Source organism: Crocodylus siamensis, chromosome 1 (assembly GCF_052110815.1).
Source record: "Crocodylus siamensis isolate JL-2025a chromosome 1, ASM5211081v1, whole genome shotgun sequence".
Lineage (NCBI taxonomy): Eukaryota > Metazoa > Chordata > Crocodylia > Crocodylidae > Crocodylus > Crocodylus siamensis.
The window spans coordinates 167,940,642-168,001,589 of record NC_143395.1 but is presented as its reverse complement, the minus strand read 5'-3'; the positions used below and the strand labels follow the sequence as shown (position 1 = coordinate 168,001,589).

At 44.6% G+C, this 60,948-nt stretch overlaps 3 protein-coding genes across 4 annotated transcripts; 2 read left to right on the top strand and 1 right to left on the bottom strand.

Annotated features, from left to right (window-relative positions):
* The first annotated feature begins 1,324 nt into the window (after positions 1 to 1,324).
* C1H1orf115 (chromosome 1 C1orf115 homolog) lies at positions 1,325 to 11,624 on the top strand. The gene is made up of 2 exons (XM_090048546.1): positions 1,325 to 1,495; positions 9,786 to 11,624. The coding sequence occupies exons 1-2, from the start codon at positions 1,364 to 1,366 to the stop codon at positions 9,903 to 9,905; spliced, it is 252 nt and encodes an 83-aa protein (XP_089904672.1). The 5' UTR covers positions 1,325 to 1,363; the 3' UTR covers positions 9,906 to 11,624.
* Positions 11,625 to 29,484: 17,860 nt separating this feature from the next.
* PFN3 (profilin 3) lies at positions 29,485 to 35,920 on the bottom strand. Of its 2 annotated transcripts, XM_090031526.1 has the most exons (4): positions 35,489 to 35,920; positions 33,909 to 33,965; positions 33,532 to 33,619; positions 29,485 to 31,015 (listed from the first exon to the last, which is right to left on the bottom strand). In XM_090031526.1, the coding sequence occupies exon 4, from the start codon at positions 30,301 to 30,303 to the stop codon at positions 29,890 to 29,892; it is 414 nt and encodes a 137-aa protein (XP_089887652.1). In that variant the 5' UTR covers positions 30,304 to 31,015; positions 33,532 to 33,619; positions 33,909 to 33,965; positions 35,489 to 35,920; the 3' UTR covers positions 29,485 to 29,889. The 2 variants fall into 2 exon arrangements, with proteins under 2 accessions (XP_089887652.1, XP_089887653.1); XM_090031527.1 differs by lacking the exons at positions 33,532 to 33,619; positions 33,909 to 33,965; positions 35,489 to 35,920 and adding an exon at positions 31,427 to 32,231.
* Positions 35,921 to 36,587: 667 nt separating this feature from the next.
* Positions 36,588 to 55,667, top strand: MTARC2 (mitochondrial amidoxime reducing component 2). The gene is made up of 7 exons (XM_090048536.1): positions 36,588 to 37,031; positions 39,336 to 39,509; positions 44,102 to 44,265; positions 45,811 to 45,950; positions 49,652 to 49,713; positions 49,791 to 49,862; positions 54,173 to 55,667. The coding sequence occupies exons 1-7, from the start codon at positions 36,802 to 36,804 to the stop codon at positions 54,297 to 54,299; spliced, it is 969 nt and encodes a 322-aa protein (XP_089904662.1). The 5' UTR covers positions 36,588 to 36,801; the 3' UTR covers positions 54,300 to 55,667.
* The last annotated feature ends 5,281 nt before the right edge of the window (positions 55,668 to 60,948 follow it).

Genomic DNA, 60,948 nt, shown 5'->3' with positions numbered 1-60,948 from the left:
AGACCTCCTATGGAGGACATATCAGGCACTCAGGACTTTATAGGATTGCTTGGCGCCCTGGGGAGCTCGCCTACGTGGTCACGCTGCCACTCACAGGCAGCTGCGGTGGTGTCAGCAGCGGTGGGTGGCAAGCAGGGACTGCCTGCAGCCACCGTCCATGCTGTAGTCATTGGCAAGTGGTGAGTGGGGACCACCTGCAGCTGCCGCTGGCCACATGGGCGGGGGTGCGATCACCCACAGAAGTCAACGGTGGCTTCGGTGGCTGCCAGTCTCAAGGGAGGCATGTGCTCCCCTGTGTGTTGCCTATCCACTCAAGAGATCCTGGGTAGAGGGCCAAGCCCCCTGCTACAGCGGAAGGCAACCCCCCACTGCCTTAGGTGGGAATATTTACATAGAGATCACAGACAAGTAAATGCAGAATGAACTTTACCAGTACCCCATATCAGGAATCTCAGATCTGGGATTCCACAGAGTTAAAAAAATTGTATGTATATATACACCATTCTATATAATTTTGTGTGTGTGCATTCCTAGGCAGCCAAAGTTCTTTGGGTAAATTTGATAATTTTTATTAAACTAACTCAAATAGTTGGAAAAATTCTTAGCAAGGTTTGGGCACAAATGCCCTTGGTCAAGCTAAGGAGGTGTTTGCAGATGTGTGTATTCCTGACATTTCTCTCTCTCTCTCCCCCACCCCGCCCTTGCAGTATATTGTCAGGATTATATATCCTCTGTGTGTATGTAAGAGAAAGAGAAATTTTGGGATTATACATGTATACATTTATATACATAGGATCATTTCCTATATATAGGATGGTGTATAGGATGGCATTGGTAAAGTTCATATATATGTGCATTTATACACACACACACACACACACACACACACACACAAAGGTATTGGTAAAGTTCATATATATATACACACACACACACACACACACATATAATATAAATCTATCTATCTATATAAAATCCTGACAATATTCTTCATGGGGAGGAGTGTGTATGTGTGTGTGTGAGAGACAGAGGGAGAAAGGTCAGGATTAAATATATTTTTATCTATAATATGCGCCAGGATTTTCTATATAGAGGGAGAGGAATGAAGCTAAATCTCACACAAATCAAAGGATAGAAATCTGTCCTGTCAGGCTGGAAATCCCACCAAGCTAATTCATATACACGTGTAGCTATGTCGCTCTCTGTATCTCCCCCTCACACCAACACCCCCGTGCCCGGGTGTGCCCCACTCCGGTGAGCTCCCAGCGCGGCCCGCAGGGCTTTCCCGGCCGCGGGCGGGGCTGGGCGGGGCGAGGCGGGAAGCGCCGGGCAGAGCAGGACACAGGCCGGGGCCGGGGGCAGCATGGCGCGGGGGCGGCGGCGGGCTGCGGAGGACGCGCTGCCCATCCTGCGGGACCCCGACCCGTCGGCGGCGCCCCCCGAGCGGGCCCGCGGGAGCGGCCGGGCGCGGAGGCGGCTGCAGCAGTACGGCAAGGTAGGGGCGGCGCGGGGCACCCCGGGGAACCTGTGGGGACCGGGCTATTTAGCGGGAGAGGAGAAACCGGAGGAGGGATTTAACAGCAGCCCTCCACGCTCCGAAGGGGACGGAGTGGGCTGTTGGCAGGGCAGGACATGGCAGGACAGGGAGCAATGGGCTCGCGCTGCAGCAGGGGAGACTGAGGGCAGAGATGAGGGGAACCTCTCTGAGGAGGAGGGTGGGGAAGCTCTGGGCCGGGCTGCGGAGTCTCCCTGCTTGGAGGGGTTTTGAGCCGCAGACAAAGCCCCGCTGGGGGCAGACAGGGGCTGGTCTTGCTCGGCTCCCCTCCAGCCCCCACCCTCTGATTCTGTGGGGTCTCTGCCACACTCCAGTGTCCTTGAATATGACGGCCAAGCCAAGCTGGCATCTGCCTAGGTTGTGATCAGCAAGAGTGAGGGGGCCCTCCCTCCTTGCTTGCACCTCAGTTCACCACCTGGTGTACACAGAAGTGAGTCTTACAGGTGTTTCTGAGGGCAGCCACTGTGTGCTAATGAACGCAAGAACTGCCACTGACAGGAGGAGCACAGTCTCCTGTGACACTCTGCTGGGCACTGTCTGGTGTGCTCCGCCCAGCGCCCCCTTTTTGAACCTGTGACCCTCACTCCTTTCCCTGCTTTGCTTTCATAGTTTCATAGTAGCTAGAGTCAGAAGGGACCTAGGTAGATCATCTAGTCCGACCCCCTGCCTTGGCAGGAAAGAGCACCGGGGTCAGATGACCCCGGCAAGGTGCTCATCTAACTTCCTTTTAAAAATCCCCAGGCTAGGAGCCTGCACCACTTCCCCTGGAAGCTGGTTCCAGGCCCTAGCCGCCCTGACTGTGAAGTAGCGCCTCCTAATATCTAATCTAAACTTACCCTCCGCCAGCTTGTGACCGTTATTCCTGGTCACTCCTGGCAGCGCACGGGGGAACAGGGACTCCCCCAATACCCGCTGATCCCCCCTGACCAGCTTGTAGCAGGCCACAAGGTCCCCCCTTAACCTTCTCTTGTGGAGGCTAAACAGGTTCAGGTCCCGGAGCCTCTCCTCATAAGGCCTGCCCTGCTGACCCCTGATCATAAGAGTGGCCCTCCTCTGAACTCTTTCCATATCGTCCACGTCCCTCTTGAAGTGTGGCGCCCAGAACTGGACGCAGTACTCCAGCTGCGGCCTGACCAGTGCCGCATAGAGGGGGAGGATCACCTCCCTGGACCTGCTCGAGATGCATCTGTGGATGCATGACAGGGTACGGTTGGCCTTCTTGACTGCCTCCCCACAATGCCGGCCCATGTTCATCGTGGAGTTAATGACGACTCCAAGATCCTTTTCCGTCTCCGTGCTGGCAAGAGGGGAGTTCCCCAACCTGTAAGTGTGGTGCCAGTTCTTCCTCCCCATGTGCAACACCTTGCACTTACCAGTGTTAAACCCCATCCTATTCTCATCCGCCCACCGTTGCAACCTGTCAAGGTCAGCTTGTAGCCTATTGCACCCTTCTAGTGCACCCACATCCCCCCACATCTTAGTGTCATCAGCAAACTTGAACAGGGTGCTTTCTACCCCCTCATCCAAGTCACTGATGAAGATGTTGAACAGTGCGGGCCCGAGGACCGAGCCCTGCGGAACCCCACTGCCCACGTCCTTCCAGGTCGAGAAGAACCCATCCACTACCACCCTCTGGGTGCGGCCCTCCAACCAGTTGGCGACCCATTTGACCGTATGGGCATCGACACCACAGTCTCCCAGCTTTTTGATGAGGACAGGGTGAGAGACAGTGTCGAAAGCCTTCCGGAAGTCCAGAAAGACTACATCCACAGCAACCCCTGCGTCTAATGATTTGGTGACCTGATCGTAAAAGGCCACCAGGTTGGTCTGACAAGACCTGCCACTGATGAACCCATGTTGGTTGCCCCTGAGCATGCATTCCCCCGCAAGGCCCTCCTGGATGTGTGCCAGGATAATTTTTTCAAAGAGCTTACCCGGGATTGAGGTAAGACTAACTGGCCTGTAATTTCCCGGGTCCTCTTTTTTTCCCTTTTTGAAGATAGGGACCACATTGGCCCTCTTCCAGCCCTCCGGCACCTCACCAGAGCACCACGAGTGCTCATAGAGCCGCGCCAGGGGTCCCGCAATGACCTCGGCCAGTTCTTGTAGAACCCTAGGGTGAAGATCGTCCGGACCAGCGGACTTGAACACGTCCAGCCTCTCCAGAAGTACCCTAACTAACTCCTCGCTAACCCCTGGCCCAGGCGTGTCTCTCCCGGGGCCCGAGGGGGGCCCAGCAGGGAGGTGGCTGAACTGGTCCCTACTTAGGAAGACAGAGGCAAAGAAATTGTTAAATATGTTAGCTTTGTCATCTGGCGTGATGACTAAGTTGCCCATCGTGTCCTGCAGGGGCCCCACATTACCCGGGACCCTCTTTTTACCCCCTGTGTATTTGAAGAAGGACTTCTTATTGTCCTTAATCCGGGAAGCTAGTCCTATCTCCATCTCTGCCTTGGCCCTCCTGACTGCCCCCCTACATCCTCGGGCGACTGTAACATAGTCCTTCTTGGTGATGACCCCATCTCTCCATTGGGTGTATGCCTCCCTTTTAGCAAGGAGACATTCCCGGATGCTCTTAGTGAGCCATGGGGGTTTATGTGCCCTCCTGCTCCCTTTGACCCTTGTTGGGATTACCTCCCTTTGGGCATGGGGGATCGTCTCCTTAAGGAGCAACCACTCACCTTGGACATCTGATTCCCTTCCCCTCTGGGTCCTCAGCGCTTCCCCAACGATCCTCCTTAGCTTGTTGAAGTCAGCCCTCCTAAAGTCTAGGGCTGTTGCCTTGCTGCAGCCCTTTGCCACCTTACGCTGGATGGTGAATTCCAGCAAGCGATGATCACTGTCTCCCAGGTGGCCCATCACCCGCAGCCCCCTCACCAGGTCATCACCCATGGCCAGCACCAGGTCCAACAAGGCGTCTCCCCTGGTGGGACTGTGCACCTCCTGGGTTAGATGGAGGTCCTGCACTCTGGCTAAGAACCGACGTGAGCAATCAGACTTGGCTGACTGCTCCTCCCAGCAGATGTCTGGGAAGTTCAGGTCCCCCATGATGACCACATCCTTAGCCCTCACTGCCTCTGTGAGCTGACCTAAGAATTCCTGGTCGAGCTCTTCTCCCTGGTTGGGAGGTCTATAGTAGACTCCCACCGTTAAGTCTCTCTCCCCTGGACTGCCTTTTACTCTAACCCAGAGCACCTCAGAGTGCCCTCCCTCTACCCCCTTGCTAATTAACGAGGAAGTATATTCCTCCTTGATGTAGAGTGCTACTCCTCCACCTTTCCTTCCTATCCTGTCCCTCCTGTATAGCCTATAGCCCTTGACACTCACCGCCCAGTCATGCGATGAGTCCCACCAGTTGTTCTGGCCTCAGTGGCCTCCTTAAAGATAATTTTACTTGGTGGGCCTAAGCCCTCGCTTCCCTGATGGCATAACAACTAAACCTGTGACTCACCTTCACCTGCATTCTTGACCATGACTGCCCATGGCAAAGTGACTGACTGCCCACAGTTGGGAATAGGCGGTGCCAAGTGCCACTGCAGAGTCCTCCACGACAATGTCACCAAGCTGGCCATCCACTGCCTGGCTTGCCATGGTGGCATCAAGCACATCTCTAGCCTGATATGCCAAGTGCAAGATCATGACCACCATGGATGTGGTTTACACACTGAAACACCACGGTCGCACTTTGTATGGATTCAGTGGCTGAACTCTCACTACCAAAACTCCTGTGAAACAACTGTACCTGTGTCACACAGTTGCCCTAGCTAAGGTAGCAGTCCAGCTGACCAGGAAGGAGGCTCTGGCCAGGAGGACCCCTGGGGACCGTGGGGCTGTTTTCCTGCCCCTGGTCCCTTCATGTGTCTGGGGAAAACCTCATTGGGCAGTGTCCACTGGTTCCCTGGATGTGTTTAAGAACCAGTGGGTACTGTCTGCCTGGTGTGCCCTCTCAGCATACCCATTTGGAAACTTTGAACTTCACTCCCATCCCCACTTTCTTCTTTAGTTGTCCGTAGTAATCCTTGATGTGCACTTAGTGGCCCCCATATGAAGGCCTGTCACACCATGGCACAAAGAGGATGCTGAAAGGCAGAGTGAATTGGGAATACAGTGAACTAGAGCCTTACAGAAGCAGTGTGCAGAATGCCAGGGAGAAGGCAAGGGGGGCAAGCCAGGGAATGAGCCAGCACGCCGCCTTCCAACAAGCACCCCAAATTCTAATATTATAAAAGCCTCTGTCTGTCCGTAACACTTTATTCACACTCTGATTGGCTGTCTCGGCAACCAGTTGGGGTACGCTACACAGACAGAGACAGACAGCAGAGCACCGCCATGACACCAGGGACTGAGGGGCCAGAGGGGAGGGGGATGAGGCCCATGGAGTTGGCTTCACCCCCTCCCCTGCTTCTTGGAGGCAGAGGGGGATGGCGGGGACCAGAGTGCCACCATAATGGAGGGGATGGAGTGGGAGGACAAGGCCAGTGGTGCTGGCCTCGCTCCCTCAGGTGTGCTTTGTGGAGCCAGGAGCCATCCCCCCAAACAACAGCCGCCAGGTAAGGGAGGCAGCTTGGAATGGGGGAGGGAGGGGAGCAGAAAGCAGAGGGTGGGGTTACTGGTGTCTTTGCCCTGCTGCAGCCGTTACTGCCACCGCAGTTGTGGGCTCTGGCCTGAAGTGGTGGGAGGAGGTGCGGAGTGGCCCCAGCCCTGGCCCAAAAGGGGGGAGAGCGGGAAACGACCCAGGATCTGGCCCAAAGGGGGGGGGGAGGGGGAAGTGGCTCAGGCCCTGGCCCAGAGGGAAGCGGGGAAACAGCCTAGGCCGAGGCTCCAGCCTGAAGCAGAAAGGGGAGGCAGGGACCAGCCCTACCCTGAGGTGGTTGGGGCGGGGACAGGATGCACACCTCTGTCCCTACCTGCCCTCCCTCCCCTCCTCATCATTCTTGATAGGTAATTTGCTAGTTACCTATAACCGTAAATGTAACTGCACTGCCAGGGAGGTCGGCTGTTTGAGGAAGTGAGGTGATAGGGAGAAGGGTTGTGTGTTATGTGGTTAAGGATCTGGGTTCACATTTTGGTCATGCACTAGAATTGGGGAGGGTCCTTGTGGACGGCAGTTTCCCATCTGTAAAATGGGGGCAATGGTCCCCTCCTGCTCAGAGCTGTTGGAAGAAAAAGGTCAAAGCCTAGGATGATGCAAACACAGGGAACAGAAACAGGGAGGGACTCGTTCAAAATCATACTGGAAATAATGTGGCAGAGCTGGCAATAGAGTTTGGCTACCCTGACTCCTAAGACTTGTGCTTTAACCAGAAAATCACAAGTGAAGGATCCTGCAACGTTTTCCAATGAGAAGCTAGGGAAATAGCAGGCAGTTGTTAAAAGTGGGACTGGTTAAGTATAAATCATAAAGGCAGCATCCCTCATTGTTAAGGACCACAGACTAATAAAAAGGTTGTATTGGAATCTCATGCCTGTGACCCCCTGCATTGAAACTTTCATTTGTGCCAAAGCCCTGAGTTCTCAAGCTGTTGTAATAACTAATATTTACTGTCCATTAAATAGGTCCTTGCATAAAATAACTTAAAATTGCACTTGAAACTTACACAGAAACAGCTCTGAATATCTCGCATATAGATACTTAGAGATTATCTACAAGTTCAGGGCTGTCTTTCAGTATGAACTAGAAATGTTGCTTGAAAGACAATTAACTCTGGAAAAGCAGCTTGCTGACTTTCTCTTTTTTTTTAAAGTTCAGAAGAAAGTAGTTGTATGGGAAGAGGAATGAAGCTAAGTCTCACACAGATCAAAGAATAGAAATCTGTCATGTCAGGCTGGAAATAACACTAAGCTAATTCATGTGACAGATACTTTACATTTCTTTGTACTGCATTTCTTTCAGCAATATTATTTTGACAGTATTCCAATTAACTGGAAGTTTTAGGGACTGGATATTTTCTTTTATAGAAGCAAAAAGTGAAAGAATAATAAAGCTCCACTAGTATTTATCTGTTTAGATTCTAGGTATTCCTGGAATTTAGAGAGGAAAAATGTAGCTTTGTTTTCTATTTCCTTTTGTAACTATAACATCTAGATCAGAATTACTCATACTTTTCCTGTTTTGAAAGAAACATTTCTTTTGAAATCTTGGCATTTTTTCCCTACGCATTTAATTATGAGACTGTATCATTATGTTGCATAGAGAAAAGTTATAAAACTACAAAGCATCAGTGCTGTAAATTTTACTTTTGCTTTATTTGCAATACTTGAGGTGAGGAAAGTGGAATTGAGCCTGAGCTGGCAATGATCAGGCAGTCCAGTACAGTGGTTTTTAAGTCCATTGTAGCATGTTTGTAATGTGGAAAGGGGATTGATTATTCATTTCTGGAATATGTTGTTGCATTTTAAAAAATCCCATATAGGTGCTTTTTATATTATAAGTTTTAGTATGATTTCCTTATTAGTAAGAAACAGTAACTCAGACGGTATAGTTGCCAATCTGGTAGGTGTTAATTTCACATTGGCATTTCCAGCTACATTTTTAAAATAAAATCAGTAATAGTCATTTTGTTAAAATTTCTCTGAAATTTGAGAACTACATCGATGAGTTGGAGTATTTCTAAACAAAGCGGTAGAAGACAGTTGCTTTTGTTGTAATGTACTGTCATTGTATTCTATTACAGTATGCTGTAGATGGATATTCATAGGTTGTCTCCGAAACAGAGAGAGATAAAAGGGAGCAGAAAAGGCTTTTTAAATTGTGTTATCATGGAGTGCCCCTAGTCAGGATTCGGGGTCCTTTATGCAAGCCACAGTAAAAGTGCAAACACAAAGAGGCATTCCTTTCCTTTAAGAGTTTGCAGTCTATGCATAAAAGTGTTATTAGTGTGGTTATGTGACTGAGTACGGTCTTTCTGTGGGTTTTTCTTTGGTTTTGTTTCCTATAACTGCGTTGTGCCCATAAAACCTTTGTTCAGAGCCAGTTATATTGCTATAAAAGTGCTAATACAAATGTAATCACTTTTATGCTAATATGGTTGCCTCTATACCAGAAGCATTTGTGTTGGTTTCACCATACTAGTCCAGGTTAAATCACAGAATTTTTAAGTGTAACTGAGAGGCATGCAGGATAGAAGGGAAGCAGTGACAGAAGTGAAGTAACTTGCTTAGGTGGCAGAAGGGTGACTGATCAAGGTAAAGAATCCAGTCCTCCTTTCTCCTAACCTGACATATCCTGGTTTACACTGCCTCTCTGATTTGCTACCCTTAGTGTATTATATATTTCTTAGGGGTCAGTATAAGAAAGGATTACAAACTTTGGCCCCTTAAACAACATTGTCAGGGAACTTGTTCATTGGTCAGGTGCTGTAATTTAGTTTTATTTTGAACAGATAAATATTCACATGAGCTGTTTGCAATACCAATATTTCAGTCTTGTACCTGTTCCTGAAAAACTGAAAATGAACTTGATTTAAAACAAAAGACAGACAAGAACTAGCCCAGACTGCTATCCAATTATGAGAAATGCAGAATGAAAAGCAGGCAGCATCAAAAGTGAAATGAATATCAAGCTGAAAATGAATATGAAGCTAAAATATCGGTAGCCCATGGTGGCTTTTCTAAATCAACTAAACACATGTGTGAGTTATTAAGATCTGTATATTAATTAAAGAAGGTAAAAAATTCAGATTTTCACAAAAGGAGATGACATTTAAATGTCAATATCCATTAGTATTCCAACCCATTGTGGTTTTGGTTTTGGGGTTTTTTTGCTAACTCCAATTTTAACTGCTAGTCTTCCTGTTTAAATGTAAACCATACAATGATATTGACGGTGCTTTTAAGCCTTGTATACCTGGAAAAGTGAGACCAATATAACTTAAGGTATGAGTTTTTAAACCAATGTAATTATACTGATTTAACTCCCTGTTTTGACACTTTTATTCAAGAATAAGAATACCTTTTTCAGTTTAGTTGATGCTGCTTTCACAGGGGTTTGAGTTAAACAAACAACCCACTCATGCAGTTGAATGTGTGTTTACATAATATAACTATTATCTATACTGCACTAACATAAGTAATAAAATATTTCCGTGTCCTAAAAAGAGGGTGGATCTGTTTATTTTTGGGTGGCTGGGGCAGGACAAATTTAATGTCTGCTTCTTAATAGAGCTCCCAGAACTATTTGACTTGATGTTACCTTCTATTATTTGTCTTTTCTCCCCTTTGATAAAAACAGAACGTTGGCAAAGCTCTGCAGAAAGGATGTCGCTACTTAATGATTGGTCTACAAGGATTAGCAAACGCCTATACAGCTCCATTTGGAGTGGCAACCTCGGTGTCCTCGCTGGTCCGTTAGAGTGGCTTCCTTGGCTCCAGAAGAAGGATAAAATGAACCTTCTTAGAGGAGTAACTTGATTTGTTCCTTCCTTGCATCCAATCAACTGCTGAAACCTACATCTGAGAAATCTTTTCAATGCAATAAAAATAATAATGTGACAGAGTATTCTAATGGATCGATTGCACTTCTACAGTGCCTTTCGTGCAATCATCTCAGGCAGTTCTCAGCCATTAAAATCAAATTAACTCAAAGAAGGTGAAAGGATGAGGAAATAACCTCAAATGAATTGAGCCAAAGTTCATAATTATAGTTTAATTAATTCGACTACATGTGCAGAGAAGCCAAAGAGAAGGAAAAGCCAAAGAGAAGGAAAAGCAAGTAGAAGATGGAGGGAGGTATGTGTAGACATGCAGTGAGAAGACAGGAGAGGATCAGATAGCGATTTGGTGCTGGTTGAAAGAAGGAGCAATGAAGGGAAATAGAGGTAACAGAGATGTCAAGAAAAGGTGGCGTTTGATTTGCTTATTCCTTCTTCATATTTTTCTTTGGTGATGGCCAAATAATCAGTGCATTGTTTTTAAATAAATGCTTTTTGTATACCATATGTAGAGCTGGTCTCAAAAAATCATTAGATCTTAAGACAATAGTATAGAAGGTTTTGTTTGTTTTCTACCTGTTTTCTTTTTATAAAGATTCACTGTAGGCACAGACAGAAGTGACAATTTTTACTCCATCTGGCCCCTGAAAATGCTCTACAGCAGTGATCAAACACAAGTGCATAGCTGCAGAACACTTTAAAAGTGCCTGATCCCACAACTCTCTGAACCCTCATTGCATTACTGAGGGTGCTTCAAAATGGAGCACCCTGAGTAACTTCTGTCTGAACTTATTGAGGGCTGCTCCCAGGGCTGTCTTCAGAAGGAATGGAGGGGAAGGGAGTGGAGGGAGTTCAGTCTGGGGTTGTTTCAGCCCGTGCTGGGAGGGTAGTGGGGTGGATTGGAGATAGGGGGGGCTCCAATTTACCCACCCCACCCTCAAGCGCCAGCTGAAAAAGCCCCAGACTGAACTGCCTTGCTCTCTTCTATATTTCTCTTATGAAGACAGAGCCGGAGCTGGGAGAGGGAAGAGGTGGGGCTAGGCAAGAGCAGCTGAATCCTCCAACCCCAAGGACCCAACAGTGAATGTCTGTTGGGCCTGGGGGATTGCTATAACTCATAGCGCTTTCTGCAAAGTGGTATGAGTTACCGCAGGGAGCTGCACTTCTGTCTGCACCTTGTAGTTAAGTGTTCAGGTATTTTTCCTGCCATTGTGAAAGTTATCTGCCTTATGCAAGCTGAGAATATCATGTCATTGCTTGACTTGAGTAACTGTGGCTTTAAGAATAACAACTATTATAAGACTTTCTGGAGAAATCTCCACTTTATTATTTGGAGTCATGTTTTTGTGCCAGACTTAAATGATTTTTCTGACAGAACCTCTGTGTATTTTAGATCTTCTCATTCCTATGGTATGTGTATGTAATTAATATAGAAAATGACTTCTTTTTTTCTTTTGTTCTGAAAACATGTTGTTTTTCTTCCCTCTGCCTTTGTTTTTTTTTAATTTTTGAATGAGCTGGAATTACTTCTTTCTTAATGAGCCAGATTGTATTCTTTTAACCATAGTAAAAAAACAAACAAACCAAAGATGTATTTCTATTCTCTTTTAACTGAACTGTAAATAAAAATGAAATGGTTATTTTGTCTTGTGAAATATATGTAATATTTTTAGGCATGCAAACAAAAGGAAGTATTTTCTCCATGGAATGTGTATGGTGTGAGCAGTTATAATTCAAGCACCGCACATGACTCTGCAACACGCCTCAGCCCTGAGCTGAATGGGCCAGCTCTGGAGTTGTAGCTACTTGGGGACTCTCAGGAAAGTTAAGGCCAGGGTTAAGGCACAGAGATATAAGATCAACTTAGTTTATGAAGTGATAGCATCTACATAGGGGTTTAATGCAGTTTCAGTTATGTGCACTGACTTGCATGCCTGTTTGTTCTGGACCCAGAGGGTCCAGGCTTCCATCTTCAGCTCCCTCTGTGCAAAAATGAAGTTTATTTCCTACCTATGGGGACTTTTTACCATCTTGTACCATCTACACTTTTCCCAGAGCCTGATGAAGGGACTTTGATCCTGAAAGCTTGCAGAAAAGGACAATTTTCTTGCCATTTTCCAGTTGGTCTAATAAAAGGTATCATTTTGGAACCAAGAGTTCTAGTTGTTTGTATGTCTTTTTGTCTCAGACCAACGTGGCTACCAAGTACATCCCTGTTTGTTCTCTTGACCTTTCTTGAATTCCTGATGTAGACAGGTCCTGGGGATGGGAAATGGCAGTTAAGTCCCTAGTGCTGTCCAGACTGTAGAGGCAGTTTGAGATTTTGCACCCAGCCTGGCAGGTGGATGTCATGTGAACTCATGTCCACTTAGAGCTGCACTGGGACCCACAAAACATGCTTCACACAATTAATCTGAACAGACTGTACTAATATGGCAGTGCTATGTTTGCATCTGCGTGAGGTGCAGTTTTAAGTAGGAGCACTGATGTTGAAAATAGAGAAATAGGCAGGACAGCTAATAGGAATGAGAAATGAAGTACTAAAGCAGTGGTTTTCAACCTTTTTAGACTTGAGGTACCTCTCATTAGACCCCTTGGAAAATGCCAGCTCTTAGTTTTCATTCTTTTTCTGACTGCAAAATAATAGCACAATTCTTCTGTTGCAAAGAACTCAGAAAGACCGCAACAGGTCAGAATGTTTTTAACACTAAGAATTCCTATGTGAAAATCCTGGGTTTATCTTGTCAGTCATGTTTGCACCCCTAACATGACTCACAGTGCTAACATTATGTGGTACCCCAAGGCACCCTTGAAAGGATCTTGTGGCACTCGAGTTGCTAGACACTGCACTAAAGGTTTTCTGAGTGGGGGAAGGGATGGTAAATGACATGTGTCTTAGTTTTTATTTCATGTGTGTATTACATATACAGTGGGCACATCTACACAAGATGCTGTGACATAGTAGCAAGGAGCTACTGTGCCATAGCTCTTTGCTACTGCACAGTCATGTTGCCGGGCAGTAACCATGCAGTGACACTACTGCACAGTAGTAACAAGCTACTGCACAGTAGTTTGGTGTTACTGTGCAGTAGTGTCAGGGAAAAAAACATGCAGCAATGGTACTGTGCAGGAATGCCAGTTACTATGCAGACATTTAGCACTGCACAGTAATAACTGCGCAGTCCACCGCATACGTAGACATGGGCAGTAAGCAGTTCTTATCATTCTAAATATACTGACTGTTCATTCATGGATAAACTACAGAGTACAGACTGTTTATCACAGGGACTTTCCACAAAGGTAAATATGAACTTTAGTTTGCAAACTATTAAGCATGATGGTAATTGAAAGGTGAGCACTGATTCTTGTCCACTGAAGGCTAGCTTCTATGTAACTGGTGCAGCTAGTTGTATAGAATAGACTCCTTATGATACATTTTCAAATGGATCAAGATTTTAGAAGTGGGCTTGGAAAGAAAAAAGCCTGAGGCTTATTGGCAAAAGAGACTTATGCTAAACTGTGTTTCTAAAATGGACCAAAAGCAAACAGAAAAGGAGGGGTAAGGGAGAGGCAGATAAACAACTGATACCACTGCCATTAAGTTGTCAGTGATTCATGTTAAGAATGTTTTTCTCTGAAATAAACTCACTCAGGTTTGCTATTTTTGCCATTTTTTGTCACCTATCAAAGATTTCTTATCAATAACTTTTTCTTTTTTCCTTTTTTTTCACTCTGATGCTCATGAATTCAGGCCTCATTCTAAAGCATCTGGAACCACTTCTGACTGCATTTTATGTCACTCTTTGTGCTATGTTACACCAGCATGCCTACAGCACATGGTGAAATCAAGTGAGGTGGAGCCTAATTTTAGTTACTGCAAAGTGCACATGGCTCCAGCGGTTGTCAATAGGAGGTATAGTCACTGAAACAAGAGGTAACATTGCTTTGGTCTTGGTTTTGGTAATTTTGGAGGACATTGTAGGAGAAAATAATGGCTGTAGGAAATAATCTTGAGTCAAGTGACCATGTGCTTACTAATTTTAACAATGGGAAAAAAAAGTTTGGAACTAAAGGTTTTGATATTGAAAAGTCAATTTTGAGAGATTAGGGGGACTAGCTAGTGTAGTAGCTGTAATGAGGAGTGTAAGAACTTGAGTGTGGAACTGATTTGGAACAACTTTAATTTTCAAGTTGCAAATGCTTATTTGGAACTTTTTATCCTAAAGGAATGGGGGAAAACTTACACAGAAGGGCTCCAGACCAAACAAGTTGAATAACATCTCCAAAAGGTATTGGATGAAAACCTATGAGGAATAGGAAAAAGGATTGATCAGGAAGGAAAACTGTCTAGAGGTCAAGAAGTGTGGGGGTGAAGTGACATATATTGAAAGTTAATTCAACTTTGCAAAGGTGGTTTAAATGAACAGTAAAAGCTTTTAGTCAATAAAAAGAGAACAAGAAAAGTGTGGCCACTATGCAGTTAGTATAGATTAGAGATTGAAGATCTGAATAGAACCCATAACTAAATGAATACCTCATTTTTAGTAAGGGCAGTGATGTTGAACATGAGTATATAGGGTAGGATGGCTAATAGGAATGTGGGTATGGAAATGAAATTACTGCAGCTGAGTTAGAAGCAAACACAGGGCTTAATGTGCTCAGAGCAAAGGAACTAGATATTCTCTATCCCAGAATTCCGAAAGGATAACGTGAAGTCACAGGTCTGGTAACAAGGATTTTTATTAAATCTCTCAAGTTGGGAATGGTAGTGTGCGACTGGAAAACAGCAAATGTAAAACTTAGATTGAGGAAATGAGAAAGAGAGAGAGAGCTATCCAGACAGCTACAGATCTGCTGGTCAGACATAATTTAGAACAAACTTTGAAGAAAAGAAAAATTAAAGATATGAAGAATGGGATAAAATGGAATGAGGGCTTACCAAAGGTAGATGATGCCAAATTGACCTGATACTTTTCTTTGAGGACATATATGGATTTCTACTTAAGAGAAATGTGAAAGAGAAGGGGTTGTCAGTCAAGGGAAATTTTAACCATATGATGAGGTGCTTTTCGGGAATTATTTGTAACATTAGGGCTGAGTAGTGAAACTGTAAAAACAAAAGTAAGGAGCTGGCTAAAGGGGAGATGACAGGGGTTGTGCAGAAGGCTGGAGAGGTTACTAATGGAGTTCTTCAATGATCAGTTTTAGAATCAATCTTATTTTCATTAATTACCTTTGCAGAAAATGTAGAAGTATGCTAATAAAATCTGATGGCCAAATTTAGAGGCATTGTCTAGGAGCCTTGGAATATGATACAGGAAGAACTGGGTGACCTTGAGGAATAGAGTAGCACAAATGGGTTGAAATTTGATAGTACAGATTGTGAAGTCATGCACTTAAGAGCTAATAAGAATTTCTGCTGTATGCTGGAAAATGACAGAAAAGGAGAAGCATAATGTTCAATCACAGGATGTGATGATGTCAGTCACAAGGTAAATGTGATCCTTGAATATATCAAGTAAGGCATTTCCTGAGGAGGGTTGGTGCGGGTACGGAATATTCATGATTCAAGACATTGCTTAGACCTCATCTGGAAGATTTAAGAAAAATGAATTTACACTGAAACAGGGATAAAGAAGGACTACTAGAAAGGTCAGGGGAATGGAGAACTTGTTTTCCTAGAGGACACAAGATTGGCTTGTTTAGCTTAGCAGAATGAAAAGTAAGAGGAAATATAATTTCGGTCTATAAATATGTAAGAGAGGAAACAAAAGTAAGGGAGAAGAGCTGCTAAAAAGCAAAGTTGACGCAGTGCAAAAAGGGTATAAACTGGCCACAAATAAATTTAGGATGGAAATTAAGACAAGGTTTCTAGGTCTCAGTGGTGTAAGCTTCTAGAACAGCCTCCCAATAGAAGTTGGGGGGGGACCTTGGTAAGTTTAGGGATGGCGTTACATGAGACGGTTGTCTACTTCAACAGAGGCCTGAACTTAGTGACCAAAGAAGTCCTGTTCAGTCCTGAATTCCATCTCCTCTCAGTTGCTTGAGGCTTGAGTTCTTGTGAGGTCATTCCCACTAATTCTGTAGTCACCATGGATTACTGCAGGTGGAACGGGGCAGACACAATCTAATACAGTTAATTTTTTAAAGTTTTTTTTTAAGGTTTGTCATAAGGAATTAAAGGGCACAACCCTTTTCTTCCTTATTCCATCCCTTTCAATTAAAGTCCTTTCAGTGTTAAGTACAAATCCTGTATCACTGAACAAAGTAATACCTGCCTAGTCCTGCTCTTCTGGTCATAACAACTTAATTGCTGCTAAAACTAGTCATAAAATTCTTAGGAAAGGTTAAAGGACTTATGTTTATAAATGCTTTCACCTACCAAACCTAATGCAGAGAAGTATTTTATTGCACCATGTATTTAGTAGTGCTCTATCTCAGGAAGGGCCTTGTGACACTGGGACATGAAACTATATCAGCTGTTTACCAAGCTTCACTAATCATGGTCTAGAGTTCACTTAGATAAGGAATAACGCTTTAGAGATCCTCTGCCTATCTGCACAAACTGCAAAGCTGAAGATGACTTGTGTCTGTCTCTAGAAAATAAGTTATCTCTTTTTCTGTTTCCGTTCCCAAGTCCCACTTTATTATATACTGTACCATCTTTCCCTTTCTCAGATAAGATTAGTGCTACAGTCCATAAGCTTCTGCAGTCACCTGTTCAAAGCCTGCCTTGCCCCTCCCCTTGCCCCCTCCCCAACAGCACTAGGGGCTCTAAGGGGTATGCATATTTAATGAAGAGATGCCAGGATTTAAAATGCTTTCAATCCAGAGGGAAGAATATTTGTTGAAGCAATTTCTCCTTTGTGCATGTTAAAATTTTGTAGCCAGGCATGTTTGGGAAGAGGATTCTAACTGGAACTCCTATACATAATAGGACATTGCTTCTGTGGTCATGAGAACGCATCTTCTACCATCATACCCTAGTAACTACAAATGTGATTTCTGTTCTTGATGGCAAGGCTTAAGAAACCAGATACCAAAACCACTTCCAGCCACTGGCTTCCAACACAGGCACTTAGAATAATGCAGGGCCTTTGATCATTGTGAACAGCATGCAAAGATCTAAACGAAAGCTGCATTAGCAGATTGAGAACATTGTTTGGTCTTTACATTTAGGATTAACTAGGTCCAGTAACCCTAACCTAAAGGCATTTGTCCTTGAGTGCCATCTGGTGGGAATAACTCAACAATCCCATGCTAATTTAGCAATGTTCATTGTTTTGCAGTGCCTCCCTAAGGCTGGGATTTGCTATCTCAAAAACAATTCTGCTACTGTTTCCTGACTAGGGAGACCAGGAAGGTAGTATGTCATGATTGATCCCTTGTTCAGAATCTATAACAAGCTGTTGCACTGGAATGTTTCTCTGCGTATCAGCAATTTATATCTGTTTGAACTCTCTATGTCAAACTTCCGGTTGTTTTAAATCAGTTGTTCATTTTTTGGCAGAAGTGTTGGCAGAAATCTTCATTTTTTCTTAAGCATTAAAAAAAATGCATTGCACTTTAATCCCAGGATGTAGTGGGGCTTTAAGAACATAAATAAAGTAAAGCTTCACTGCAGGGAAGAGAGGTGCAGTAGGGTTATATTAATTTACATGGAATAAATGGGCCCACAGAGTAAATGGTGGTTAACATGACCCAGATGTGTCACTAACCAGTTAAACTAGGTTCATGGTTTCCAGTTCAGGAGCCTGCATAGTTATATGGCAGATGAACACAAAGATGAGCTCTAAAGTCAGAAATGTATTGATTAGGTTGCATGAGAAAAAGAATCAAAAGCAAAATAAACCACTTTGAAGAAAATAAACGATTTTGGTCATGCAAAGCAGCCTATTCAAAATCCCTTAGCTGGAGAGAAGTTAGCTTGTTCATTTCTTATTCTGTCAAACAATCCTTATGGTAGATGAAAGGTTAGTTCTGTTTCTGGAACTTGAGTTGCTGTGAGAATGCTGGTTATTTTTCTGCTTTTGATAAAACAGGCATATAGGGAGGTCAGTAAAGGTAGATGTAATACAGTTTTTGTTATGTTCGCAGGATACATGATGTCTCATCAGTCATAAACAGACACTATATTGCAATGACAGTTGTTGCTCTGCACCTTGGCTTGCTTTCTCAGACTACAGTGTCATCTGGGCAGGGTTAGGTGGGCTGTCATCCTGTTGTGACGTGCAGTGGAATGCAGCGTATCTTAGAACTGAGTGGAAAGCTGAGAGAGAGGAGAGGAAGAAGATAGTTGGGGAGTCAGAGGAGGAAAAACATAGGATCTTACTAGCATCAAGTTAGGTTGTTTGTTACTCTGGCAGTGAGGGGGCAGGTATCTTCACTCATGTATGTCTGAAGACTACATATCATTAACAGAGGACAATCTCTGGTGTAAACAGAACCAACCTTTTCTTTGGTCCACCATTTGATCCCCAAAGTCTTTCTTTTTGAAGTTTGACAATCTTGTGAAGCAGACAATCCCGATTTCACTTACCATTTAGGCCTAATTTCCAACATGACAGTTTTGGTTAATTGATTTCTGGTCCCATAATCCTCTTGTGTGGAATCAGAACCTAATATAGCGTTTTGGTGATATAAGTAGACTTTTTTTTAATCTTTTGTGTAGCCTTCTTTTTTAAAGTAATTGTTGCTGGTTATTATAACATTTTACAAAACTTTCACTTGCTTTCCATGGTTGCATTCACAGTTACAGTAGGCTTAGTGCACAATATGATGCCTGATTTGAAGTGCAAGGAGGAATTCAGGTTCACAGAATATAATTTGCTATACTGGATCCATCCAGGACCCCAGGACTAACACGTTTCTATTATGTGCATCTTGGTGTTCTACTTGGTTTCTATATTTGAAGGGCTCAGAAAGCAAGCTGTGCCTGATTAGTTAGCTAGAACAAGGGAGAGAGGGTAGCAGTTTCTACTGACTATGCACAGCTTAAACTGGAAGTTTTCCTACCTCTGGTAGGCCTCATTCAACATTTAGGAAGGTGCTAAACCATTTTCTACAAAGGTTATTTGTCCTTGTACTGCAAAATGAGATGTCTGCTAGCAAAAAGCTTTGTCACTGACCTTGTCAGCTTTCCCTGAGTGTGCACAGCCTTTCTTTAATTTTTCCATCTCCTTCAGTGACACATTTGGGTAACTGGGGTTACAGGAAATTGAGGACATTTTCAATATAATTAATAGGAGTCAGAGAAAAAGGCACCATGTCAGCTAATGTGGGACTGGATATTAGTTTAGAATAATCAAAGCTGTACTGTCTTGATGGCTGCACCTTAACGGGACCTATTTAATGCTGGTCAAACTAAAAAGACACTCTTTATGAGGCTAGAATCTTGCTAAAACTGATAGATAATGAATAAGGCCACATACCAAACTATCTGCCTTTTATTCTAATAAAATAAAGAAATCAGCAAATTGGCATAAGTGATTCCTTATAAAGACAGCTCCTCAGGAAAGAAAACCATTATCCTACTGCTTTGCAGAATTGTTTTCCATTAGGAGACATACATTATTAATGACCCTATTCTCAGGCTATCATCACCAATTATTCACCCAAGAATTTTTTCCCCATGTTTATTTCACTGAGTTCAGTTCAAGTGTGTGACTCACCAAACTCATTTGTTCCCTTGTAGAAATGGAAGCAGTAGTGCTTTTCCCACTTTTACTCCTTTTAAATAAATCTTTCAAATATCCAGGTTGTAGCCATATTGGTCTAGAGGCAAAAGGAAATCAGGACTTGTGGTAGACGTGATAGCTTTTATTAGCCCAACTAGATTTTTGTAAAGAATTTTTTTTGAAAAAAATCTAGCTGGTCTAATAATAAAAGATATCACTGGAACCATGAGTTCTGATTTCTTTTAAATATGTTTCATAGTTTCTAGGGTCGGAAGGGACCTGAGCCAATCATTGAGTCCAATCCCCTGCCACGGCAGGAAAGAGTACTGGGGTCAAATGACCCTGGCTAGGTGTCTATCTAGCCTCCTTTTAAAGACCCCCAGGGTAGAAGCCAGCACCACTTCTTTTGGAAGTTGGTTTCAGATCCTAGCTGCCCTGACAGGCTAGATATCAGGAGGCGCTACTTCACTATCTACCCTCTGCCAGCTTGTGACCGTTATTTCTAGTCACTCCTGGTAGTGCTTGGGCAAACAGAGACTCCCCCAGTGCCTGCTGGTCCCCTCTGACTAGTTTGTAACAGGCCACTAGGTGCCCCCTCAGGCTTCTCTTGTGGAGAGAAGTCCCGGTTCAGGTCCCATAGCCTGTCCTCGTAGGGCCTGCCCTGCTGCCCCCGATCATGCGAGTGGCCCTCCTCTGGACCCTCTCCATGTTGTCCACATCCCTCTTGAAGTGTGGCACCCAGAACTGGACGCAGTACTCCGGCTGTGGCCTGACCAGTGCTGCATAGAGGGGGAGGATCACCTCCTTGGACCTGCTCGAGATGCATCTGTGGATGCATGACAAGGTACAATTGGCCTTCCTGACTGCATCCCCACACTGCCGGCCCATGTTCATCTTGGAGTCAACGATGACTCCAAGATCCTTTTCTGCCTCTGCACGGACTAGAAGGGAGTCCCCCAGCCTGTAGGTGTGGTGCCGGTTGTTCCTCCCCAGGTACATCACCTTGCACTTGTCAGTGTTGAATCCCATCCTGTTCTCATACGCCCACCCCTGTAACCTGTCTAGGTCTGTTTGCAGCCTATTCCTCCCTTCAAGTGTGCCCACATCCCCTCACATCTTAGTGTCATCAGCAAATTTGAACAGGGTGCTCTTTACCCCCTCATCCAAGTCACTGATGAAGATGTTGAACAATGCGGGCCCGAGGACCGGGCCCTGGGGGACCCCACTGCCCACATCCCGCCAGGTCGAAAATGACCCATCCACCACCACTCTCTGGGTGCGGCCCTCCAGCCAGTTGGCGACCTATTTGACTGTGTGGGTGTCGACACCACAGTCCCCCAGTTTCTTAATGAGAACGGGGTGAGAGACAGTGTCAAAGGCCTTCCGAAAGTCCAGGAAGACTATGTCCACTGCTACCCCTGCATCTAAGGATTTGGTGACCTGGTCATAGAAGGCCACCAGGTTGGTTTGACAGGACCTGCCTCTAACAAACCCGTGTTGGTTGCCCCTAAGCATAATCTCCCCTGCTGGCCCCTTGTGGACATGCACCAGAATAATTCTCTCAAAAAGCTTACTCAGGATCAAGGTAAGACTAACTTATCTTGCTGGGATCCTATGACCCCAGCTGACTTCCTGCCCTTTGGGCAGGGGGCTGGACTCGATGATCTCCCGAGGTCCCTTCCAGCCCTAATGTCTATGAAATCTATGAAATCTATGAACTGGCCTATAGTTTCCCAGGTCCTCCTTCCTCCCTTTTTTGAAGATGGTAACCACATTGGCCCTCTTCCAGTCCTCTGGCACCACACCAGAGCACCACGAGTGCTTGTAAAGCCATGCCAGGGGTCCTGCAATGACCTCAGCCAATTCCCTCAGTACTCAAGGGTGGAGATAGTCTGGACCAGCTGATTTGAATACATCCAGTCCCTCCAGAAGTTCCCTAACTAGATCCTCAGTAACCCTTAGCCTAGGTTCGCCTTCCCCAGGGTGTAAGGGGGGCCCAGAGTGGGGTGGTTGTTCCAGTCCCTGCTCAGGAAAATGGAGGCAAAGACATCGCTAAATATGTTAGCTTTGTTATCTGGTGTGACTACCACATTTCCTAGTGTCTCTTGCAGGGGCCCCACATTACCCGGTACCTTCTTTTTGCCCCCTATGTATTTAAAAAAGGACTTCCTGTTGTCCTTGATCCGGGAAGCTAGTCCCAGTTCCATCTCTGCCTTGGCCTTCCTGACTGCCTCCCTGCATTTCTGAGCAACCACAGTATAATCCTCCCTGGTGATGGCCCCTCCTTTCCATTGGGTGTGCACCTCCCTTTTAGCTAGGAGACATTCCTGGATGCTTTTGGTGAGCCATGGGGGCTTTTGCACCCTCCTGCCCCCTTTGATCCATGTTGGGGTTACCTCCCTTTGGGCTTGGAGGATCATCTCCTTAAGGAGTGACCACTCTTCTTGGACACTTGGCTCCCCTCCCCTCCAGGACCTCAGTGCTTCCTCAACTATTCTCCTTATTTATACTATGTTTAGAAGGAAGGCTTTGAATTTTGAGTGTGCATGTAATTCTTATCTCCTCTGCCTCAGGTCATGCTGAAAAACATGTAGATCCCTGACTGTGGGATGTTGGAGGTGGGATAGACCCAAGAGCTTAGATCATACAGCCCAGGCCTATCCTGCCCTGGATCTTAATAGGCTAGACTGGATATTAGCCCAGAGCTGCTCCAGAACAGAGATCCCTCATGGGACGGCTCATCTAGAACTGCAGACCCTGGGAGCCTGAGATTTCTGACCTTCCACTTTCTCACCAGGATCCTAAAACCCCAGGAGTCATCAATCCTAATATATGACCCTATTTATGGCCAGCCAGAGCTCCCAGGCTGCCAGCTTTATGTCATAAAACACAGATCACCTGTCCTGAGAGTAGTGGGGTCTCCAGGTTCCCTGACAAGCAGCCTCAAAGCTCTGAGAGTCGCTTTGTTTCTCAGTGTTCTCAGACCTTCCAGACTCATGTGACCCAGGAACTTGGATCTTGAGTTAAGAGACCCTAGTTAAAGCCTGGTCTTCCAAGCCTGCCAGACTCCCTGCTGCAAAACCATGAGTCAAGATTTTGTGAAGATACTCTAGGACACACCCATCTGAATTTTCCCAGTGAACTTGTTCTGAAGTGGAGCCAGACAGAGAGCGAGAGAGAGACCTGTGTTTCAGATCTCTGCTGCCCTGGCTTTTGTGGTCATTCTCGAGTCATTTTAACAGAAATCTTCAAAAGCTCAGCTTGAGGCAGACACCTAGTATGGAGAATTTCATTCAAAATGTTTAATGTTATAAGCCATTATATAAGGAAAAGTGTAGAGTAAATTTAGCTAGAGGTCTTGGGACCTGCTCTGCCTGTCTGAGAAATCCAGCAAACTAGCACTATGTTTTTTTCTGTAACTAATTCAGTTTTTCTGTATGTGTTTGTGCAAATCTTTTTTGTCTCAGACAGAATTAATGTAATGGCCTGATGGATGGCATTGCTACACAGGCATACCTGAAAATGAGGCAAAAACAGATGCCTGTTTAGCTACTGGAGATATTTTAATGTATGCAATCAAATGCTTAGTAATCTTCATATTCCTTGCAGCCATTTCTAATAAGTGATTTTTAGATTTGTCACAACACAGCAGGAGGAGGGTGATTATGTGGAAGCCATTATTTTCCTTGCTTCCATTGTTTTTCCTTTAGTTCCACCATGCTACAGAATTCATGAGGAAGTTTGGGTTAAATGTAACACAGTCAGATGAGTTCAGTTATACACAGGCTCCTTTAGCTCAGAGTTGAAGGATTTGGAGACTTGGAACTTGGTGGATTCAGATTCATTCTCTCAATTAATTCCACATGTACTGATGCTGGCCTATGATATGGACAGCATCTGTACTCAGATCACTGTCCCTTATGAAGGACTTTGTGTATCTTAAGACACAGAGCAACACTTTTTTATCCCTTTGCACCAGACAGTTACTGCCATTTTTATGCACAGTGTTGTTAAAACATCCAGCACAAACCAGCATGTTATTCCTTCAAATTCCCATTATGATAAAGCTTTTTTAATGTCGTGGGCAGGAGCACAGGAGCGTAGGGATGCCAAGTGCCAGAAAGCAGCGTGTGTGTGTGTGTGTGTGTGTGTGTGTGTGCATGCACACATGTGGGTGTGTGCATACATGTGTGCGTCCACATGTCACATGTGCATGGGTGGCATGCCAAGCTGCCTCTGCCTGTGCTGTGGCCTCCTGCTCTGCAGCAACTGCTACTGCTGTGCAAGATGCCCTTCTATATCGGTGCCCTTCACCCTCCCCCACCACACAGTTATGTTAGTGGAAAACAACAATAAATCCTCAGTTATTTCTCTCCTAGTCCTCTTTGTCTTTCATACTTCAGGCTTTGCAGGGTGGGGACTCTATCTTTGTGATTTGCACAATGAAAAAGGCACTGCTGGTGCTTAACAGATAATGTTGGCTCATTGCTTCAAGCTCATGAAAAGAAGTGGCAGTTCTCAGAAGTGGCAGTTTTCAGCATGCACTTTTCTTAATTTTTTTCACCAGGATAATAATTAGTGTCATTGCAGTTGCTTGTAATGTCAAGGAATGGGGGAAAGGGACTGTCTTTGTGTGTGTGTTTGTGCATTTGTGCATGTGTACTTTTCTTTTCCACTGGTACTTATGTTAATCTGTTTTGACTGCTGGTCATTAGCATTCCCCTTTTGAGAAAAACCTTTGTTGACTATATATCTGTATTGTAGATTTGTTGAGCATGTTGGTGTCACTGGGCATAACCCTAGGTAACTCAGAGGGATGGAAGACCACGAGTGCCAATGAAGCCCCTCTGCTCTAGGCCCAGGCGAGCCAGGCCCGCCCCCCCGAACCTTTGTAACCCTTTCTTTGAACTTTTGTAACCTTCTGTAATACTGGAAAACAGGATGAGTAGCAAGCAAACTGAAACTCCCTAAATACTGTTACCTGTGGAATGCAAGGGCACCGCTCAGAGAGAGAAGGGAGGAGGGAAAAGTGGGGGGTGGGAGTCAGCTAGTGGAAAAATACTGCAGAAAATGACCAAGGTATAAATATACACTGTTGCAGGGCTAGGGGCGCAGGATTTGAGACCATACAGTCTCCCTGCGCCTTTTACTTGAGCTCAAATAAACTCTGTCTACTTCTCCCCCCAGTGTGTTTATTTGGCGTGATGCACACCGGGCAACGAACCCAATTGTTGCCTCCCTCGGGCACCTTGTGCCTGCAACAAGCGTTTACTAACATGTTAGAAGAGTAGTTTCCTTGGTACTCTTTCTCTGTTCTCATAGGTGTGGTTGCATAATAAGGATTGTTATCTGGTCTTCATTTAATTACAGAATATTACTCCATATTAAATTAGAAGGTTAATACTCCTCAAAGAGCCTGTGGGATTTTTTGTACTTCACATGTGTTGTAAGTCTTTTTGCAGGAGATGGCCTCATGTTCTTCAAGAGAGATTTAGAAAGCTGAGTTATCTGATGGGCAGCGTGGAAGAAAGATGGGGTGCCATTGTAGGATGGAATTTCTTGACAGAATAGGTAGTGCAGGGTACTGAGTTTGGGTTGCCTGATGTTATGGGTGGCACGGCTTTGAGGTGTGGAGTGTATACTGTACTCAGGTCTACAAGTACCTCAACTACTGTGTTTGCCTAGCGATGTGCTGGAGATTTGTGGTAATGGTTTGGCTTCTGTTCAATAACTTTGCAGTGCAGAGCCCTGCCTGTCTTGCTAGACCCTGTAACTGCCGGCCTGGCAGAAAGAAAATAAGGATAGCATCTAGTGTCCAAAGAGTTCCCCTTTCTATCCTCTTCCTTTCTTTCATCCCCTGCCTCCTCCTAGTGCTATTCAACAGGACAGAGACTGTCTAGCTTTGGATGGCTGAGTCCTTGCTTTTAGTTTTCTGGTTCCTGCTTATTGATTCCTAGTCATTCTGCTTCCCCTCATAATGGCCATTGAGGTGTGAACAAGGGGAATGTGAGAAAACAACTGAGAAAGAAGTGCTGTTCTGACTAGTCTTCCCTGTGTACCAGACCTGTGTCGGGGAAGAATTCATAGTTTCATAGTTTCATAGTTTCTAGGGTCAGAAGGGACCTGAGCAGATCATCTAGTCCGACCCCCTGCCATGGCAGGAAAGAATACCGGGGTCAAACGACCCCAGCAAGATGTTCATCTAACCTCCTCTTAAACACCCCCAGGGTAGGAGCCAGCACCACTTCTCTTGGAAGCTGGTTCCAGACCCTAGCCACCCTCACTGTGAAGTAGCACCTCCTGATATCTAACCTAAACCTACCCTCTGCCAGCTTGTGACCGTTATTCCTGGTCACTCCTGGCGGTGCTCGCGGGAACAGTGACTCCCCCAAAGCCTGCTGATCCCCCCTGACTAGTTTATAACAGGCCAGAAGATCCCCCCTCAGCCTTCGCTTTTGGAGGCTGAACAGGTTCAGGTCCCGCAGCCTGTTCCTATAGGGCCTGCCCTGCTGTCCCCTGATCATACGAGTGGCCCTCCTCTGGACCCTCTCCATGCTGTCGACATCCTTCTTGAAGTGTGGCGCCCAGAACTGGATGCAATACTCCAGCTGTGGCCTGACCAGTGCCGCATAGAGTGGCAGGATCACCTCCTTGGACCTGCTCGAGATGCATCTGTGGATGCATCCCAAGGTGCAGTTGGCCTTCCTAACTGCCTCCCCACACTGCCGGCCCATGTTCATTTTGGAGTCAATGATGACCCCCAGATCCCTTTCCGCCTCCGTGCTGACAAGAGGGGAGTTCCCCAACCTGTAGGTATGGTGCCGGTTGTTCCTCCCCAGGTGCATCACCTTGCACTTGTCTGTGTTGAAGCCCATCCTATTCTCGTCCGCCCACCCTTGTAACCTGTCTAGGTCTGATTGTAGCCTGTTGCATCCTTCCAATGTGCCTACGTCCCCCCACATCTTAGTGTCATCAGCAGATTTGAACAGGGTGCTTTTTACAACCTCATCCAAATCACTGATGAAGCTGTTGAACAGTGCAGGCCCGAGGACCGAGCCCTGCGGAACCCCACTGCCCAGGTCCTTCCAGGTTGAGAAGGACCCATCCACTACCACCCTCTGGGTGCGGCCTTCCAGCCAGTTGGCGACCCAATTGACTGTGTGAGTGTCTACACCACAGCCCCCCAGTTTCTTAATGAAAACAGGGTGAGAGATGGTGTCAAAAGCCTTCCAGAAGTCCAGGAAGATTATATCCACTGCTACCCCTGCGTCTAATGATTTGGTGATCTGATCGTAAAAGGCCACCAGGTTGGGCTGACAGGACCTGCTACTGATGAACCCATGTTGTTTGCCCCTAAGCATGCAGTCCCCTGCTGGCCCCTCCTGGATGTGTGCCAGCATAATTTTCTCAAACAGCTTGCCTAGGATCGAGGTGAGACTAACCGGCCTATAGTTTCCCGGGTCCTCCTTCTTGCCTTTTTTGAAGATGGGGACCACGTTGGCCCTCTTCCAGTCCTCCGGTACCTCACCGGAGCACCACGAGTGCTCATAAAGTTGTGTCAGGGGACTTGCAATGACCTCGGCCAGTTCCTTTAGAACTCTAGGGTGGAGATCATCCGGACTGGCTGACTTGAATACGTCCAACCCCTCCAGAAGCTCCCTAACTAAATCCTCGCTAATCCGTGGCCCAGGTGTGCCTCCCCTGGGGCCCAAGTGGGGCCCAGCAGGGAGGTGGCTGTTCTGGTCCCTACTTAGGAAGACGGAGGCAAAGAAATCGTTAAACATGTTAGCTTTGCCGTCTGGTGTGACGACCAAGTTTCCCATGGCGTCCTGCAAGGGCCCCACATTACCCAGGACCTTCTTTTTACCCCCTATGTATTTAAAAAAGGACTTCTTATTGTCCTTAATCTGGGATCCCAGTTCCATCTCTGCCTTGGCCTTCCTAACTACCCCCCTACATCCCTGAGCAACTACAGAATAGCCCTCCCTGGTGATGACCCCTTCCTTCCATTGGGTGTAAGCCTCCTTTTAGCAAGGAGACATTCCCGGATGCTTTTGGTGAGCTACGGAGGCTTGCGTGCTCTCCTGCTCCCTTTGATCCTCATTGGGATTACCTTCCTTTGGGCTTGGAGGATCGTCTCCTTAAGGAGCGTCCACTCTCCTTGGATACCTGGCTCCCCTCTCCTCCGGGACCTCAGCGCTTCTCCAACTATCTTCCTTAGCTCGTTGAAGTCTGCCCTCCTAAAATCTAGGGCCGCTGCCTTACTGCATGCCTTTGCCACCTTACGCTGGACGGTGAATTCCAGCAGGCGATGATCGCTGTCGCCCAGGTGGTCGAGCACCCGCAGCCCCCTCACCAGGTCATCACCCGTGGCCAGCACTAGGTCCAACAAGGCGTCCCCCCTGGTGGGGCTGTGCACCTCCTGGGTTAGATGGAGGTCCTGCACTCTGGCCAAGAACCTACGTGAGCGTTCAGACCTGGCTGACTGTTCTTCCCAGCAGATGTCTGGGAAGTTCAGGTCCCCCATGACTACCACATTCTTAGCCTTCACTACTTCTGTGAGCTGACCCAAGAATTCCTGGTCTAGCTCTTCTCCCTGGTTGGGAGGTCTGTAGTAGACTCCCACCGTTAAGTCCCTTTCCCCTCGACTGCCTTGTACTCTAATCCAAAGCACTTCAGAGTGCCCCTCCCCTGACTCTTTGCTAATTAACTAGGATGTGTATTCCTCCTTAATATAGAGCGCCACGCCCCCACCTCTCTTTCCTATCCTGTCCCTCCTGTACAGCCTATAGCCCTTGACATTGACCGCCCAATCATGCAGTCCAATTAGTGCTGCAGCATTTAGTACAACACTTTGTCCTGGGATAAAATAGTTTGTCTCAAGACAAAAGTGATGTTTGCTTGTATCCACGGACTTCCAGTCAGTCAACAGGCCTAGTAGCAGAAGGCTGCCTAATGTCCTATTCCTATCACAGTAATGGTGGATGCAATGGTAGTAGTGTGTGAAAAAGTCAAAGAATTGAGATGATACAAGGCCAAGGATCTTGAGGACACTTGTCATGGGAAAGAAAAGGTTGAATGAGGAATGAGCAGCTCCATCTTCTCCCCTCTGTGCAGGGACTGGAAAAAGAATATTGAGGGCTGAAAAAAATCCAAATTACCCTCCAAAATTACTGTATAAGGTAGAGTCATTAAAGTATTTTAGGAAGTGTGCAGGTTGAAAGACAAAATTTCCGGAAACCACATACACACTAGGAACAAAGTGTTTGTCCTGGAACTGAAATGTCTCGAGATTGGCAAGTACAACATTACAAGTCAGCTGTAAGCTGCTGAATGCATTATTGTTTTTCTGCAGTTGATTCAATGATGCCATCCTGGGCCAACTGTTCAGACACACTTCAAGATGGTCATGGAAGACTGCATGACTGCACTTTGTCCTGGGATAAGATGCTATATCCTGGGACAAATATGATGCCTGTTTGTTGCCACAGACTTCCAGACAGTCAAGAGGCCTGGTAGCAAGAGGCTGCCTAATGTCCTGGAATAGTTCAAATTCCTAGTTAACCAGTCTTGTCCCAGTGATACCCTCCCTATGTAACAAACTGTGGTCATTATCATTTACATAGCACATGTAGCAGAGGTGCAGAGTTTTGCAGCCACCTCTTCTAGGTTTACACAATATATAGATTACCTATATTCTGCCCTTAACAAATCCTCTGTGACTAATATGGATAGTAAATGATACACGTATTAATAACATTCTATAATGAAAGAAAATTATATAATTTATTTCATTGATTGTCTAATGGAACAGTATAAAAATATTGAGTATTCCCAACACCCCGGTTAATCTTATTTTTAATACTGTTTGTAGGAGCTCTCAAACCTCCTGAATTATAAATTTAGGGCAACAAGGCAAGGGTCTCAAAATAATAGTGGATCAGCTGGAGCTGAGGCAAAGGGGGGCTAGTCAAGGAAAACATAAACCCTCAGTCAAGATGGCTTAGAAACAGCATGGTTAATGTTAAGTCTTATGGGAACAGTAAATATTGCTCAGTCCTCTCTCAAAGAGACAGACAGGCAGATTGTTAGTAAAACAACAAACTTCCCCCACCCCAAAGAAAGAGACAAAGAAATGGTTAAGTGAAATCAGGATTTTTTTTCCCTTTCTTTTAAAGCAATGAGATTTTCACTGTACTTTCTGCTCAGGAAGATGGTGTCTCTTGCTTTAGCTACCCTGGCTTTTCATGCTTGTAATCATCTCATGGACCTTCTTGTTAAGGGCTCCTCCATGGATTCCCTTTTTACCCATGAGGAAGACTAAGGCTTTGGGAGTCTTGCCAATACAGATGGACATGCTGTCACCCCCTTTGGTTCTGGCATCCATCACAGCATCTTTGTCCACCAACAGGTTGTCACGGATCACACTGCACTTCTTGCCAGCTATTGTAATCCCAGTCTGCAGGAATGTTTTCCTGTCCTGACCTGTGATCACCCCCACTTCCTGAGGTGAGATGGCAGCAAGCACACCTCCTGGCTTGGAAGCCCACACAGACTTGTTGTCCGAATGCCCCACAATAGCTACATCTTCAATGTTCTTGTCCTTGAGGATGGTGTTGATGTAGCTCTTCCAGTCACCCATCCTGTCAGAATGCCTCTGAAATAATCTCAGCCAAGTATTGGACCTCTCTTTTGTCTTCTGGTCTCCAGGACCTGAGTTCTTTCAAGCTAAGCCTGGAGATCCTGAGCTGCAGAGGATCCTGGAGAGTTTGCACTGAGGAACTAGAATGATACAACAGATGCTACTCTTGCTTTACCAGTCAAAGACATCTGTCCCTGTGAGGCAGCTGTCATCTGTATGCTTAAACAGTTGCTAGGAGTCTCTTTGTGATGTCAGAAGCATCTGTCATCATGGCCTATAGTGTATTATGATGTAATATGTCTTAAAAGTAAAGGTAGTTTTTATTCTCTGGATGTCCAAAGATGTTGTTTGTACTTATCTCCTCTGCTACCAGACAGGGATATTCCTATGACCCTCTTTTTCTTTTCAATTAGTGCCTTCAAATAAAATGAAAATTCCTCAGTGGTATCTCACAGGACTTGGTGTAAGGGCTGAAAATGAAAGCGTACAGATATAGTAACATAAGCTTAAAAGGAGGAAGTTCTGTGTCCTGTAGTTGAAGGTGTTAAAAAATCTTTCAGTGTGTATTGGATCTGATTTTGCCCATTGGATAGTTCAAGGGGAGGACTCCATACTCAGAGGCAGAATTCCTCAGACACAAAATTGTCCGACCATCTCCAAAGCCTTTCTGGCCCTCTTTCTATGTCCTGGTCTGGAGACATAATCTTTTGATCTGGAATATCAGAAAAGAGAACAGGACATGCAACATGGTTTACTTATACTTTACAGCTAAAATATACTTTGTTTTTCACAGCACCTGCAGGTTTTGGGGTGGGCAATGAAAAACCTATAGGATTTTGGGCAGAAACTCATTAACATGAGTTTGCTGTGGCTTCAGGTGGTAACTGAAGTAGAATTGAGCCAAATCAGCTCCTTAATCTGAACATTTCTGAATTTTGGATCTGAATCTCAACCTAATCCAGATTTCATCTGTAGAGTCCAAACCAAGTAAATGTGGATCAGTTTTAAAATCTTACTTATAATTCAATCAACATCCCGTTATGGAAACATGACCTCCCACATACTTTGTATCAGGAATCAGGGCAACAGGCAGGAAAAATTACTCCCAGTTGGCCCTAGTTACCTTAGGCAGCCAGTGGGCTAACTACTTTCAGCTGGTCCCACTGGCCTGCATGGTTGTAGCTCCCAGCTTAAAAGCAGCAAGTATTTCCGCTCAGCAAGTTAATCAATAGGACAGATATTCTGTTTAGCTTTGGATGACTGAGTCCTTGTTCTTTGTTTTCTGGTTGCTGCTAGCTGATTCCTCTGGTTCATGGCTCTTGACTTTGCAGTTGCCCATGTCCTAGTCTTTTACAGCTGGCTGCTGTGGACTACTTGGCAAACACCTCTGGTCCAGATCTGGCTTGACCCTTTTGGCTCTGGCTAGGTGATGACCTATATCAAACCTTGGCATCCTGATCTTCTTGCTCCTGATCCCCTGGACTTTGAACCTTTTCTGTTCCTGACATTGTCTGCTTCTGATCAGCAGGGTTGTGACACTCTTAGGGTCAAGCTTTTGGTGTCCATATTGAGGTGGTACCCTTGATATCATGTCTGAGCCAGTCAAACTTTCTCAGTTCTCTCATGTAGTGGCAATACCATCTGAGCACTTACATAGCAGTGCCACATTTATACCAATTTGAATATGTCCATCAAAGTAGATTTGATTATCCTTGGGAAAAATACATAAATAATATCAATGTTGTGAATTCATAAGGGATAATTCTTATTTAATGTCTTGAAGAAACCATTTCTGAGGATTTGGGAACAATTTGTAAAATCTTCAGTTCTGGCCTTTTTCTTCTGTTTGCCATATATTTTCAGGTGGGAATAGTTAACCTCTTCCAGGTAAAAATTGTTTTTTGTGGGTGCATGTATGATGGGAAGGATTTTTGACATGCTCTGTGCTTCAGGATAGAACTTCATTGGAACCTCCTGGATGCTCACTGTTTCTGAAGAGAAAACAGTTTTTCCAAGCACCTCAGAAAGTTTAAGTGCCTGAATTCACATTTCCATTAAAAACAAACCAACCTACCAAAATGCTTGAGATGCTTAGAACTAAAAACAATTACATATAAAAGGCATAACATGTTCAGTATTTTCTAGTCCATACTTTTTTTTTACTGCTGCTGCTTCTTGAGCTGAATTTTTGATTGAGCTCTGCAAAGTAATGCTCACTTCTTTTTCCTACACATTTACAATAAGAAATTTTCAATATGCATTATCCTAAATTTGTTAACAATTAATTTAATCTGCCATCACTAGCTTGGTTGAGCCCCTCTGAAGTTTTGCACAAAACTCGTAAATAATCTGAATAGGTTTTTTTTATTTGCAGATCTGCTCCCTGGTCACTCTTTCCACCCGCACTACCCCATAAACATTAGTTTAGATTAATTTAATGAATGACAGTCCTAATAAAATATATGTTAACAATCATGTATAGAATTATGTGACCCACTATTCGTATTTTGTCAGGTTGAAAATTGATAATTGATATTCATGCTCCTGTTTTCTGTCTCCTGGCCAGCATTCTTTGCTTCTCCCATCCCAAGACCATCTAATGGCTTTTTAAAAGGCCTTTGACAAAGGCTTTTGGATAGTCCAAACAAATTGTCTGCATTTTTTTTGCTTGTCTATGATATGTCGTGAATAAGAGTTCAGCAGGGGAGGTACATGCCTGTCTGTCAAGTGGCTTATGGAGAGAAGTATCAGCTGTGGTAGATGCACAGACTACATTTCTGTTAGAAGCCTGGTCATATAACTGAATCACCATACTGACCATATTTCTGGATATTGACGTGAAGATCTGATTACTGAGGCAATATATGCAGTCCTGAGGCAGGGGCTTGCTGGGCACTGGAAGTACAATGTGAGCAAATAAAGTGGTAACAGAAGCATGCAATAGCAAAATAGGATCATAGGAAAATAGAGCTGGAAGGGACCTCACTCACGGCTCAAGGTAGAATCCTTCTTGACTAAACCATCCCAGCCAAGTGTCTGTCCAACCTGTTCATCAAAACTTCCAAGGATGGTGATTCCACGATTTCCCTAAGTAGCCTGTCCTAATGGCTCCTCCAACTTGTTATGACCACTCTCATGGTCAGAAAGTTCCTTCGAATCTCCAGCCTAATTTCCTTTTTCTGTGGTTTGAGGTTTGTGACAGGCATGGAGCCACAAGGCAAGACTTACCTCGACCGGGCGAGGAGCAGAGTTGGCGGAATGCCATGCTGGAACAGAAACGCGGTGAAAGTGAAACCGCGGCAGGAAAAACACTGCACTAAAAGAAAAAGAGAAAGGGGAACAGTGGAGCCAGGAGAAGCCTGAGCTAGCTTCCATATCAGTGTGAGCATGCTTTATGGCAGCATGCCAGTGCCAATTTGCCAGCTGGCCCCTTGGGACTGGGATAAAAGGCCCGGCAGAAGAGCAGCTCGGGGGACCAGAAGTGAGTTCTCCAATGGGCCCAGAATGACCTGGAGCAGAGCAGAGTCCCACTGAAGGGACATGGTGGTTGCCCCAGGAAGGGGCCTTCAAAGATAAACAGAGCCATACAAGGCTCAGTGACTTACCTAAAGAAACACCATGGACTCCTGATATCTCCCACCCAGATTGGATCCAAATGAGACCTGAAGGGACAAGGAGAGATGGACATCTAAGCTGTGGTAAGTATAGAGCTGAGAGAGAGAGAGAGATGCCGGGGAGCAAGGTAACCCAGGGTCGGAAAGATGGTTAGGTGGGACCAAATACAGTCGGGGGAAAACTCAGATGAGATAGCATCCAAATCCGATGGGCATAAATTCAGAAGACCGGAACACCAGAGTCTACACTGTACCAGAACTAGCAAACTGGAAACAACATCTTTTGTTGGCATTAGGTGGGGTGCAGGGGAGGCGAAGCCCCAAGCAGGAACAACAGTTGGGAAGACTGAAGGAAGGCACCAGGAAAGGTGGGACAAACTATCTTCCTCCCAATTAAAATAATTTATTTTAGCAAGACATGGCAGACGAGACCCCCTGGGGAACCTTCCAAGATCTGACCCAGTAACAAACTGTCTCTTCCTCAAGCAACGGTGAAACCAGAAAAGCCCAGACGGACAAGATGCATGGGTGAATGGCACAGGAGACTACAAGGTTGTTGCTTCTAGTCATGTCTCTTAGAAAACAGAAAGTTTGGAAAAATTGTCGTTGCTAATGCCTGGAGAGAGAAATCAAGGAGAAGGAATCCAGTTAGGGAAACAGTAGATGGAGAGGTTGGAATAAAGTGGGCTCCAGGCATGGGCAGATCTAGAATTTTGAAAAGGGGAGTGCAGATGATGAGGTGCATCATCACATATAAAACAACACATATTTTTCTCCAGTTAAAAATAAACTAGAAGCTTTACTAGTATGCTAGGGGCCTAAGGATGTATTTTTTCAGTTTAGGATTGAAGCAAAAACAAATATAACTTCATTGGACTGAGTTAAAAACAGTCTACAGGGCTGTGAAAAAGGAGCTTCATGAGCAGGAGCAGTGAACAGACAGCAGAATTTCAGAACAAAGGATAGCCTGATTGGTGGGACATCAAGACCATGGAAAAAAGGAAAGGGTTATTAATACCCATGAAATGAAGAGTTTAGAAGATATCAGGTAGATTATAATGAGCCATGAAGTGAAGTGACTCCCTCAGCACTGCCTGACTGGAAGTGTTGCTGCCATGGCCAGGTAATTAGTTTTAAACTACGGATGGAGCAGGAATCAAAGGGGGCTGCAGGTACTCCAGTACACCCCACCCCTGGGTCTGCCCTGGCTCTGGGAGAGCCCCAACAATTCAGTGGATCCATGACCCATGGAAACAGAAGCAGGAATCCTTCCCCACCAACAATCAGATCCTCTTTTTTTTATTCGCAAAAAAGATCTATTTCTTTATACATAAATAAATATTTATATACCACATTACCTCTGTCCTGGCCATAAATCTATGCATACCACAATACCTCTGTCTCCTATGGATCACTTGGCAGGCCAAAGCCCATACACATTCTTGTCACAATATTCACACTGCATCCTGCATGCCCATCACCCTTGCCTGTCACAATGATGCAACCTGGCCTCTAACCCTTCCCCCCATTCCTGTCTACTTCCCAGTCCTTTCAGTCTTTGCTGTCCTTACCTTCTCTCTTGTTGACTCTCCCCGTCATTGTCCTTGTCCTTGTCTTCATCATGGCTTTCTTCAGGGGTCCCATCCCTTGACAATCTGTGCCAATCCATCACATCCTCCGTTATAGCTGCCAAAAGGTTTGGGTTCTATCAGAGATTTATTACGTTTTCTTGGGGCCCTGGTTCAGGAGAGACACAGACGTGTCCTGAGTTGCACAGTGCTCCTAAGAGATGGCATATTTTGCCTTTACTTCATGTTGCCCCAGTGTATCAGCTCAGTATAGAGATTTGTCATAGGCAATTTATACATCAGAAAATTCAACACTTCAGGGAACCTCAGTGAAAAAGAAATAGGCTGATGTCTGCTAGCCTGACCAAATACACGGTTTGTCCATGTGCTCCTTTTTTTGCATGTAAGTGTAAAGGTGATCTTTTATTATGTAAATGTGTCACTGGCATGTAGACAAGGTTCTTTGGGCAAATCTGATGTATTTTTTATTAGAGCAACTCACATCGTTGAAAAAATTCTTCTTTTCAAGCTTTCAGGTTTAAATACCCTTCCTCAGGCAGAGGAAGTGTCTGCAGCCGGGCTGTGCTCTTTTCCATTTGAAACAGAAAAAGAGCACACACCAACTGCAGACGCTTCCTCTGCCTGATGAAGGGTATTTAAACCTGAAAGCTTGCTAAGAAGAATTTTTCCAACTATTTGAGTTGGCCTAATAAAAGATATCGGATTAACCCCAAGAACCTTGTCTGCCCGTGTCCTTAGACCAACATGGCTACGTCTCTGTAACTAGGCTGTAAATATGTAATGTAACCCCTTCTTTGCATCTACCCCTTGGCAATTGGTGCCAAGCTAAGCCAACTGTTTATCGTGTAAATATGTAACTAGCACATAACTCCTTCTTTGCATGTTCCCCTTGGCAACTCGAGGGGAGGTGAAGGGGATTGTTTATTAGGTCAATATGTAACTATCCCAGACAGGAATGACCCCCGCAGGAAAGGAGACTTCTTTCCCCACCCCACCTCTGCTTACTGGGAGCCAAAGAGTCTGAGGAAAATTTAACCCTAGCGATCCCAGCGGGCAGCCACCACGAGCCGAGGGCCGAGAGAAGCGCTTAGTGGCTCAGCCAGCTCTGCGGATAATGAATAACCTGACGGATTAATTCAACCATCATTGAGGGGGAGGGGGGAGAACAAAGAGGGCCTTCCTCGGCCTCTCTACATCCCCCACCCTTCCCGAGCGAGGCGGAGCTCCTCGCGCGGCCCGGGGCTGGCCGGGGAAGGGCGCACAGGGGACAGCCCCGGGTTGCAGCCGCAACGGCCATGAGCGGAGCCAGCTGGGCGGCCTATGTGGGGGCCTCCGCGGCGCTGGCCCTGGCGCTGGCCGTGTCGGCGGCGCTGGCCTGGCGCTGGGGCGGGCGACGGCGGCGGCTGCAGCGGGTGGGCTCTGTGGGCGCCCTGTTTCTGTACCCGGTGAAGTCGTGCGGGGGGGCGGCCGTGCGCCGCGCCGAGCTGACCGCGCTGGGGCTGCGCAGCGGGGACCTGCGCGACAGGTAGCGCCGGGGGGCGCCCGGCCAGGCCAGGCCACTGGCGCGGGGTTTGCTGCCAGGGGGTCTCGCCGGGTTTGGGAGGGATCCCCTTTCCTGCTTAGATTGGTGCCCCCTCTGCAGCCAGCGGAGGGTGGGGGCCCTGCCACAGGTTCAAACGGGTAGGACACCTCTTGGGCAGAAAATTGGGGGGTTGTGCTATATATCTTCTGGCCGAACATATTCTTTTTTTTATTATTATTATTTTTTACCAATACCCACCTAAGGCAGCGGTTCCCAGCCCATGGTATGGGTACCGCCAGGGGTGCGCAGACAACCTGTCAGTGGTGCAGGTTAACAGATTTCTTAGACTGATTGCTTATGACAACTCTGTGCTGGTGGTCCTTTGGGTTGAACTGAAAAATGCACTGGCAGTACTTCAGGTTGTATCATTTTAAATTGGCTGGGTGCAGTCTGGCAGAGTCTGGGAACCTGGCAGAGTCTGGGAACCGCTGCCTTAAGGCATTACACCGCTGCAGGCAGCGTTCCCTCTAAGCGGCGTGGCATGCATGGCCATGCAGGTCCACTCATGCTGCACTACCGGGCACACCTGCATAGCCACGCACACCACACCACTTAGAGGGAACGCTGGCTGTGGGCTGCAGTAGGGCAGGCTCACCAGTGTGGGCGAGCGGGGGGCTTGGACGAGAATGGTGCTGGGAGGGTTGGTTATATTCCCCCCACAGACCACCCCCTAGCACTAGCCCTGGGTTCAAATGAACGCTGGCTAGAAAGCTGTTCCATTTTTTGTCAAGCACTAATTTGGTCACTGGTTGGCTCTTCTTAGAGTCCTTTTTTAGGGTGTGATGGTCACTTTGCATGTATGGCCAATCTGCATTTAGTGTATGATTCACCAGTGGACTGTGTGATCCTTACTTTGCACGTGTGGCCCTTCTAGCTTTAGTTTGTGATTCACCAGGGAATTGTGTGATAATTACTTTGCATGTGTGGCTGGGCTTACTTTGCCTAGGTGGCTGTCTAAATTTATTGCACAATTCACCAGTGACTTGTGTGATACTTACCTGGCACGTGTGGCCAGTCTAAATTTAGTCCAGAATGAACCAGTGAATTGCATGCTATATATAATGCAGGGGTCAGCACCCCCCCGGCACACGTGCTGAGTATGGCACGCAAGGCCATCTTGTTCTGTACACCACTGCCAGCCCAGGCTCTAAGCAGCTGCTACCAGCCACAGAGCCCAGGCTGTTCCCAGCAGGCAGCTGGGAGGCTGCGAGCCCTGTTGCAAGCAGACTGGGCTCTGGGCTGGCTGTGGTCAGGATTCTTTTCTGAGCTCCAGCATGTCAGCACTCCAGCACCTTCCGAGGTAGACACTGTGGGTCTTTCAGCACTCTGGCCAAAAAATGTTGCCTACCCTGATGTAATGTATAGCAGGGGCCACAGCGACTGTTTCTAGAAGCAGGATGTTGGCTGCCATAGTTTCCCTGCTTTATCTGTGGCAATTTAGAGTGTCATGTCTTGAGTTGTGTCAGGATTGGTTGCTGGGGTGTTTTTTCCTGTGGCTTTTTTTGACCCCTGGCTATTCAAGGGTCAAAAAAAAAAACTGTGAAAAAAAAACAGAGCAATGAACACTCAGCCAGCGCATGCTGCTGAAAAGAAGAGCCAGGCTGCCCGGAGTCACGCTCTGCTGCCAGTCAGGCTCTGTGAGGCAGAATCACCATGGCTGCAGCCCCGAAGGCCCCCAGGTAAGGCTGCTGGGGCCAGCCCAGTGCTGGCCCCAGCCTCCCCTACCCCACCCAGGGCAACTTGTTGCGTGCCAAATGTGGCATGGGCATTACCCAGGGACAAGAAGTGGTGGCACAAGGTGCACCACCACTACTTGTCCTTGGAGAACCAAACGTCCATACGTGTCTGGACCTGCCCAATACACGTATATTGTATTTTAAATGTGTGGATGCTATTGTCTTAGTATGGAATCTGGCAGTAAGTTCCTTAGTAAGAAACCTCTGATAAAATCATTTTGTGCTGTAGATTCTCAGTTCTATCCATTTTCTCTGCTTCTCCAATGAAGCCTTTCCTGAGGGACATCACTGTGTTGAGTAAGGACAAAAGAGTGTTGAGGGACGAATCGGATTCTTCAGGAATCAGGAACCTGAACAGTGCAGGAGAAAATGCATAAGCTCTGTGAAGCAGGGAATCTCTCTCTATATCTGCACCTAGTTCTCTGCACATTGATGATATGGCATAAACACAAGTAATATTTGTGATGTTGAATATATATATATATACTCCTCTCCTTTTCTTAAACTATAGGTTTTGGCTTGTAATTAAAGAGGATGGACATATGGTCACTGGTCGGCAGGAGCCTCGGCTAGTGCTGATTTCTGTAAGCTGTGGCAATGGCTACTTGATGCTCAGTGCACCAGAAATGAAGGAGCTGCGTGTTCCCATTAAACTTTCCAGGAAAAATAAAGTGCATAATTGCAGGTACAAAAGGATAAAATGTACTTATTTTCTACCTATTAAATAAACCCACTTATTGCAGAAGAGAAAATATTAAAGACCATACAGTAGATCTGCCAAATAAGTTACGATCTTCAGAGCCTTAGTAGAAATATCAAAATTACTCACGTCTTTAAGAGACAAGGATTTTTGTGGGCGATGCCTTTTATTAGGCCTGTGCGAAGTTTGGTCCCTGATTCGATTTGGCCTGATTCAGTGGCCGAATCTCTGAATCCAGATTGAATCAGAGGACCCTTTAATCTTTCTAAATGGAATCGGAACCCTCCAAATCAATTTGGAGAGATTCGGAAAGATTGATTTGGACATAGACAGAACTTAAAATGTTTTTTCTACATACCTCAAGGTACCAGGCAGCTCGTCAATGCTGGGATGCTGGGGCGCATGGAGCATCCCATAGGAGCACGGGGGGACTCCCCAGTTTGCTCTGCAGCAGACCCAGAAGTAGACCAGAAGCACTTCTGGTCCAATTCCAGGTCCGCCAGGGAGCACACAGGGAGCCTCCCACACCCCGCAGCTCAGTGACTGGTGCTTCCTGGGTCTGGGGAGCGGGGCACCTGGGGTCCCGCTGTGACCAATTGCCAAGCTGGGGAGGTGCGGGGAGGCCCCTCAGTGTGCTGCGCAGCAGACCCAGAACTTCCGGGTTTGCTGCCGAGCACATGGAGGGTCCCCCCTCCTCCTGTGGGACGCTTCATGTACCTCAGCATTGCAGTGTTCACAAGCCATGCTGGAACCTTGAGGTATGTAAAAAAAACATTTAAAGCTGTGTCTGTGTGCGAATCGCTGATTCTCCAAATCAGCATCAAATCTTCAGGTTCAGCCGAATTGAATCAGGGACAGTGATCTGAATCAACGAATTGAATCACTATCCCTGATTCGGGCCAAATCCGAATCGAATAGCACCTCCTTCACACACTCCTACCTTTTATTGGACTAACTGCATAGTTGGGATAGAGTTAGGCAAGTGTTCAAATGCAACGCATTTTTCTTCAGGTCTGACCTGAAGTGCAGAAGCAAATGCAGGTCTGAGGTGATTTTCAGGTCTGACTCACGAAAAAATGCATTACATTCAGAAGCTGGTCTGTCTCAACTATGTAGTCGATTCACAAAAAAGGTATCATCTACAGAACTCCTTGCTTTGCATATTTCCTGGACTGTCACAGCTACAACATCACTCTGGCACTACCATGTGCCTTTATTTTGTTTGCCTGGGTGGTGCTTCTGAAAATCTTGGTAATGCATATAGCTGCTTCTTGATTTTCAGGAAGGTGTGCATCATCATAGACATGCAACTGGCAAGTTAGCATTAGTGTGACAGAATATTTTACCTTTATAATGAATCCCTTTTGGAAAATGGTGAGTACCTAGGAGAAAAGAGGATGCTTTTTTCACCTTCAAATGTTTTTTGGTAGCTCTAAATGTTATGAATCTACCTAGCCATGTTGATAAATATTTCTTATTTGGCTGGCAAAATAGCTTACCATTTTTTCTAGTGACTAAAGAAAACACCAAGTGTGTAAAGAACTGTGGTTGCTAGTTCTGCATATAAATAAGTTGCTGTGGAAACTACTGTTGACTAATGTAAATCAGCTTTTTTGTTTACATGAGAAATGCAAATTGGCAGTGAGGACACACCATAAAAGTATGGGGAAAATAGTTATTTAAAACAAATGTTAATTTGTATGTATTCAGTCTGATCAAAAGTGTTCTAGCTTAAAAAAAAATTTCTGAAATTTTATTTTTCAAAATTTGATAGAACATTAGAAAAAGATTTAAAAGTAATTAACATCCATAAGTTATAGTTTTAAACAATGAGCGATTATATGTTACCATATATTTTTTATATACCTCTGGACTTTTCAGAAGCAAGTATCTCCCTCATTTTGCAAACACAGAAAATGAGTTGTAGGGACTGATTTGCCAGAGGTCAATTTATGAGCAACTGGTACATCTAGGAAGAGAACTTTGGTCTCCTGACTCCTAATAGATAACATTCCATTATAACTTTGCCACGTGTGAATGGCTTAGACTGAAAATTTCGCTGCCAGGTACCTGCCTAAGGTTGAAGTTTTGTGAATGGGTCAACTATTTCTAATAATGAGATGAGGGATAAATACTTTGTTTTGCACATTGGGCAGAGTGAGCACCACAGCCCTAGAATGCTCCAGGGCTGCAGCCTTCAGTCTGCCCAGCGGGAGTAGTAGGCCAGTCTGGGAGGTGACAGGAGGCACTGCGGCTGCCGGGTGCTCCAGACAGTGCTTGTTCTGCTCAGCTTAGCTCGCTACTTCTGGTCTGGATCCAGTTCACCCAGCCGCTCTGGCCCATGCCAGACAAGTTCCTTGCTGCATGGAGTGTAAGCGGTCAGGGCCAATGTGCGCTACATGTGGCAGGCAGCTCCGTGAGCTGGATGATAGGGCTGTATCTTTCACACCCTTGCCATGTATGAATTTAAGTAGAGATATAGCAGTACAGGATGACCGTGCAGCATGTTTATGGCAAAAATATTCTCCACTGGGGATGTAAAAAATGGCTTTCAGCATGGGGTACAAAATTTTTAACAGCAACTAACTTTGGTTACCATTATTTTGTATGCCTAATTTGGCATACCTTGATTTACAGGGGGTATGTGCTCAGCACTTTCAGAATTTCAGGCTGTTTTGAGGCAAACAAGGTTCTTTTGGTGAATCTGATATCTTTTATTAGACCAATTTAAATAGTTGGAAAAATATATTTTAGCAAGCTTTCGCGTTTAAAAATCCTTCATCAGGCTGAGGAAGTCTCTGCAGTTGGTGTGTGCTCTTCCTGGATGGAATGAAAAGTAAAGCAGCCAGAGGCTGGGCTGGTCTGCATGTAAGATAAGCAGTCAGTGAAGATGTGAATTGAGGAGTCAATGGGTGAGAGGCAGGCTGGGTGAGGGGGAAGAATGTAGCAGTTAAATAGTGGAGGCTATTTTGATGCATTTCAATTGTTTTACCTGAAATAACTTATTAACTTAGAAAAACCTGGCCAGTGGGCTGCTGTACTGCCTTTAAGGCTGGCAAGCCATCTTGTAGTAAGTGTGTGTGTGTGTATATATGTGTATGTACGCATACATATGTACACACATATTTTCTACACAATGACTTGCTAGCCTTAAAAGCTGCATAGGAGTCCTCTGGCCCTGTTTTCATATATATATATACACACACACACAAACAAATACAGCTTTCTCAGGAGCATACATATAGCTAGCAGTCTGAGTAGAAATAAGTTGAATATGAACATGATGGTAGAAAAGGTTGAAATATTCTAAAACTTCTATTTATTTATCCACTCTGCTCAATGCTGTTGTCTGAGAATTTCTTGTGGCTTTAATGAACTTTATCTTCCTTTTAGATCTAAATGACCATTTCAAAGATAACACCATCAATAATGACTGTCATTGAAATGTATTGCCATATGGCTGGAAACATGGTCTGCTATTGTTAGCATTTTCTACCATGTAGAATTAGTTTCCATATTAAATCCTCACCTCTCTATAGAAAGAGTATCTCATTCCATAATGTATGGAGCCAGACATTAGAACTCATTGGGAACTCTGTGAGAGAATTTTCAAATATCCCTTATTTTTTCTTTTTCGCATTTTCATGTTAGGGGAAATGTTAGTCTTCTAGAACAACTCACTTCTGGGGACAGTTTATGTGATGAAGACTTGCATACCTTGAGATCCTTCATAAACTTTAGTATTATTCTTGAACTGGTTAAACCTGGTTTTTAGCTGACTTGACTGAGCATGTAGAATTCAAAGAGGATATAAATATCTTTTTAAAAAGTAAACCATGTTACAGCCTTACTCCACTCACTGTCATGAAACAACAAATTAAATTTTCTGTGTCTTAGATATTATTTGATATCATAAGTTCAGCTGACAAGGTCTTTGGGTGACAATCTCTCAGTTTTGGCTTGAATCTTCTAAAAAATTGAGGCAAAACTCTTCTAATGACAAGGGTTGGGATTAACAAATGTTAACTATAGCTGTTATGTTTGACTTTGTCATTTTCTTGTTTAATTTAATTTAATCTAAATTGGTGTTGTTTTGGATAGAGATTTTTCTCTTCGTATTGTTGGCATTCGTGCAGAATACTTTTTTTCTTTTTATAACCAACAAGAAACAGCACCCATTCGTTACAGTACCTTTTGTGCCAGTTAACTTTGTCTGCATATGAATCTTGTTCAGTCTGTAAGAGGAAAGACAATATATTACTATATTCAGTAATACAAAAGATTTTATAGTATTCTAGTTACCTGACTGCAAGGAAGTAGCATTGCATGTGCTTGATTGTAGGCTCTTGTGGGGTGGGGAAAGGGAGTGGTTTTATAAGTAGGCCTGTAGGGAGTTCTGGTGGATCCCGAGTTAAAATCAAAATTTTCCATCTTATTGTCCCTCAGAAAGCCTGTTTACTACATTTTTTTTCATTTGTATAGTGGGAAGTTTAACTTTTAAGTGTAGAGATGAAAATAAGTATATGAGCATTCTCAGCATTCAGGCCAATTCTCTGATTTCTTTTGTAACCTTTTAGGATCTTTGGATTTGATGTCCAAGGCAGAGACTGTGGAGATGAGGCAGCTGAATGGATCACCTCGTTCTTGACTACACAGCCATATCGACTAGTGCACTTTGAGACCTCCATGATGCCCAGAAATTCAAAAGATATCATGCCTGTTTTCCGACCCACAGATAAGGAAAGCAAAGGATCTATTTTATTTCTGTTTATGCAAAAAGTCCTGTTTTGTATGTGTCTTCCTCTGCCTAAACCTCCCGTCCAGCAATGTGGTAACCACATATTTAGCTTCAAGTATGCAAGTAGTCCCCTTGACATTGCTGGGATTATTTACATGCTTAAATCTTGCTTTAAATCCTTTTAAAGTTATTGTACATCGAGAACTAGAGATTCTGTGAGGAATCAGTACAGCACAGGACTAAGTGGCTCCCTGTGCTTCACTGAATGAGAGGATGAGGTTTGTGAAGGCAAGTTGCTGGCCAGTAGTGTATGCTGAAACCCCCTCCTCTTCATCTCCCTTCCCTGCCCTGTAATGTATACCCCTATCTTTTCTCTTCTTTTGTTTCAAGAAAGTAGGCTAGATTCAGCTCTGTAACAGTGGATTAAAGCTTCTGGGGAAACGATGGCAGCTCTTCTTCACCTATGCAACAGGGAAAGGGCGTGTGAGCAGGGAAACTAGGTGTTGTGCTAAAGCAGGGCTCTCACTGGGCACCCTTCAGTTGTTAGAATCCAGTGTCCTACTATCCTGTCTGCTTCTCCTAGCCTCCACTTAACTTGCTGTCAGCAAAGCTGGCAAGGGAAGTAGTGTAGAGACGGTAGTTCTTTTCTGCCAGGTGGGAGTTCTCAGTAGGGCACAGTGGCCTCTGCTGGGGCAGAAAGATGTTTGCATTTTTGTAGATCGAAGAGAATGGGAAATAACAATTTAATGTTGGTGTTAATTTGAGTAAATATCTTTTCAGGTCCCATGATAGATTGCATCTTCTCTATGGAGAAATACCATTTATGTAGATTGAAATAGGAAAGTAATAATGTGATTTAGTAGTTCCTGATCTCAGTCTTACTAGAACTAAAGAGAATTGCCCATTTTTGATATTTCAAGGTAAGACAAGCAATAATATCCCATAGCAGAGGTTCAGACATGCTGACAGACTTCATGCTGATCAAAGGGGATGGAAAGAAAAGCTAAGCTCTGTAAAGGCCAAAAGAAACTTCTGACTGGCAGAAAGAAAACTGGAAAGGTTTTGAATAATGTTTTTAAATTCTGGATCAATTCACATGAAAGCTCTTTTTAGAATTCATGTATAAAAAGATTAATAAATGGTTAATCAATGTTGTTAATCATTAATTGGCTGTTACAGAGTCTAAAAGGCCAGGGAATTGTAATACCTTCTGCTGATATGCTTAGAAGTATTTGTAATACAATGCCTTGTTGATCTTATAACAGTACCTGACATCTGTTGTTAATCTATTCATCCTTCATAAATTGAAATTTAATATTAAAGTTTGACCAAGTATAGTTTACAATGGTTTACTCTATTGGAAAGGGAGAAATTGCTTTTCAGTTTATTACACTTGAGGAAGCATTTGGCTACAACGGCATAAGACTCCCTGGCCACCAGTTCACGCTTACCTGTTTCTTCACTTTCCTATCCTGCAGACTTTGGCTGTTTGACAAACATGTTCTTATGGCAGCTTAAGGATTTGTTTGTTTTCCTGTGTATAATAGGTTGCCTATCCTGACTGCAGCCCAGTTATGATCATCTCAGAAGCTTCACTGGAAGATCTAAATACAAGGCTGGAGAAAAAAGTTACAATCCAGAACTTCAGACCCAATATTCTTGTTACAGGTTGTAGTGCCTTTGAGGAGGTAAATACTATGCAGTAATCAAATTGCCATATGTTCACAGACAGGATGGATCTGCATTTTATAGACTTAACTAAATTAAACATATTTACAGTATATGCTTTTGTGAGCTGGAGTTCACTTCATCAAGGATGTGCGCAGAGGCTTCTCCCAGTACTGGGTTAGATCATTCCTGAAATTCCCAACATTCTCCTACTGGGATTGAGCCTTTGTATTCAAAAAGGGATTACAGTAGGTAGTATTTTAGACTAATAAGGAAAGACTGGCTATTTCCATTAAAAACAGAAGTTCCACAAAAATGGTGGCTTAAAATAAGAACCTAGAGTGTATACAAAGTTAACTGTCAAATATAAAATTAGAACAACTACACATGGGCAGAAGGGTTGTGGGTTTGTTTGGTGGTTTGTTTGTTGTTTTGCTTTGTTTTTTTTGCGGGGGATCGGTATTCTTACAGTACAATAAAGCTGGGTCCTTCCTTCCAACTTTACTCCCTGCTGTGATGCCAGATGGACTCGAGGGGAATGCCTTCAGACCTCAGGCTGGGGAGGACGGGGTTAGAGAGCTTCTGGAGGGGCTGGACGTGTTCAACTCAGCGGGTCCAGATGCTCTCCACCCCAGGGTGTTGAGGGAGCTAGCTGGGGTTATTGCAGAGCCCTTGGCACGGCTTTATGAGCGCTCATGGTGCTCGGGCCAGGTGCCGGATGACTGGAAGATAGCTAACGTGGTCCCCATTTTCAAAAAAGGGAAGAGAGCGGACTGGGGCAACTATAGGCCCGTCAGTCTTACCTCAGTCCTAGGGAAACTCTTTGAGAAGATCCTCAAGGAGCACATCTGTGATGGGCTGGCTTCAGGGATGATGCTCAAGGGCAACCAGCACAGTTTCATTAGGGGCAGATTATGTCAGACCAACCTGATTGACTTTTATGATCAGGTCACAAAGGCAATAGATGCAGGTGTCACTGTGGACGTAGTCTTTCTGGAATTCAGCAAGGCCTTTGATACCGTTTCCCACCCCATCCTCATTAAAAAACTAGGCGACTGTGGCATTGATGCCTACACAGTCAGATGGATTGCATATTGGCTCAACGATCATACTCAGAGGGTCGTGGTGGACGGGTCATATTTGACCTGGGGGGAAGTGGGCAGCGGAGTCCCCCAGGGCTCGGTCCTGGGGCCTGCGCTGTTCAATTTTTTCATCAGCGATTTGGACGACGGGGTGAAAAGCAGCCTGTTTAAATTCGCTGATGATACCAAAATTTGGGGTGAGGTGAGCACGCTAGTAGGGAGGGAAAGATTGCAGCAAGACCTGGATAGGTTACAGGAATGGGCTAACATAAACAGGATGCGTTTCAATACTGACAAGTGGAGGGTGCTGCACTAAGGCAGTAGAAACCAGCAGCACACTTACAGAATGGAAAACTCCCTTCTTGAGAGCACGGAGGCAGAAAGGGATCTTGGGGTCATTATTGACTCCAAGATGAACATGGGCCGACAATGCGAGGTCACGGTTGGCAGGGCTAACCGGACCTTGTCGTGCATTCACAGGTGCATCTCAAGTAGAGCCAGGGAGGTGATCCTCCCCCTCTATGCAACGCTGGTCAGGCCACAGCTGGAGTACTGCGTCCAGTTCTGTGCGCCCCATTTCAGGAGGGATATAGACAACATTGAAAGGGTCCAGAGGAAGGCCACCCGCATGATCTGGGGACTACAGGGCAGACCCTACATTGAAAGACTGCGGGACCTAGACCTGTTCAGCCTTCACAAGAGAAGGCTGAGGGGGGACCTGGTGACTGTCTATAAACTCACTGGGGGGACCAGAAGGGTTTGGGGGAGACACTGTTTCCCTTATCGCCTCCTGGCATGACAAGGAATAATGGACACAAATTATTGGAGAGTAGGTTTAGATTGGACATCTGCAAGAACTACTTCATAGTTAGGGCGGCTAGGATCTGGAACCAACTTTCTAGGGAAGTGGTGCTGGCTCCTACCCTGGGGATCTTTAAGAAGAGGCTTGATGCCTACCTGGCTGGAGTCATTTGAGCCCAGTTTTTCTCCTGCCCAGGCGGGGGGTCGGACTTGAAGATCTACAAGGTCCCTTCCCATCATACTTCTATGATTCTATGACTCCAGTGATGTACTTTGCTGTATATAGAGCTGGTTAAAGGATGCAGAAAGCATGCTTGTTAACATTTGTTTGAATTTGTTTCCCTGAAGATGTCATGGATTTAATGTTGTTATTCTCAAATATTTACCAAATAGTTTGTGCAACAGACTATTTCAAGGGGCTGAATTGATTTATAGTTTAAAAAATGGCTACAGTTGTCAGTTAATTTATTCACAATGAATAATTCACCCAGGTCTAACTATATTCAAAATGAATTTGTGCTACCAGAAAAGAACATTTAAACACCCAGAAGTATTATTAAGGGACCTTACATTTTGGAATTTTTTGTCTTGGAATGAATTTAATATTTTTGTATTTAATGTAGAGTAGTAAAAATAAGGCCCAAATTTAGCAACCCCTTACACATGCACTGAACTTTACCATTGTGTATGGCTGACACTATTATGGATAAGTATACAGGACTGAGGCCCAATACTATTTTATATGTGCAAATCAGGGACTAGTTATGACTATTCTGAGAACAATAAGCAAAAATATGATCTTAGGGTGTTATCAACCTTAGTTTTTCATGAACTTACTTTTGTTTGATATTATCTTAAATATATTTCTGTAGAAATTGACTTTCTGTAACACTAGTAAGCTTTATATGACCAATCTGTTACCTTTTAGTGAAGCAATTTAGTAATTCATCCAAGACCTTTGGCATGTGTTCCACATAATGGTGCAATGGGATCTATTCCCCAATCTCAGCATTCACACCTCTTGCCATGCCACACGTGCCTGGCAGGATGCATAATTTGGGATCATGGATCAGATCTTGATCATGCCATTATTACTTGCCAGTTCAGGGGAGCCCAGGATCATAATTCCAGGCAGTAGAAAACTAGATGCCTGGTGAACCATTGTGGTCCCAGGGTTGGGACTGCCAGTCAGGTGATTGTTGGTCTCAGCCTTGGGACCACACCAAAGCTGGTTCAAGACTCCAGTGAAGTCCTGGGTTTGGAACCAACAATCAGCTGATTGTTGATCCCAACCTCAGGACTGCACTGTGGTCCAGAGGCCCACCATGCAACTGGCATCAGGCTGCATGGCAGGGACCTTGCCCCACAATCATTTTAAAGTGCAATGGAAATCAACCACAAAATTATTACACAGTTTTTGGAATAGTTTTGAGGCTTATTTCTCATATTATCATGCCATTACTTGCATGAACGTTTAGCTGAGTTACTATTTAAGACTTGATTAACTGGGTAATCATGCCTGAAGTGTAACCTCTTCTAGGGATCCGACTGACCTGCTAACTGATGCAAATCTGCTTTAATTGTTTTGTCTTAATAGATAGCAGATCAATATGTTATATGATAGAATTGCTCTGTGGCGGATAAATGCATTGATAACGTATTTTAATTAAAAAATAATAGCCTATTTGTGACACTATTATTTAGGGAGTATAAGAAAATATGATGCTGTAAAATAATGCTTATTTTTATAGTAATAACTATGCTTAGAATCAAGTCCTGGAAAATGGTTAAGTGCCAGTGTGTCTAGTACATATTGAATCAATGTTTGTTTCCCTTAGGATTCCTGGGATGAAATTTGCATTGGTAGTGTGGACATGAAAGGGACGATGGGTTGCCCCAGGTAAATGTGGAGGAAGATACTGGAAGAAAAAAATGTTAAAAAAAACTTCTGTGGTCTAACATTATGTGTCTCTTCAGGTGTCTTTTAACAACTATTGATCCAGAAACTGGGATCATGGACAGAAAAGAACCACTGGAAACACTGAAAAGGTAGTAAAAATATGTTAGTGCTTCTCATCTTTTGCTTGTGTTAGCAAGGCAGATATGGATGATTGCCAGTAAGCCAGTAACATATAAAAAAATAAGTTTTGAAATGCATGCTGTATGCCATTGTGCACTCCTAAAGGTGTCTACATTTGGCTCAGTCCTATCTTGTCCTGCACAGGCGCATTGTATTGAAAAGAGGACTCGATGCAGAGACATAACTGGGCAGTTCCACATGTGGGGCAGCTACAATACATGGGGCAGAGCAGGCAGTATGGCCAGTTGCTGCTGGAGCAGCAGCAACCACACCTGCTTTCATGCTCCCACACATAGGCAGTACTTGTAGCTGATGCCTTTGTCACCTTCCACTCAGTTATACTACTTCCTGGTTCTGTCTTCCCCCTTTTCCACATTTTCTCTCCCCTTCCTCAACCCAAGAGTATGAATAATATGGGTCAGACTGGTAGCATCACCTATTATTAAGATTGTCAAACATTTCCTGTTGTAAAATCCCATTTTAAGTTGCTTATAGCTTTGCTAAATTTGAATAGTATGGGCTGAATTTTTCAATGCTGAGTATGTCTCAGAGTGGGGGAGGAAAAAACTGGGCCATGGAGGGTAATGCTGGGGGAGAGAAAAAGTGGAGCTGGGAGTTGCAGAGTGGCAGTACTTGGGATAAGAGTAGGTGGCCAAGGAGACTGAGACTGGAAGCCTTCTTAAAGAAGATGAAGTAAACAAAACTTTCCAAACTTAAATGCTCCAACAGCAATCCGCAGCAATATCATCAACCTGTCCAATAAAACTCTTAGCCCTGCTGAACGTCTGCACTGCCTTGTGGTCATTCCTTCTTCCCTGCTACACAATTCAAGAAGGTATAGCTGTATGGGGATCTCAAGGCTTTTTCTACTGCCTTTAAAGGAATAATTCTATGACCCAGAGCTACACAATGATCAAGCTATCACAGACTTGACCTTTGTGCAGCACAAGATGAAGGACGTCTCCACCTGAGGGTTCTAGGCTCACTCTGTCCCGTACATAAATTGTTTCCATGTTTGTGCCCACCCTGAAGTTGTAACATATAAGCTGGTTGTTATTATGGACAAAACAGCATACACACAGGAAACTGAAAGAGAACATTCCAACCCTGAGTTTTACAGAACAATACCAGAGGGAACTATGCAAGCTCTTCAAGGTACTACCTCCAGAAACACAGAAAAGGATATTTTTTCCTGGGCTTTCAGGAACCCAGACCAGGCACCTTTTTACTTGTTATTCAAGATCCACCAATGTGACAACCCGAGATGGCCCATTGTCTCTGGCGTTGGAACCATTATAGAGGGAGTTTCTGGCTCCATTTACTCTATCCTACTCCCATGTGCCTCTGGAGCTGCCAGCAAACTTCTTAAATAAACTAGGCTGCATTGACAAGCATGCAGCAGGCACCATAATAGCTACCATGATGTCACATCTCTGTACACCAGCATCCCCCTGTGAGAATGGATTACAAGCCTTAAAAAGCATTAATCCACACAATGGCACTGCTTTTGTTTCCATTTCACTGTCCCATTTTTTCCTTGCACACAGCTATTTCAGACTTGGAGACTCCAAGTACCTACAAGCGAACAACCCTGCCATAAGCACGTGCATGGCCCCCCTAGTATGCCAATGTATTTAGGACAAACCTTGAAATCTGTTTCCTCCTTGGGTGCCCTCTCATGCCTAGTATCCCTAAGGTACATCGATGACATCTTTATCATGTCATGGAAAGGAATCTAGATACATTTCACCAGGGTTTTAACAACTTCCACCTATCTATCAAACTTACTTTTGACTACTCAACCCAGAATCTTCATTTCTTGGATGCCACTATGAAACTTTACAGTAGTCACATCGCCACCACATTGTATCAGAAATTAACTGACTGATACAGCTACATCCATGCCGCTTGCTTTCATCCTAAGCACACCACTAGATTCATCATCTACATAGCAAAGTTCTACATTTCAACTGTATCTGCTCTGATCTCCTCAGCTGGGATGCACACCATAAGGAGCTGGAGCAGGGATTCTTATACTTACAATGCAATCCCAAAGCTATAGCCACTCAAATCAATACAGCCAGACTCAGACCCCACTTCAACCAGCTACAATAGCAACCCTGTAACAAAGACAACAGAATCCTTGTTGTCACCTACAGTCCCCAGCTTGAACACCTTGGACACATCATTAACGACCTTAAACCCCTCCCTCTTGGAAAGAAATAACTATCTCAAGGTAGCCTTGGGGTGCAAGTCTGTCCTGGCTTACAGGTAGTGCCCCAATCAGCATCATTCCAGCAACAGACTACTTAACTCCTATTCTCACCATGGCACCAGGCCTTGCAATGTACCCACATGCCAGCAGTGCCTGCTCATCAACACAGACCAAGAAGTCAGTCACACAAAAGTCCATGGCAGAACACTTCAGTCTCTCTGGATGTTCCATCACTGACATCAGCTGTTCTTAAACAACACAACTTTAAAAGCCAACTTGAAGGTAAAATTGCGGAACACGAAATCATCCGCAGACTGCACTGTGTTACGTGTGGTTTAGAATAAACCGAGACCATGGATTCTTATTTCATTACCTAGGCTACCTGTGTAAGTCCTCCCCTTTGATTTCTTCAACTTACTTTTGCTTCTCAGCAGTACCTCCTCGTTTCCTTTCCCTTTTCCTGCCATTTAAATTTAAATTACTTTATTGCTTTCTGTTTGCTCCTTTCCTCTTCCGCTCTGAAAGTCCATTCATAGCATTCAGGGAAGAGGGCTGCAGCCTATGAATGCTTATGCCTCTCTGAACAAGTGCCACCCTGCCCTAGTTTCTACCCAGAAATGAGAAATATATCACTAGTAATTCAGTGGCAGGGGTAAAATCCAGTCTGCTAAGCTAATATTCAACCACCTTAACAATGAGACTATCATCACTTCCCCTGCAAATTTCCTGTTTTATTCACTATCCACTTTCCAACTTCTGTCCACAGAGTAGATCCCTAGAATGTACTGGATGAGACTGAGTCCTTTTTGAGATATATATGTAAATATATACATATATGTATTTGTATAATACATATAGACAAAGGGCAGAAGTAAGGTTTTGCAATCTACCTGTATATGGCGTGTGCTTAGATGCTTAAGGGTTTTTCATGCATAATGCATATACATTGCATATGTGTCTGAATATAATCAACCAATGTTCTTTGGGTAAATCTGATATCTTTTACTAGATTGTTTATTAGACTACCTCAAATAGTTGGAAAAATTCTTAGCAAGCTTTCAGGTATAAATACCTTTCCTGTTGTATGCAAGCTTTTCCATTCCATTAATTGTTTCATTAACAGCAGGTTAGCTCTTGTCTATGGAGGTGACCAAAATGGGAGATCAAGTGTTCTGTAAATGTGGCCCTATAAAATAATGCTTTCTTGATGTAAATTGGTATACCATCAGGCCTCAGTCTTGTAATTGCCTATGTGTATGTCTAAAGTTACTGCCACAAATAATTTACTTCATAATAGTTCAGTTAAGCATATGTGCAGAATGTGTATTGGATTTGGTCCTTAGTAACCTTCTTTCCTATGTCAGTGTGCTGGACAGAGGATTTAAATGTTGGATCTGTCTGTAAAACTAAATAAGCTTCCTCCATCCATTCAGATGCACTGAAAGTGTATTGGTACTTGAACAGATCTTGCAAATAGTTATGTAAGAGAGATACTTTAGGCACACCAGGAATCTCACTGAACTCACTCACTTCAGTATTCACCCTACATTGTATTGTAATTCACATAACTTTTTAGTCAGTGGTCTACTGTTTCCAGATGCTGTACTTTAATATTAAAAAAAAAATCTTAAACCAAAATTTTTACTCTTTGTAATCCTTTGAAATTATGGGCCTCAAATGTTTCTATACCTTTTATTTTCTTCCACTGCCCTTATTATAGGGTTGTTTGTGTGTAATGGTTAGACTATTTTCATACTATGTTTTTCTTTGGAGTTTGACTCTACATGAGTATTCTGGTAAATGGTAAAACGTGCTGGGAGTTGAGATTAGACAGTATAAGAAATGGTGATTTACTAACTTAGAATAAAGGATGCTAGTAAAGCTGTGTCAAAACAAGAACATTAAACATTGTATAGGGTACTTCTGAAGGAACCTTATTTCATAATTTGAAACATACACAAAATCTGAATACCTATATATGTTTAACTGCTGTATTTCAAACTTCACTTCTTGAAACCATGCTTTAATTTATCACAGCTGATAACATTCTTCTTCTCTCTGCAGTTACCGTCTGTGTGATCCATCTGAACAATACTTATACAAATCCAGTCCTCTCTTTGGCTGGTATTTTGGTGTTGATAAGACTGGAACAATTCAAGTTGGAGACCCTGTCTACAAAATAATAAAATGATAGAAAATGCATTTTGAGTAGAAGATACTTTCTTTGCTCTTACTGGTGAATAATCTTTCTCGAAGCACAGTACCTGAAATAAATTTTCTTTGTAATTTCTTGAGATACAAGGTTCTGTACGTTGCATTCCTTGGGACTCTCTAAGGTCCATTATCTTTAATTGGATCATGTAGGGTGCAAGTTCCTTGAAAATGTGTTGTCTGCCAAAGTGCTTTTTGCACCCAAATCTTTATTTTTTTTCCCTTTAGACTATAAAGGATGAAGGCCCAGATCCAAAAAAAGACTTGAGCTACATAAAACTAACTTTATGTTGTCTGGTCCCCATAGAAATACCTACAACTCTTATTTAGGCCTCCTGGTGTAATATGTGGAGATAGGAGATCTCTCATTGATCTGAGTCAGTGTCAAACACTTTTATAATTTTATATACATTCTAATCTGTAGAATCATGAGGTAGAAGGACAAGTTGGAGGATGATAGCTGTATGCTTCCTTCTGGGGTAGCATACATTTTTAATTTACACATGAATTCCAATATCTTGAAAATGAAACAAAACAGCTTTTGAAATAGTTTGACCTCTTGCTACTTTATTACAGGTTGGTAGAGAGTGGAAGAAATTTGAAGTAGCCAAGGAATGAGTCAACAAAGCATGAAGTAGGTAGACTGCTTTGAAGTTTCAGTTCTTTACTTTTTTGTGTGGATATTAAATTGAGATTTTTTTTTTACGTTCCTAGTTGATGCCATAATAAACTGATAAATCAGGCTCTTATAACTGATTAATTTAACCATTTATCAGACTTGAAGGGGAGGAGTGTGTCCAGAATAATACTAACATTAGTTTATCCTCAGCAATATCACTGACAATAATGCATACAGGTCCCAGTATCAGCCACTGTAGAAATGTAACTTTGTTACTGGATTGTTATGTTCATTGCAGTGACTGGTGGCTGGGAGTGGAATAACAAGCAAGTGTTGTTTTGGGCTTTTATTTGGTTTGTTTTTTATATATAGATGCATCAAAATAATCCAGTTGGTTGAAGAAATTATAGTATGTATCACAGGACCTTAAAATATTCAAGGCTGAGAACTTTTGCAGTATTCAATGTTGTTGAGCAAAGACAATGTACTGACAGGTAAAATAAATTAGTTAAGTTTGTCAAGGGAAGTTGTTCTTTCCTGTGTCAGAAAGTGGAATAAAGAGAGCTGTATAATTGCTCCTTGCCATAGGTGAATGTTTAAATTATCCTAGCATGACACATATTATAAGTAATGCTGTGTTAGTCATGTTATATTTAACTATGTTACTGTTATTGACTGTAATCATTTTGGAAGTCTGTGATGTTTGCAAATAAAAATGTTACATCCATACTCTTGTTTTTGAAAGAAATGTCAGGAAGTTCAGTTCTGATTTATATTCTGTAAAGAAAGCATTTTGGGTTGATTTTAGCTTAATCCTAAAAAGCTCATGTTTTTGAGTCTAAAAAGCTGAATGAAATATAAATGCATTAAATTTACAGTATTTAAATGTGGCCTTTCTGGAAGCTGAGGGCATTTAAATATTTTAACAGAAATGTCTTTGTTTAACTGATGGAAAAATTAGTTATCTGATTTGAACTAAAGTAGCTCAGGGAACTTCACTGAATAAATGGGCTAATCAGACAGCATTAAATGATTTTCTAAAAGTATTAATTTCAAACTGTAAAACACATTTTAACTTTGGAAATAAATACAAATCAAAACTATAAAGTGCTGTGGAGTCCTAACCACTTAAGAAAATGTACAATTTTAGTTGCTTGTTCTTTTGGCGTTTAACCATTGCTCTGCCTACCTTGTGTCTGATGTTGTAGGCAAGACTTGTTGCACAGTGAAAGGCTTTGTGGAAGAAGCAGCTGTGTAATAACCCATATCAAGTCTCCTGCATCTTTGATGCAAGAAGCTTCAGTACAGAAGATCCTTTGGATTTTTGATCTGGAGAAAAAAAATCCTGGATTGTGTGGCAAACTTGAGATGTGTGGATAGCAAAGCAATGGAACATATTATAGCCAAGGTATTGTCCACCTTATCTAGAGCAATAGAGATGAGAACAAAAACTTGAGGACTCGGTGTGGCAGACGAGAACCTTGCCCTTGCTGTGGTTCCTTTGCTGCTGGGCTCGTACCACAAAAAAAATGGAGCGCTGGATTTGATGCCTCTTTCATTAATGTAAGTCAGCTCCATGCTTCCCTCTCCTCAGCAAATAGGGGAGGTATTGAAGGTATGACTGATGGCAAGGATAGGGCTGGAATTCAGCTGCATAAAAGCACTGAGAGATGTAAGTAGCCAAAGCAGAATGGGAAACTCTTTAAGGCTGTGTCTATAATCATGAAGTTACTGTCAACAGCAGCCCCTTCAAGCATCATACTTTGGTTCAAATGGTCTGCCCTTAAACCTGAAGCAGTGTCTATAACACAATGGGTGGGTATCAGTGCCAGTTAGCCTGCCCTTAAACTAATTAATCTACCTGTAGGGCCATGACTACATTGCTTCCAGTTTAGAGGAAACAGGAATTTTTTGGGTGATATGTTTTATTGGACCAACGTTACAGTTGGAAGAAATACAGTTGGTCCAATAAAAGATATTCCTAAAATTCTACCTTGTCTCTCATATTTCCTTGAGCATCATGCCTACGACACTTCAGTTTAGGAGGCAGTCTGCCCAAGCACTGCAGGGTGCTTGAGGGTGCTGGTGCAAGATCAGGCATCTTGAGAGGTAACCTAAGATTCCCTCAGCAGTATAAAGAATGTGGTTGCTTAACAGGATTAATTCTTCACTGCTGGGTTAATTAATTATAGTTCTCCCTGCTCTCAGTTACTAAACACCACTTTCAAGCAGGTTATGCAACTTTTTTACCTCTGACATTTGTCACAGTACATTTTCCTTTAGCAGAAGGGACATGATATCTGCTTAGTTTTAACAGTCAAGTTCCCAGGGGAGACTGGGTGGATAAAGGGTCTCATGTGCTCTCTTTGAGTGTGCCAGCCCATAACTAACTAACTAGTTAAAGCATTTTTTCTCTCAAAGAGGAGAGATTCTTCTTAAAAATAGAGCATAGAAAATGCCTGCAATTTGTCAGGGCCTGCATGCTTGTTCTCCCCGTGAGGGTGGGGGTTGGGTCGCAGAGAATGAGTGAGCACTTAGGAGAGCGAGATGGGGTGTGTGTTGGGGGGCAGCTGCCCACAGACTGGGTGTTTTTACATGTGCTCCCTGGGGGAGGGAAGGGCGCTTTAATTAAAGCAGCTCTGAGAGCCGCTAGAGTTAAAGTACTGCAGCATTTCATGTATCAGTGTCCCCACACTTCAAAATGGTGGTGGGAGTGCTTTAACTATAGCTCTTAGTAAGAGCCCCACCACCATTTTGAAGTGCAGGGATGCTGATACACAAGACACAGAGGCTGGCTGGAGTGCGGTAATAAGCACGCTCCAGAAGACTTGATTAATTGAGTCTGCTCCAACACACTGTAGTTACAACATGTAGAAGCAGCCTCCCCTCATGTTTACAGGTACCCCACATGCGGTTGAGGTTGTGGACTTTGATGTGGGACAGTTGTTGTGAACAGGGAGGCACGGCAGCCCTTTCCTGGAGCCTGGGACTGCTGATCTGCTTCAACCCAATGGGGCTGTGTGGCTGGGAGATTTCATAGATTTCATAGACATTAGGGCTGGAAGGAACCTCGGGAGATCATCGAGTCCAGCCCCCTGCCCAAAGGGCAGGAAGTCAGCTGGGGTCATAGGATCCCAGCAAGATAAGCATCCAATTTACTCTTGAAGGTGTTCAGCGTAGGTGCTTGAACCACCTCCGCTGGCAGACTGTTCCAGACCTTGGGGGCTCGGACAGTAAAGAAATTCTTCCTTATGTCCAGCCTGAAACGGTCTTGCAGTAGTTTGTGACCGTTCGACCTCGTCATCCCTTGGGGCGCTCTGGTGAACAAACGTTCCTCCAGATCTTGGTGGTCACCCTTGATAAACTTATAGGTGGCCATCAGATCACCCCGAGCCTATGTTTTTCCAGGCTAAAGAGTCCCATGGCTCTCAGCCTGTCATCGTAAGTTCTGTTTTCCTGACCTCTGATCATGCACGTGGCTCTCCTCTGGACTGTCTCAAGCTTCTCCACATCCTTTTTGAATTGTGGAGCCCAAAACTGGACGCAGTACTCCAGCTGCGGCCTCACCAAGGCCGAGTACAAGGGGAGAATGATGTCCCGGGATTTGCTCGAGAAGCATCTATGGATGCACGCCAGCATTTTGGTCGCTTTACTAGCTGCAGCATCGCATTGCAGGCTCATGTTCATCTTGTGGTCAATGATGACCCCCAAGTCTTTTTCTTCTGTAGTGCTAACCAACGTAGCACTGCCGAGCCTATAAGGATGCTGCAGGTTTTTCCTCCCAAGGTGGAGAACCTTGCATTTATCGGTGTTAAACACCATGAGGTTCTCGTCTGCCCATTTGCTGAGCTTGTCCAGGTCAGCCTGGATCACCCGCCTATCTTCTGGCATGGGCTGCTGTGGCCTGGGATGGTGCCTGGAGTCACTTCTACTGTGGGGTTGCTGTGCTGCTTGAGGTTTGCACCTTGACCCTGAAGCCTCTTTCTCACTTTTAAGACAAGATGAGTGGGTCCTGTGCCCAGTGAGGCAACGAGGGGAGTCAGCCTAATCAATCAGGTAAGAGTGTCAGTCCAATCAATCAAGTAAGAGTGTGTCCTTACCCTTACCTCCCTCAGCTCTTTCCATTCTTTCTTTAACAGATTAAAGCAGTTAAATTGGAGAGGGCAGGTAGCAATTATTTGGGCCTGAGGGCTACTTAGAGAGTTTTGGTGAGCTGCCATGGGCTGGGTCAGCATCCCCCCCCCCACCAAAAAGCTCACCAAAACTCCTTAAGTAGCTCTGGTCTGTGGATGACTGGGATGGTGTCTGGGCTGAGCTTGTGGAATCATGATAGCATGGGACTGGGACCCAGGGCAGAACCACGATCCACTCCTCGCACAGGCACTCCCCAACAGGCAGCAGTTTCATGGGCAGAGGTGTGTGGGGTACAGATTGCAGATCTGCCCTCAGCCCCAGCCCTACACTTTCACTATTTCATGAGCCTGCCTTCTCCCAGACACTACTCTTTGCCTGCCAGAATGCGTCCTGCCTGTGGGGGTCCAGCTGCCAGTGATGATTGCAGGGCAGATGTGCCAGGGTGCTGGGCAGCAGGACCAGGTTTGGCTGCAGTGGCAGCCAGAAGTAGCTGCCACCACTGGGGCTGCTGGGAAGTGAGTCCAGCCACTGTGCCACTCCAGTCTTGCTGCATACCCAGAGGCAGCAGGATCAAGGGACCTGCCACAGGCCAGACAAAATCCTTTGGCAGGCCAGATTTTCTACATATATGTTCTATAAGCTGTGTAGCCCCTAAATGCAAGAGCCCCCTCCACACCCTACAGCTGCCCCATTAGGGCCATAAATGTACCATAGTCAAAGAAATACCATATTTTCTCACACATAACCTAAATCTTTTCCCCCAAAACCAGCTGGGGAAAATTGGGATGCATATTATATGCAAATGTGACAGGCTAGCTGGTAGTGATTTAGTGCAGGGGTTTTGAAAGGGTAAAAGATGATTGGAGGACTTGGGATTCCCTTTCCTCACCAATCAGGCCCCAGAGACTCACCCTCCATGTCCCCTGATTGGCCCCTTGGGTCACCTGGAGGGGGAATAAAAGGGGCAGCGCAGCTGACTCGGGAGACCAGCGAGGGACCACAAGGAAGGAACTTCAAAGAGCTGGCAAGAGCTGGGCCAGCGGGGCAGGAGCAGTTGCAAAAGCACCTGAAGAAATGGGACCTGCAGGCAGCAGCTGGACCCTCAGCAGTGTGGCGTGCGGCCAGCAGGAGAGGTTCTCCACTGGGCTTCAGGATCCTCTATGAGAGGCTGCGGCCAGCAGGAGAGGCTCCCCAGCTCCAACAAGGATCTGAGCAGCAACCTGAGAGGTTCCCAGCCCTGCTTCCAGCTCCTCCAATAAGGGAGGGCAGGCAGCTCGATGTGAGGCTGGGGCTTTGGGAAGGTCAAGACCCCTTGCAGCATAGCATAGTACCAGTACTGGTGGCTGTGTGGTAGCGTTTCTGCCCACCATGTGGGAGGTCCCAATTGGGGTGGGTGAAATCACAAGGCAAAACTCTTGTTGTGGTGGAAAGGGGTCGTTGTGTTTTCCCTCTTCCCCCCACTCCCCTCCAGGTACCTAGGCCCTATATTTCTTGTTGTTAGACATTTTGTATTTTGTGCCTTTTATATTTCACCAACCAGTATTGTTTGTTCTGTTGTTTGTGTTCTATATTTTGTTAACCCTGTCTTTTGTCAACTGGATGAATATGTCTATGATTGTAAGTGTCTTAACTTTTATTGAATCTTGCCTCAGGGCGTTGTAGTGTCGCCTATACCCCCTGGTTTATACCTGTTACATCCCCACTACTGTTCTCTTGTTAAAGAGTATATGGTTAAGTCCCCAATGGTGATCTGGTTTTGCTCTATAGGGGGAGGAGGGTCTCTGTACCTCCCACAGTGCTTGTGCAGTTGCCCTGATCCCTTCAATTGGAGAGGGGGTACCTCTTGGAGTACCGCCCGGGTTACACAAGGAAAAGG

What these genes read in the sequence shown, in the direction of transcription:
- C1H1orf115 (XM_090048546.1), top strand. Translation starts at nt 1,364, where the DNA reads ATGGCGCGGGGGCGGCGGCGGGCTGCGGAGGACGCGCTGCCCATCCTG. An exon ending in GGCTGCAGCAGTACGGCAAG is followed by an intron (nt 1,496 to 9,785) that starts GTAGGGGCGGCG and finishes TGATAAAAACAG; the next exon opens with AACGTTGGCAAAGCTCTGCA.
- PFN3 (XM_090031526.1), bottom strand. Translation starts at nt 30,303, where the DNA reads ATGGGTGACTGGAAGAGCTACATCAACACCATCCTCAAGGACAAGAAC.
- MTARC2 (XM_090048536.1), top strand. Translation starts at nt 36,802, where the DNA reads ATGAGCGGAGCCAGCTGGGCGGCCTATGTGGGGGCCTCCGCGGCGCTG. An exon ending in AGCGGGGACCTGCGCGACAG is followed by an intron (nt 37,032 to 39,335) that starts GTAGCGCCGGGG and finishes CTTAAACTATAG; the next exon opens with GTTTTGGCTTGTAATTAAAG. An exon ending in CCACTGGAAACACTGAAAAG is followed by an intron (nt 49,863 to 54,172) that starts GTAGTAAAAATA and finishes TTCTCTCTGCAG; the next exon opens with TTACCGTCTGTGTGATCCAT.